Source organism: Papaver somniferum, unplaced genomic scaffold (genome assembly GCF_003573695.1).
Source record: "Papaver somniferum cultivar HN1 unplaced genomic scaffold, ASM357369v1 unplaced-scaffold_150, whole genome shotgun sequence".
Lineage (NCBI taxonomy): Eukaryota > Viridiplantae > Streptophyta > Magnoliopsida > Ranunculales > Papaveraceae > Papaver > Papaver somniferum.
In genome coordinates, this window is record NW_020624377.1 from 1,837,661 (window position 1) to 1,909,749 (window position 72,089).

The 72,089-nt window shown below is 36.7% G+C and overlaps 5 protein-coding genes across 5 annotated transcripts in view; 2 read left to right on the forward strand and 3 right to left on the reverse strand.

The window, feature by feature from the left end:
- The window catches only part of LOC113335848 (protein HOTHEAD-like), a 2,383-nt gene extending 1,858 nt beyond the window's left edge, over positions 1-525 (forward strand). Inside the window, exons 4-5 of the mRNA XM_026581874.1 lie at positions 1-174; positions 279-525. The exon at positions 1-174 is cut by the window's left edge and continues 102 nt beyond it. Coding sequence (XP_026437659.1) covers positions 1-34 — 34 coding nt within the window. The 3' untranslated portion in view covers positions 35-174; positions 279-525. The remainder of the gene's footprint in view (positions 175-278) is intronic.
- An 18,841-nt stretch (positions 526-19,366) lies between these two features.
- On the forward strand, positions 19,367-22,274 carry LOC113335903. Its single transcript, XM_026581920.1, has 3 exons — positions 19,367-19,648; positions 19,959-21,119; positions 21,435-22,274. Exons 1-3 carry the CDS (start codon positions 19,367-19,369, stop codon positions 22,272-22,274), a joined length of 2,283 nt encoding a protein of 760 aa, XP_026437705.1.
- Positions 22,275-42,050: 19,776 nt separating this feature from the next.
- LOC113335905 (noroxomaritidine synthase-like) lies at positions 42,051-43,664 on the reverse strand. The gene has a single exon (XM_026581922.1). The coding sequence runs from the start codon at positions 43,662-43,664 to the stop codon at positions 42,051-42,053; it is 1,614 nt and encodes a 537-aa protein (XP_026437707.1).
- Positions 43,665-46,575: 2,911 nt separating this feature from the next.
- On the reverse strand, positions 46,576-55,379 carry LOC113335857. Its single transcript, XM_026581884.1, has 11 exons — positions 55,239-55,379; positions 54,915-55,134; positions 54,035-54,160; positions 53,746-53,913; positions 52,923-53,052; positions 52,732-52,773; positions 51,925-52,122; positions 51,755-51,797; positions 51,257-51,334; positions 50,608-50,685; positions 46,576-46,840 (listed from the first exon to the last, which is right to left on the reverse strand). The coding sequence occupies exons 1-10, from the start codon at positions 55,313-55,315 to the stop codon at positions 50,610-50,612; spliced, it is 1,158 nt and encodes a 385-aa protein (XP_026437669.1). The 5' UTR covers positions 55,316-55,379; the 3' UTR covers positions 46,576-46,840; positions 50,608-50,609.
- A 15,226-nt stretch (positions 55,380-70,605) lies between these two features.
- LOC113335902 overlaps positions 70,606-72,089 on the reverse strand; it is a 3,046-nt gene continuing 1,562 nt past the window's right edge. The window contains exon 2 of the mRNA XM_026581918.1: positions 70,606-71,769. Coding sequence (XP_026437703.1) covers positions 70,847-71,769 — 923 coding nt within the window. The 3' untranslated portion in view covers positions 70,606-70,846. The remainder of the gene's footprint in view (positions 71,770-72,089) is intronic.

Here is a 72,089-nt window from a genome sequence, read left to right on the forward strand (position 1 = left end):
CTGCAAAAATACCGTGACGACTTTATGGCACTAACATGGAGGATGTCAAGTTGGTAAGGTTATTGATCAGAATTATAAGGTTCTTGGTGTTGATTCTCTGAGAGTTATTGATGGATCGACATTCATCGACTCTCCTGGCACAAATCCTCAGGCTACAACTATGATGCTTGGAAGGTATATAATCTTAACTCCGTTACACTATCACGGGTTTCGATCTATTGAACGTTTGGTTCACAAAAATTTTCAGCTATTATCCTCTTTTGCGTATGATAATGTAGGTATATGGGAATCAAGATTCTGAACGACAGACGATTACATCTAGATGGAACTACGGAAACGTAACTAATGATTGAATTAATTAAGCTGTATACAGAAGTAGTATACGATCAAAATCGATTAATCTTTATAATATGTATCATCGTCTATGCGTGTTTTGTTTAAAGTTTTCCGCGGAGAAGTTTATGGTGGAGTATGCTACCATTTACTGTTTGGTGGACCGTTTGGAAATAAATCTAGATATTTGAATCAGCTGATAGTCGCGATTAAATGCACTCTTTATACTTGGGCTCTCCCTATCAATACTTTTGAGAGAATTACTTTTGAGTACTCAAATATGTTACTGGGATGCAATAATTGGCAAATGGCTAACTGCATTTTTTTTTTGTATTTTTGGTTCTTTATGTCACTAGATACATTTTGTTTTTAATAAATCTAGATATTTGGAGAATCATTCACTGCACGATCTGCTCGATGTTGTGGAAAGAGAGAAATGGGGGAGTGTTTAATGTTAGACACAGATGTGTTTCTGAAGTTATTGATCATGTAAAAAATGCTAATAGTTCCATGGCCCTGTGATCTAGATACTTTCAAATTTGTAAACTTCAACCTTATTTGGAGTAACAGGTGCTTTCTCATGAGTGTGTAATCTTCTGTAACTTTGTGATGGAGTTTTTTCCTCTTTTTTCTTTAAATATAATTTTCTTGTAATAAGGAGAAAGAGAGAAGGAGACACAAAATAGAAGGGAGGAAGGGGAGAAAAATCTTATTCATTGTGTATAAAATACAAAGGTTTAGGACTCTATATATAAAGTTTACATACTTGGTTCCCAAGTAATAGGGTTCCACTAAAGTGATCATCTACATGATAAACTGCCGTTTATAACACTCCCCTAAATGACCACTGTATCTAAGTAATTGCCTCGTTAAAACCTTTGTCAGGAAAATCCAAAAGGGACAAAACCTGATCGAAGGGAAAAGAGTACAATTGTGAGAAAACTTAGAACATAGTTGGACATGCATATGTTGCCTCGTTAAAACTTTGATAAGGAAAATCCAGTGGGACAAAACCTTGGCGAAGGAAAAAGAGTACAACACGTTAGTCCGGTAAAATACATTTTACTATGATGCTCCCCCTGATAAGTACTTTCATTAAATCTTGGCTTGCAAATCTTCGAGTCTAAATGAACGAATTTCTTGAATGCTGGAGATAACAATGCTTTCATCAGAAATATGTCAGTTGGTGAAGTCTTATTTTGTGTTAGTCCTCTAATAGTAGTGTTCTCGAGTTTTCATGCTTCTTTCAAATACATTAAGTACTTGTGTCTTGGATTGCTAATTTCTTGGAGATGATTTGCAGAAATAGTTGATGTAGTTTCCTCAACAAAGTACCAAGATATGAATAACTTATCATACGTGAACAAAAAACGTAATTGTGAGAAAGAAATCCAAACTCTTAGGAGATGATTAAGTTGATTTGGCTTAATCAAATGTGGGCATCCACTAAACAACCAAAATCGATACAACTCCCCCTTGGATGACCATCATGTTGAAATAAATTGCCTCACTAAAACCTTTCCAATAAAACCCAATGGGAAAAATTTGGACGAAGGAAAAAGAGGACAAATATCAACATTTTGAAAGAAAATTATGGATGCTGACTCAACTATATGAGTATTACAAAAAGTAAGCATCAAAATAATATCTCTAGTCTATATCAAAGACGAGTTTATACTAACATAATTCTAACTGCAGATTTAAGAAAGGAAAAAAAAATAGAATTTATGCTGCAAAAACGTGGATTTTCGTGTTTTTAAGGATTTCTCAAGAGACCTGTAATGTTGATAACATCAACTAATTAATCCGGATTTTTGGTTCTTACCAAATTTCTAAAAACACAGAAAGGATTGTTAAAACTCAACACATTCGAGTCAGCTGGCTGTCTGAATATAATTTTAATTCTACAAGGATTACAATTTTGAATATGTTCCCAATCACATTTCTTGTGTAAATGCAATATGAGTCCTTTAAAGACTACCACGCCAAAAGAATTATACATAGAGAACAAAAATTTATTCAATCAATCCTAGGATTTGAGGAGAAATAAAACTCTTAAATCGTCCTAAAAAGGAACATATTTCTCGTATAACGCACTATAACTACACCAACCTGTAAGTAATAAGGCTTGGCAATATTAAGGTGTAAGTTTGGATCCAAAACTGTGTTATTGAGAAATTAATCAAATCTAATTTGGATTGTATGCCAACCAATCACATATGTCGATATTCCTCTGCAAAGGGGTTAACAACCACCATCTTTATTAATTGAGTAGCTACTATTAATGAATTTTCGACAATAATTGGCTTACTAGGAGCCCACACGATTCTCAAATTTATGCATTTTTTTAAAAAATTAATCAATTACTGGTACCAGCGCCCGCAGGCATTATAATCTCCTCGTTTTCATGTGAGAAGATATTGTATTTGAGAATATGATTTTGGTACACTCAATTGGAGCACTACCTATAGCCTCTTACGCTACTTATTTGCTAGAGGTGACTGGATTTCCTCTTAAGAGGCAAAGCTTATATAAAAAGCTGTATGAGATAATTTCACGCCTAGTAAACGACAGTCTTTTTCGATTTTATCAAGATCGGAGAGAAACGTCTAGTAGCATATAGTCTCCCCTGATTATGGCGGAATATACAAAAACAAGTTTCGTAAAGTATTATTCGAATTATTCTAGGACATATACTTATAGGTTTTAATGTACCACTGATACTGACTTTTCAAGAGTCATTATAAATATTTGTCATTAACCATTGATTTGTAAAACCAAAATTTAAACTGGTTAAATCCATAAAAATTTAAAAATACAATTAATCTACAATAACTTTTGTCCTATAGGACCGAAAAAAAATCATTTAACTTGGAATGAAAATATAGACACTTTCTTTATCAAAAAAAAATTAAATCAAAATCGATTCAACCACTACATGGACTAATGATATTGTCTAACAAGCCGGGTGTGCACCCATTGATCTTGAGTGTCTAATTATATTCTTATTCCAATTGGAACAATCCCAATTTTGGAGATTATTATCACGAGTAAACAATAACTTCTCAATATCCCTAAGAAATGCAACAATTCCTCGTTTTATTGGTATTTGCGATAATAACGATATTTTATCCTTCTAAGATCGATAGGGAAATACCAAGCTTAATTGACTTATTGATTTCATTGAAAAAATATAGAAATAATTATCGCTATAATTTTTAAAGAAAATACACTTTATGGTTGGTGAATGGTTTCTTAGAGAAATAGAAGCCAATGGTTTATTATTTCATAAAACCATATTTGATGGTGCAATTTTCGAAATCACACCATATCGGCAAAATTTAGAAAATATGCCAATTTATTTTCTCTCATCTTAAAGAAGCGATGAAGAAAATCAACATCAATTAGTTTCTACGATTACCAAAATCAGATCGACCAAAGAAGAAAAGAAGAAAAAAATATTGTCGCTATGGTCATCGAAGTGGGAAAATCCAGCTTCTGATTGACGGATAGAAACCTTAATAAAAAAAAATAATAATCATGTGATCTTTTTATTGATGAAGATACCAAATTTAATTGGCTGTAGGTTTTTCAACCATGCATGTGAACAATTACCGCGAAGGTAATCAAATTACGATAATACCAATTTTTGGTTATTACAGTTTCATTAAAGGAATAAAAACCATAAAGCATCGGATTTTTTTTTTCTTTCTTTCTTTATATAAAAAAATTAAAGAAAAGGGAAAATCAAACTTATTTGGCAAAGTTGATCCCCATGTCCAATAAATATAGACTATGTCAATATCGACTATATCTTTTTAGGACTAAACAATTGATTTTAATTGCACCAAGAAAAGAAAAATTCCAAAAATAATCATAACCATATTGTTATGGACGGTGTTGTGGAATTATAAAATCCATTGCATAGATGCATATATACACCTTGATGCTAGTTATATATGACAATAATGTCAAATAGTTATTTAAACAGAATCAAATCGATTCCAATTAATTATCAATGGATTGTATATAGCACATACCACATAACAATGATAAAGTAATGGGCAAAACTTCAAAGAAAAAAAATCGCCACAGTACGTACACCATTAAAAAGAAAATTGTACAGAATAAAATTGGGGTTAGCAAATTAACTACTCACTAGTTAATTAAGAAGCTGATATTAATATTACAGAATCTTTCTGATTACGTATGCAACCATTACGTTATTGTTATGATTCTGGTTCATGTAATCCACTAAGAGCTTCTCCAACAATGGGTGTAAAAAATTCTACGTGGAGGTCTAATTAAGACTTTTATTTAGGAGATTATATACCTATAATAAATATAGGACCCTGTAGTTAAAAAACTATCTCCAATAGTGAAGGGTTTAATCTTTAGAATATTTAATATGATAAAATCTTAACCATTTATCTTTGCTTTAACCATTTATCTTTGCTTTAACTAATCTTTAGAATATTTAACACCTTCATATTTATTTTCCCATCCCTTTTAATTTGTAGGATCCAACCATTGGAGATGCATTTATGTTAATTAGGGGTCGAAAAACCTATGTGTCATTAAAAACAAAAAACTTGACCCTTTGTTGGAGATGCTCTAAGGACTCGTGTGATCCAGTAAAGACGCTGTGATATTGTTGTTGATATAAATTCACGATCGTAAACATAGAATAAGCCAATAAAAAAATTAATTAGAATCTCATCAATAAAGAGAAAAAAAAATCAAACCAAAATAAAGAATTAGGTATTGATCGTAAAGCAATCTTCTTTTTCTTATATTGGTGAAGCAACATGTGTGATCTTCTTTAGCTTATATTGGCGGAGCAACGTGTATGATGACGTCTTGTAATATGGAGAAAGAGAGAAGGAGACACAAAATAAAAGGGAGGAAGGAGAGAGAAATCTTATTCATTGTGTATAAAATACAAAGGTTTAAGACTCTATTTATAGAGTTTACATACTTGGTGCCCAAGTAATAGGGTGCCACTAAAGTGGGCATCTACATGATAAACTGCCGTTTATAACAAACTTCTCCTTCGAAAAAAGAAAAAAAAAGTTATTGTTGTTATAAACCAAGTTTATTTACTAAGATGCCCTTCGTATCTAAGTTTAGGATTTACGTATCCAGACACCAGGTCTTCTATCTATATAAATAGAGGCTTAAACATTATATTCTATACACACAATAATAAGAAATCCCTCTTCCTTCTTCCTTCTATTTTGTGTTTCCATCTCTATTCACAATACGTTATCATGCACGCTCTACACTGAACTTTGAAATCGTTTCTAAGAATAAAAACATCAAACGGAAATCGTTTCACAAAATCATATGATTTTGAAAACGATTATGTAGTGGTTTTTATTATTATTCTCCTTCCAACCGTGTACTAATATTTGATCCTCTTTATCTTTGTATGTACTCTCGCCGTGGTTGGATGATAATCACACGTTGCAAAGCATCTCGCCGCACTCACAGGAAGTTATGCATCTCACAGTGATAAGAAACCTTTTTATATTCTTATTTTATATCATTTAGTACTGTTAGTTGATTCCCTTAACTGATTTTCTTATTGCTGTTTTATACTTGTTTGATGACTTGCCATGTGACTCTTTGGTTTTAACAAAGAGAATGCTCGGTCAATATGGCCTAAGCATGATGGACTGTTCCTTTATAATTGATCTCTTTTCTTCTCTAATATCTTTTTCATGGGGAAAGAAAGAAAAAAAAAATCATCAAAAAATGATTTATAGTTTCTATATTTTTTTTAGTGAAACCGTAATCACCAAGAGTTAGTGTTTTATTTCTTCTCTAATTTTTCCATAGAAAAAAGAAGAAAAAGAAAAAAAAATCCATCATAAGATGGTTTATAATTTCTATTCCCCTAATGAAACTGTAATCACCAAAACAAAATTGATATTATCGCAATTTGATTATTCACATGCATGGTTGAAAAACCTACGTCCAATTTAATTGATATCTTCGTCCATTAGACGAAGATCATGTGATTAATGGTTTCTATTTTTTATTTTATTTTTGCAAGAAACTATTCGTCACCTACAAAGTTGACTAAGCGATACTGAAAACGACAATATTGTTTTTACTATTATTTGTCGATACAATTTTATTAATTGTACAAACCAATTGATATTGATTTTTTCCTATCAATTCTCTACAATGAGATGTAGAAAATTGGCATTATGAGGACTTTTAGCCAATATTAATAATTGATTTCTATTCCTTCAATGAAATCTGCATCAACTAAAAAGTAGATTTTTCTCTACAAAGAATACGGTAATGATTTCTTTATTAAAAAGTAGATTTTTCTCTACAAAGAATACGGTAATGATTTCTTTATTTTTCTCAAAAGAATCATCTAAGCCAATTGGAAATAGATTCCTCCATGAATCCTAACAGGATGAGATTGGTCATTACGGCATTCACAATTGCAAACATCAATTTAACAATTTTTGATTGTTTTCCTTATATTATTCTCCAAATTTTGAAATAGTTCCACTTGTAGTTGGAATTTGACACTAAAGATTAAAGGGTGCGCACCCAGCTTGTTAGCCAATGTCATTAGTCCTTGTAGTGGCTAAATTGATCCTAATTTAATATTCTTTGGATTTAAAAAAAAAAGTGTCCATCGTGGGCCCTGCAGGTGACGAAAGTATTGGAGATTTTTTTGCATATTATATATATATATATTTACTTTTTTTTGGTTGTAACCGATAAACTTTCATGATTGGTGTCAAATTTGTATGTCAAGAAGACAACAATTTTTATTTTATGTTTAGGACAATTTCGTATGGCTACTGAAGTCATTATTTATAGTCCAAATAGTATTGTTAACATCCAGAAATTTTTGTAAGTATATGTCCTCGAATTAATCGGATAATACTTTACGAAATTTGTTTTCGTATATAAGATTAAAATATTTCCGCCATAATCAAGGGGAGAGTAGACACTATCAAAATCTTGTGTTAACTAACTTAAATGTTATATCAATTTCTCTCCCATCAAGATCAAATTGGTAAAGGCTGTCATTATATGATTGGTGTGAAATATCTCATTTTGCTTTTATATAAGTGTTTACCTATTAAAAGGAAAATCCAATCACATATAGCAACAAGTAGCGTTTTACAAGAGGCTACAGATAGTACTCCAATTGAGTCTATCAGAACATGATCCACATTCCTACAGTTCATATCTCCTCAATGGAAAATGGGGAGATTATAATGTCCGCGGGTGCTGGTACCAGTAATTTTGAATTTTTCAAAGTATGCATACATTGGAAATTTTGTGAGATCATATAAATGTCAAATATTCATTTAAAGTGGCTACTAGAAATAAATGGTGGTCTTGAACCCCTCTGCAGAGGAATATCGACTGTGTGATTGGTTGGCATACAATCTAAATTAGATCGGATTCATAAATTTCTCGATTAACGCAATTTTGGATCCAAGACTTAACACCTTAAAATTGCAAGCCTATTACTTACAGGTTGGTGTAGTCATAATGCGTTATAGGAGAAATAAGTTCGTTGTATAAACGATTTGAGAGTTCTTCTTTTTTCTCAGACCCTAGGATTGGTTCAATAAATGTACTTCTTATATGACACATTTGGCGTGGTAGTCCTTGAAGGACTCGTATGTGGTCGGGGAACATATTCAAATTTGTGATCCTTGGAATATTCAAATTATATTCAGGCAGCCACCTGACTTGATTATGTCAGGGTTAGCAATCCTTAATGTGTTTAAAAAAAAATTGTACAAAACCAAAAATCCGGATTAGTTGATTGATGATATCAACTTTATAGGTCTTTTGAGGAGTCCTTAAAAACACCAAAATCCACGCTTTTGCAGCATAAGTTCTATTTTCTTTTCTTTATTAAATCTGCAGTTAGAATTATGCTAGCATAAACTCGTCTTTCAAATAGACTAGAGTTATTATTTTGATGTTTGTTTTCTGTAATACTCATATAGATGACAAGGTTTTAATGAGGCAGCATCTCGTAGACGATGAATTTTTATTCAAAATGTTGATATTGTTCGCTTTTTCCTTCGCCCAAATTTTTTTTTCCCATTGGGTTTTATTGGCCACGTTTTAGTAAGGAAATTTATTCAACATGGTGGTCATCCAAGGGGGAGTTGTATAATTTCTGTTATTTGGTGGATTCCCACCATTAAATAAGTCATTTTGTTAGGCCAAATCAGCATAACAAGCCTTTAGTAATTTGGATGTCATTCTAATTCATATAAGGTATGACCACAAATTCAGTTTTGTTCACTTATGGTAATTTATCTACATCTTGGCTCTATGTTGAAGAAACCACATCAACAACTTCTGCAAATCATCTCGGGAAGCTAGCAATCCATGACACAAGTTCTCAATGTGTTGAAGAAGAATGTAGATTCCGTAAAAGTATTATCGAAGGCATTATTGCTTGTGCAGCTCAAATGAAGACTTCATCAACTATCCGACATCTTTATGAAAGCATAGTCCTCTTCTGCATTCAAGAAATTCGTTCTTCAAAATTGGAAACTCTCGACTCAAAGATTTGCACGCCAAGATTTGACTGAAGTATTTATCAGGGGGAGCGCCATCATCAAATTAAGGTGCATTCACTGGACTTTATCGCGTTGTACTCTTTTTCCTTCGTCGAGGTTTTGTCCCACTGGGTTTTCCTTCTCAAGGTTTTAATGAGGCGACATATGCGTGTCCAACATTGTTTCGAGTCTTTACATGCTTATGCAATTTCAGGTTTGTCTCTTTTTAATTTTCCTGGTATATTTGTAGGATCAGAATATCCCAACAGTTATGTCTCAGCGAAGTTAACAATGGTATTGCACAAAAGCGTCGCAGAACAATTTCAGAAACGACATCAGCAAGGATCATGAGAAAGGTGTGATAGTCTCGCAAAAATTAGAAAGCTTACGAAGTCAACATTTGTAAGGTTGCGAGAATGTCGCAAACCATATCCTAAAATAAAGGACAGATTAGGTGTCATCCACTATGTATTTCCCTTATAAATAGTCATTCGAGTTGTAAAGGAAAGGGAGATCTTTTTTGAGTGAGAGATAAGTAAATAGGAGAGAGAAAGTTGAGAGCAAAGATCATTCTTGATTTCTTTATTTTCCTTGTAAGAATATTCAGAAATTAATCAATAAAATTAAGAGTGTAAACCTAAAAATAGGATGATCAATGATAAAATCATACGAGGGTGTATTGTAGGAATTCCTGCAACTACATAATGGCACTAGAAACAGGGAGATTGAAGATCGAAAATTGAAGATTGTTGATTGAGAAAATTCAAATCAAGAAAGTGATTACACAAATCAGTGAATCAGTTAGAGGAAAGATGAATAGAATTAATGAAAATGGCAAAAAATTGGAGTGTAATATGATAACAAAAAGCTTGGTTAATGAATTCCATGAAAACATCAAAGGAAGAATACATAAACGAAATTTTGAAGGAAAGAAAATTATGGCGGTAGGAAAAACTTCACCTTTGAAAGATTGGGAAAAGAAAAGAATTGTGTTCATGGAAGAAGAAATATCAAAAGAAAATTTGAATCATACATCTCCATTGGTTGTCACAGTGCCTATCACACGAAAAGAGAAGGATACAGCAATAAAATCCACAGGAGAATGGATGTTGAACAGAACTTTAATTGATGTAGGAAGTTCAGTTGATATAATATTTTATCATGCATTCCGGGGAATGGGATTTAAAGATGAAGAAATGTCCAATTCAACATATTTTGTTCACGTCTTTGGAAAATACACAAAAAAAAACTAAAGGAGAAATAGTGGTACGAATTCCACTTGGAGAAATCGAAAACATGTGACATTGTGCATGGTGGATATGGAATCGCCATATAATATGTTATTAGGAAGATCATGGATACATGCGATAAAAGTTGTGGTATCAACGTTGCATCAATGTATTAAATTCCCCACTCCAAGTGGAATAGGTGAAATTAGAGGAGATATTGATAATGCGAAATTATGTCATCAAATTGAAGTAAGGCGTTATGAGAACAAGCAAAAAGGAAACAATTTCGCAGAAAATTGGTAAAGGAAGCAAAGAAGGAAGAAGAATTTAGAGTATATATGATAAGGGAGAAAGAAGGCAAAGGAATACCCAGCGAAATTTCGGAAGAAGGAGAAGGATCCATATAAGAAATTAAAGAACCCACACCAATGGGAGAACCTAAACCCAGTTACACTGCCGCAGAACCAACAAAAGAAATAAATGTTGGGACTGAAGAGGAGCCTCTAGTGTTGAGAATTGGAACCAAAATGGATATAGAAGAAGAAGAAAGAACTGTCAATTTACTGCGAGAATATAAAGATATTTTCGCAGGAAACATGGATGATATACCAGGAATAGATCCAACAATTGCTTGCCACAGACTGGAGATTAACAAAAATGTGAGACCATTTAAACAGAGAATAAGAAAAATCGCAAAAACTTACCATTCTCAAATAGAAGAAGAATAACAGAAAATGCTGGAGGCAGGAATTATAAGAGAAGCTAAATACCCAGAATGGATAGTGAATATGGTCATTGTCCCAAAGAAAAACAAGGGAATCAGGATTTTCATAGATTTCACTGATTTGTACAAAGCTTGCCCTAAAGATAGTTTTCCGTTACCCGATATTCCTCAAATGGTGGAATCTGCAGCAGGAAATGATAGGGTATCATCTTTAGATGGGTACAAAGGGTATAACCAAATTCCTCTCGCTGAAGAAGATCAAGAACATACTGCTTTCTTTGCTCCTAGAGGTTTATATTGTTATACGAAAATGTCGTTTGGTTTGCGAAATGCGGGAGCAACATATCAAAGAATGGTAGAGAAGGTGTTCGCAAAATGGATACAAAAAACATTAGAAGTATACGTGGATGACATGTTGGTAAATAGTAAGGAAGCTAAGGACCATGTACAAGACTTGAGGGATATTTTTGAATAAATGCGGCAGTATAACATTAAATTGAATCCCGAGAAGTGTACTATTGGAGTTGCATCGGGAAAAATTTTAGGCTACATTATATCAAAGGAAGGAATACAGGTTGATCCGGAAAAAATGCAAGCAGTTCGTGACATGCCAACACCAGCAACAATAAAAGATGTACAGAAGTTGAATGGGCTTCAGGCTTCGCTGGGGAGATTCATTTCGCGATCATCAGACAAATGCAAATATTTTTTCGATATACTCAAGAAGGGTGCGAAATTTAAATGGAGTGATGAATGTGAAAAGGCTTTTCAAGGAATCAAAGAACATCTTATGAATATAACTATCTTACAAAGGCAGAACCAGGAGAAGAATTATTGATTTACCTTGCGACAACGTCGCATGCATTAAGTGTTGTATTATTGCGAGTAGACGCAGGAGTGGAGAAACCCATTTATTACATTAGCAAAACTTTTAATACCGCAGAGAAGAATTACTCAAAAATTGAAAAGTTGATCTTAGCATTAGTTTATGCATCATTTAAGCTCCGCATATATTTTCAAGCACACAAGATAAGGGTATTAACAAAAGTACCAATTGAATCAGTGATGAAGAATTTTAAAAGATCAGGAAGGGTAGAGAGATGGAATGCACAAGTAGGCCATTTTGATATTAAATATGAAGTTTTATCTTCACCAAAATCACAAGTTGTTGCGGATTTCTTGGCAGAATTTTCTTTAGAAGAAGATGAAGCAGTAGAAGAAATGATGGATGTAGAAGACGAAGATGGAGATACAAAAGATTTATTAACATAACCAAATAGATGGGAAATATTGGTAGATGGATCATCAAATGGAGAAGGAAATGAAGTTGGAATTGTTTTAATTTCTCCAGAAGGAATAAAGATGGCTTTTTCATGCAGGTTGGAATTTGAATCCACTAATAATGAAACAAAATATGAAGTTGTGATACATGTATTAAAATTCGCAATAGAAATGAAACTAGAAAACTCCAGGATCACTAGTGATTCGCGGCTAGTTATTCGCCAAATAAAAGGAGAGTATACTACAAATGAACCATCCCTGAAGAAATACAAGAAGCTGGTTGAGGAATTGTAAGCGAAAATCCCAAAAATAAAATGGAGGCACATTTCAAGAAAGGATAATAGACTCGCAGACGCTTTTGCTTCATCTCAAGTATGATGACAAATCCAACTGCGAGATGCATAAAAATACAAACACTTCTGTCACCATCAGTCAATAAAGAAGAGGAAGATGTGGATGTGATGGTCATAGATAATGAAAAAGAAGAACAAATAAATAATGTCGCAGACTAGAGAATGGAGCTTCACGCATATTTGGCGAAAGGAGAAACACCAAGAAATAGATTGGAAACACACAAGTTAAAAAGCCGAGCAACGAATTATGAATTAAGAGATGGGTTGTTATACCGAAAATATTTTAGTGGACCATCACTCAGATGTTTGACACGAGAGGAAGGAGAAAAGGTGTTGAAAATGTTACATAGTGGAGACGCTGGCAATCATAGTGGAGGAAGATCTTTGGCACATAGAGAAAAAATGCAAGGTTATTACTGGCCATACATGCATGAAGATGCAAAACAAATATCAAGACGTTGCGAAGATTGTCAGCGGCATGGAAAGAAGATACATGCACCAGGAGCACCATTGTCATCTTCAACCAGTGTGTGGCCCTTTGGAAAATGGGGCTTAGATATTGTGGGGCCATTTTTACCAGGAACTGGAGAAAGAAGATACTTAATAGTCGCAACAGATTATTTCACAAACTGGACAGAAGTGAAGGCAGTACAACATATTCGCGACAAAGATATCTTTACATTCATATTCGAAAATATCATTTGCAGATTTGGAATTCCTGCACAGTTGGTATTTGATAATGGGAAAAAGTTTGAGGGGCAGAACCTAGAGATGTTACTCAATGCATTCAGGATAAAATATGGAAAGTCCACTCCTTTATATCCACAAGCTAATGGGCAAGTAGAAGCAACAAATAAAATAATTGCAGATATATTAAAGAAGAAATTAGAAGGACATCACAGATCATGGTGTGAACAAGTACATAATGCAGTATGGGCTTATAATACAACTAGAAGAGAAGCTACTGGAATGTCACCTTTTTGTTTAACATATGGAGTTGAAGCGGTGTTACCAACAGAAGTTGTTATTCCGACAACAAAAAGAGAAGCTTGGGAGAAAAATCTTAGTGCGGGTTTAATTCTAAACAAACTTGATGAATTAGAAGAAAAAAGAGAAAAAGCTTTACAACATATGGAGAATTATCAGCGAAGATAGGCTCGAGAATATAATAAACGTGTCAAGATACGTGAATTTCAACCAGGAGATTTAGTTCTGCGAGAAACACCAATATATCAGCGAGAAAATGATGGAAAATTAGCGAAAAAATGGGATGGACCTTACATCATAAAGGAGATAGTTGGAACAGGAGCTTATAGATTAATGGACCCAGAAGGAAGAGATGTTGGTCATAGATTAGATAGACCATGGAACAGATTGTACTTGAAAAGATATTATCCGTAAGAAGCTTTGAGAAGTTATGAATTTTGAAAGAATAATTGCAGGATTATTCATGACAAAAAAAGATTATGATGTGCGAAATTTTCTCAGAGAACAATGACATAAAAGAAAGGGGCGAACCTTTATGGTGTACACCCTAGTTCGCGAATAAAATTTAGCAAGAGGAAAATATAAGAACTAAAGTACGTCATATTAGGGGGTACCTGTTACATGACTCAGGGAAAGGAATACCGCCACCGGAACCTGAGTCATGGAGATTTGTGGTCAATAAAACCTATCCGGGAGAGGCACCTTGGATTCTCAACTTAAGCATATGACTTAGGTTGGGCGACTAAGGTAATAAGGACTCTCCCAAGGAGTGCAGATATGATCAAGGCCCCGAGGTACACGGTTGAGTCAAGAGTGTCGAGGGCGTTTGAAGCGTCCTTGCCATTCTTGACAAGTCTTGGCTTATACTTCACTCGGCCTGAAGAAAACCCCACTTAGGTTGCAGTCTCGTAACCATAAGCCCTATAGGTAAAAGGGATAAGAGGCTGCGAAAATAACTGGTTGTTGTTAAGACTGGATGGGAGGAGATAACCTTGTATGGTAGAAGTACGCCTCCTTGAAGGGGCAACCAGGGGGAAGATAAGGGCGACACCCTCCATTAGGGAGCTGATAAGTGTCTTAAGACGCAAATGTCATGAGACTTATTATTAGCAAGGATAATTAAGGCTTGTCATATTTGTGCAACATTCCTGAAGAGGCAATAATACAAAAGAAAAAGATAAGATGAGATCAATAGGGTTTCGCATGAAAGTGCGAAGACGTCCTGCGATTTCGTCACAAGACGGCAATGTCATGGGGCTTTATTTTCGCAAGATTATTTAGGCCTGTCATATTTTCGCAACATTCCTGAAGAGACCATAATACAAAAGAAAAAGTTAAGACAAGATCAATGGGTTTTTGTATGAAAGTGTAAGGACGTCCTGCGATTTTTTCGCAATGACAAGAGATGGCATAATAAGACCTTTAATTAGGAAGACAAAATAAGACCATATAATAAAACAAACTAATTATAAGCATTTATAACAGATTATTTTTCGCAAGAAAGATAATGAGAGGCAAATATGGGAATCGATATACAAGAAGCATTATCTTTCTTATCAACAAAATATTAAAAGAAATAGTTGACTTCAAAGTCGATTGAAAAATGTAGCTCTCAAAAGTAATAAAAATAAGACAACTCAAGAAAACAAAGCTAGAAAAGAAGCTCAACCTTCAATATCAATATCAGTAGCAGGAGATGACAGAAGTTCTTCGCCAACATCTCGCAAGCTTCTCCTTCATTTCGGCTTTGATCTTCGTCATGACTAGCATTTTGATTATCGCCAGCAAGTACTTGATTAGCATCTTGAGTATCGCCAGCAACTACTTCTTCGGGAGAAATTTATTTCTCATTCTGATTAACACCAGCAGATACTTCTTTAGAAGGAACTTCTTCTTCATCTTCCAGGAAATTATCCTCTGCACCGCTTTCATAATCGTAATCACTATCAGCAGGACGAGGAACTTCATAATCATCTACTTCTAAAGGATCAATTGATGTAGGAGGAAGAGAGTTGGACAATAAAATGTCATTTACAAGGACTTCAGCCCGGAGATGAACTTGCAGAAGAAGTGCTCTTTGATGATTCATATCTTGAATATCCTTAAAATAAGCAAGATAATCAAGTCTTCTTTCTGCCCGGTCGCGAGAACCAGTAAGAGTAGAGACAAGTAATGCATTCTCTTTGCGAATTTTAGCATATGTAGCCTCCAAATCAGAAATAGAAGAATGAAGATTCTTCTCAGACTCTGCGAAAAATAGAATACAAAATTTTATTAATATAAGGAATTCAGAGAGATATGACAAAGGAAAGATAATTAAGGCAGTCAAACTATTATGACTACCTTCCTTTTGCGAAATAAGATGTTGAACCAAGGATAGACAACTATTCTCCCAATGATCCATTGTGTCATGAAATTTATCTCCAACTAAACCTTTAAGTCGAGACTGAAGATTTTTCTCTTTAAAAACAAGGAAGGCATTATTCTTCGCAAGAGAAGAATAAGATTCTTGTAATTTGGAATATTGATCTTTAAGCTGATTTGCCTTCACACTTAAAGATATTATACCTTGAATGAGCGAATATCTTTCAGTGATAGATGATTCTGTTACTTCTTTAAGTTCATTTCTTAAAGAACGGAGAGATTTTTCTTGGTCAGCACATACTTGTTGGAGAATATTAAGTTGTTGCTAAGATATCGCCATCTTGTTTAAATAAACTCGCTTCTCTTGAGACAAGGTTTTATTCTCATCTGATAAAGTTTCCATCCCTAAATTAGCTTTGGTTAAAGAATAAGAAAGACGAGATACTTCATTACTTAATAGATCTTGTTTTTCAACTAATTGGGTATTTTCATTGGTAAGGTTATTTATTTGATCAAGAGAATATGAATAAAGATTATCTAATTGGTTATATTGATCCATTAAGACTTCTTTATCAACACGGGCTTCTTCAACAGCAGATTCAAATTGATATCTCTCCATTACTCGTTTCTGATTTAATGCTTAACATGCGAAAGAGGGATTTAAAGGATAATTAAGCAGGGGAAGGATAAAACCATCAAAAAGGCAAATTAAAGACATCGATGAGGAAATAATACCTCTTAACTCATCATTCTTCTTGAGAAGATTATCACGATCCAGCAAAACATTCTGAAGTTTCTGATTTTCAATACGAAGAGCATTACATTCTTTTTCTAAAGTTGTCTGCGAAGCAGCTTTGTCAGAACCCCAACTGCTTTCTTAGAATTTCGCAAACATTAGACTTGATGGGATCAGTGGAAGACTTCTTGCCATCATCTAGAATCTCAGATAAAACCTTGAAAGCAATATTTATCCCTTCCACGGTCTCTTTCGACAAAGGAAGAGACTTAGGAAGAGAACTGGTAGAGACAGAAGGTTGAGAAACATTCTCAATGGGAAGAGAAGAGGCTTCATTCGCAGAAGGAACCACAAGGGGAGTTTCAGTCATAGGAAGATCAACTAGAGAAATGAAATCAGAGGCAGCATTCTCGCGAGTTGGAGATAAAGGTTTATCTTGCGAATATATCGCAGGAGATTTGGAAGAAATGAAGTCAGAGGAAGCGTCTTCATGAATTGGAGATAAAGGTTTATCTTGCGAAGATGTCGCAGGAGATCTGGAAGAAATGAGTAGATGGAAGGGAACAGTAGTTGGAACAGCCTTGAGGTGGCGAGATTTCTTGTGACGTCTATGAATATTTTTATCACCCTGCGAATTACAATCTAGATAAGAAACAGAGGCAACACTATTGTTATTAGAAAAAGATAGTGTTTCTTACTACCTTATCATTCGCAGACTTCCTTTTATGAACGACAACTTTATGTTGTGATTTGGGATTGTTAGGATTCTGAACTGAAAATTTAGTATTGGAGCCGCTTTTGCTGAAATAACAAGAGTATGGGAATCACATAAACAACATCACATAAGGCAATAAACAAGATCAATTTCAAATATATCAATTTCAGCAAAATTTATAAGGAAGAAAAAAGAAGACTAACCTTGATGAATCCATGAAAGATGATAGCAGGGAAATTATCTTGAAGAAGATCACGAACTATGAAGATATAATTTGAAGATGAAGAAGAATTTAAAAAGATTGAAAAAGAAAGAAGAAAAGTTGCAACGATGGAGTTTGCAGAAGAACGATGAAGTTGCAGAGAGAATAAAAAGAAAGAAGAAGAGGATGAAAAGAAATATATATAGAGGGAATTTTTCCTCGAGAAAATAAATATGGTTAATACGGAAAGATTTAAGTGGTTAAAAAGTAACGGTTACAAAATACGTGTCGAGAAATAAATGGAAGAAAGAATAGTGTGATAAATGTAGAATATGAGAAAATAAGCGGTTGCGGCATTTCTCACATCATTCTCTACTTTGCAGAGAAGATATGAGAAGAGGCAAGATGTAGGATCAGAATCTCGCAACAGTTATGTCTCAGCGAAGTTAACAATGATATTGCACAAAAGCGTCGCAGAACAATTTCAGAAACGACATCAGCAAGGATCATGAGAAATATGTGATAGTCTCGCGAAAATTAGAAATATTGCGAAGTCAACATTTGTAAGGTTGCGAGAATGTCGCAAACCATATCCGAAAATAAAGGACAGATTACCTGTCATCCACTATGTATTTCCCTTATAAATAGTCATTCGAGTTGTAAAGGAAGGAGAGATCTTTTTTTTGGAGTGAGAGATAAGTAAATAGGAGAGAGAAAGTTGAGAGCATAGATCATTCTTGATTTCTTTATTTTCCTTGTAAGAATATTCAGAAATTAATCAATAAAATTAAGAGTGTAAACCTAAAAATAGGCTGATCAACGATAAAATCATACGAGGGGTGTATTGTAGGATTTTCTGCAACTACAACTTCATCAACAACAATTGGGAATTCAATGGCAGAGTAGAGCTAGAAATTTGGAACGGGAGAAGGAACTATTTTATTCTCAGACTCACTCATGAAGCAGACTATGAAACTCTAAGAAATTGAGGAATTAGAGGAGTTTTTGATAAACTTATGGTTCTAGTTGGTGTTCCTTTGGGAGTCCAGACTTAATCCATGAAGAACAATTCACAAAGGTAATGATCTGGCTTCTCATTAAAAGAATCCCCAAACACATCATACCATACATCCACAACATTCTACAACCAGTTGGAGTATATAAAAATGCCAAGAAGCCTTATGGAAGAGACAGATTTGAGAAAAACCTAGAAGTTAAGCTCACCATTGATGTTACTAAGCCCTTAAAGTTTGGTATTGAAGCTTTTGAAACACCAACTGTTTCCCATTGGCTTGAGTTTGCTTTTGCTCTCAATGGTATCAAATTCTGTAAAGTTTGTAGAATTCTAGATCACCCATATCCACCCTGCCCCATTCCACCTACACCTTCAAAATCTCATTACTCACACTACAAAATCCTACTAACACCCCATCCTTTACCACTACCACAAACTTCCCTTCAAAAAATTGTTCAAGAAGGAAGAAATGTCATTCAGAGAGGTTACACTGATGCTGATGCATCTCAAGTTTTTGAAATCAAGATGAGAAATGCTAAGCAGAAAGAACTAGAAATGACAATAGCAAAAATTACTCCCTCAACTTCTAAACACCTCACCTTTGGATCTTCCACTAGAGTTGATCCCAACTCACCCCATCCAGATGTCATTGCTAGTCAATTAAGAACAGAAAAATTGGGCTTTCTAAGAAAATCTCTAACAATTATAAGGCACATCAAGCTAAGATAAGGATCAAGGATGCTGCTAAATTCAAACACCCTACCCAAGCCAAAACCATCCCAAATCATAATATAGATCCTACTGGTATCTTTCCAGCCATTCCCTCTCAAACCATACCAACAATCTCTGAAATCAAAGATAGGATGGATACTGAAACTGCTCAGTTTAAAAAGAAGGCTTGGAAGGCTAGAAAGACAATTCATGTTTTTGCTGAAGAACACCATCCCTCAGATTCTGATACTACTAATGATGCTGATAAGCTTAAAGCTTTATCAAAAAGGAAACAATCAACTTCTGTTGTTGTTCCTATGGAAACCACCAATACTGATAACATCAAAATATTCAAGGACTACTCTGACAACTATGCTGAACCTTTGGACTCAAGGACTAATGATGATTCTGGATCACCAACTTCAGCTTCTGAGGTACATATCCTTATCTTTTCTTTTCTTATAATCTAGCCCCATGAACCATTCCTATGCTTGTATTTATTGGTGCATTCTAGTTTACTATGATCCTATAACTAGAAGACTATCCTCAAAATACCCCCCAGTTTCATATTTTTGGCAATTCTTTATCTCTATAGCTTGGAATTGTCAAGGTCTTGGGCAGAGACATACCAAGAAATACCTTAGTGATATGCTGACCAAGTTCAATCCTGACATCTGCTTTATCTTTGAAACCAAGCAGAAACATGGAATACTCTTAAATATTATGCAACAGCTTAATATTTAGAACTTCTGGCATGTCAATCCTGGAGGGGATAGTGGTACTGCTGGAGTGATAGTATTGATATGGAAGCACAATCTTGATGTTGAAATTATGGATTTATCCATTAACCATATCAATGCTGCAATCAAGCATACCAGGGGGCCTTCTTGGCTCTTTACTGGTTACTATGGCAGTCCTTATGACACGGATAGTAAACTTAGCTCTTGGAAAGTTTTGGAAAATTCAGCTCTCAATCACTCCCTTCCTTGGTTGGTTATTGGAGATTTCAATTTCATCTTACATGATAATGAAAAGTACAGTACCCAACCTTTGGACAATATTGAAGCTAATATCTTTAGCAACAAAATTGTGGATTTGGATCTAAATGATTTGGGCAGTGTTGGATTTCCTTTCACTTGGTCTAATAAGAGAAGTGGTCATGCTCTTACTGAACATAGACTGGATAGAGGATTAGCCAATGAACCTTGGCTGCTTCTCCATCCAAACTCTACTGTAACAAATATTCTAGCCATTTTCTCTGATCACCACCCCATTCTTCTAAACACCAACCCCAATTGGCGTACTGGTAAAATACCTTTCAAGTTCTTTGGTCCTTGGTTGGATCATAAGGACTGCAAAGACATTGTCACTGAATGCTGGCAGAGGAATCTATCTGGTTCTAGTGCTTTTATCATTGCTAGAAAGCTCAAAGACATTAAATTGAAACTCAAAGTTTGGAACAAAGAGGTGTATGGCAACATTAAGACAAACATAGAGGAAAGTAAGCAACATCTAAATTGGTTACAAGAACACTACTTCAAACAGGACAGAAGCGAAGCTTTAAAAACTGCTACTCAAGTGCTTAGAGAATGGAAAGACATTGAGGAAAAATTCTGGAAGATTAAAAGAAGGGATCAATTCATCAAGTTGGGAGATAAGAACACAATCTATTTTCACAGAAACACAAAATGCAGAATAAGAAGAAACACGATAGATTCTATTCAAGATAGTGCTGGAAACTGGATTGAAGACTACCATGAAATAAAACACTGCTTCACTAAACACTTCTCTAAGATGGCTATTACTGAATCACCTGAAATGAACCTTGAAATCATCAATCTCATCCCCACCACTATAACCATTGCTGATAACAACAATCTCAACAGAATTCCTGAAGATCATGAGGTCAAAAGTACTCTCTTTAGTATGGCCAAAGACAAAGCACCATGACCAGAAGGATTTCCCCCTAGTTTTTTCCAAGCCAACTGGGATATTGTTGGAGAGGATCTAATCAAAATGGTTCAGCATTTCTTCAAGTCTGGGCACCTTCTCAAAGAAATGAATTCAACTTTCATATCACTGATACCCAAAACTGAGAATCCATTAAACCCCAGTCATTTCAGACCCATCAGCCTCTGCAACACTACATACAAAATCATATCCAAACTGTTATCCCAAAGAATGAAACCTTACCTCAACAAAATCATATCCCCTTACCAGTATGCTTTCATTCCTGGAAGGCAAATTGATGATAACATAGCCATTGCCCATGAAACCATTCACTACATGAGAACCAGAAGAGGTCAAAAAGGCAATAAAGGAAGTATAGGAATTAAGATTGACATGGCAAAATCTTTTGATAGAGTGGACTGGAAATTTCTTATTACTATTATGGGAAAAATTGGCTTCAACTCTGACTGGTGCAACAAGATTATGCATTGGATTTCAACCACCTCCATTGCTGTGTTAATAAATGGTTATCCTGATAAATTCTTCAATCCCTCTAGAGGGATGATACAATGGGATCCCCTATCTCCCTACCTATTTCTATTCTGCATGGAAGCTTTGTCTAGAACCTTATCTCATGTTGAAGACTTGGGTATCATTTCTGGAGTTCAAATTTGCAAGAATGCTCCTTCTATAAACCATCTTCTATTTGTTTATGATTGTATGGTTTTCTGCAAAGCTAATCTCTCTGAAGCCCAAAATCTTAAGGATATTCTAAACCTCTTTGGAAATACTTCTGGTCAACTTATAAATTCCAGCAAATCTAGTGTTTTCTTCAGCAAGAATACTGATCCTGCTCTTATGCCTAACATCTGCAATCTTCTAGGAGTTCAAGCTCTTCCTATAAATGACAAGTATTTAGGCTCTCCTCTCTTTACTCATAAAAGAAAAATTCAATCTTTCAAGCCAGGTGTGGAAAAGATGAAGATAAATCTGTCAAGTTGGAAGAACTCCCCCTTAAACCCAGCTGGAAGAGAGGTTGTCATCAAATCTGTTACTTCCACAGCCAGCATCTACCAAATGAATTGCTTCAGAATTCCAAAGCAAATTTGACAAGATATGAACAAGCTTCAAAGAGACTTCTTCTGGGGTAAAAAATTAGAAAATCCCACAGGTTACTATCCAAAAGCTTGGACAGCTATATGTAAACCAAAAGATATTGGTGGTCTTGGATTCATGAACATGGAACTCTTCAATAGTGCATTGATAACAAAACAGGTTGGAGGCTGGAACAATATAAGGACTCTCTATGGTACCAATTGATGGATGCCAAGTATTTACTGGGAAGAAATGTACTCAACATGGATACCAAATCCAAAGACGGAGACTCCTGGATATGGAAAGGAATTCTAGAAGGTATCCAAAACATTCAACAACATTATATCTGGAGGATAGGCAATGGCAACAAAATTAATATTTGGGAAGACCTCTGGCTACCTAACTCAACAGACAAGCTTTCAAAACCTGCAAACTGCCCAAATAATACTCAGTTTCTAGCTCATTTAATGACAGACCAAAAGGAATGGAATCTGCAGTTTATCCAGCAACTCTTCAGCCCTGACATTGCTCAAGCCATCACTAATCTATCTATCCACCCCAGGGAAGAAGACAACATACACTGGAATCTCAACAGCACGGGAAAATTCTCTGTCAAAGCTTTGTACAAAGCCAAAATAGAGAACATGTACAGGAATGATCTCAACACAAGAAATTGGAGTTCTATTTGGAACATGGAAGTGGCACCAGCTATCAATATCTTCCTCTGGAAATGTGCTCATGAAATCCTCCCAACTAATGCTAAAACTGCAAGCATTCTACACTACATAGATCCCATATGCAAAATTTGCAATAGTGGGGAGGAAACAATGACACACTTGTTCCTCAATTTCCCTGCTGCGGTTGAGGTTTGGCATCAAATGCTAGGTGAAAATCATGGTCTCTTTGACCATCACACTCGCTTCATGGATTGGTTTAATACTTGGTTCTACAATCCAAATAATAATGGAAATAATTGCACTTATGCAACCACCTGCTGGTTCATTTGGAAGGCCATATGTGACCTGGTATTCCAAAACATCACTCCTATTGCTAAGAATACTTCTCTCAGCATCAAACAACATCTTTGTGAATATAACAGAGTTCACAACCTGCACCATCATGCTCTGAATACCCGGGTCCAAAATTATGATATTGATCCTCAGATAACACCAACAGGATTCCATGTTGGGGTTTACCCACAACAGCGGAATTATGGTTACTTAATCAAAATCTGCACTATCCAGGATCCTAACAGTTCTCAGTACTTTTCAGCTCTGACTATAACTGATTTTGCAGGCAACTATGTTGATAGCAGAGGACACACGGGCCAACGGGGAGCAGGAGGAGCAGACTTGGCGTTTGCATGGGTAGAGGACAAGCAGCACATGAACATTGAAATACATGCTGAAACCACTGACATCCTGGAACACTTCAATGCTCTCTATATCAAAGCAATCAAAGGAAGATTTAGCAGAAACTACCATAGGGAAAAACAGTTATTGAGTGCCTCTTCAGTTTTATGCATTAATCCTGTAACTTTTGTCTTAACATGTCTTAAACTTTTACATAGAACCCAAAATCTCCAAGCCTTGAACTTGGCTATTATATGTAAGAACTATAGGAGTGGGTCTGATGTTTGCCTAAACAACGACCCCACTAGCACTACAATCAATCTATGCCCTTAGGCCTTGCCTAAGTTTTCTTTAAAAAAAAAAGCATGTGCTGACAAGCTAGTGTAGACTACGGGCATATGTGTATATCATTTGTAAATATAAAAGGTAAAATGTTGGAGTCGCTTTTTGTTGTATGATATTTATTTATTTTTTATCCAACTTATTAAACATAACTAATTGCAGCACACAGTTCATTTTCCACCAACTCATAGATGTCTGATGGTACATTTCTGGTCTTCTTCTACCATTAGGATTGTGCGACAAACTTCAACAAAAAGAAATTGCTTCCTGTGGAGCTTAAGTCAAACTATGAAGTATGGGCCGAGAACATATTGATTGGAACTTGAAATGGGCTTACTTCTTTATTGTTCCAATGCACATACGTTGATGGAATGTAATAAACTAATGAAATGCACCCTTAATTAAAGAGTGATTATGGCATTATTATTTTTTTGTTTTTGCAGTAATCTTATTCTTAGAAACATGATTGCCATATATTAAACAGTAATTCACGTAGCGTGCAGTACATAAGTTGATCTTCATGAAAGGAGCTCGTAGAAGAGATTCTGAAATTTCTCCTTATCTTCCTTGACCACGGTGACATCAGCTAATTAAATTCTCTTTACATGGAAGTAATTTTTATTTTTATTTGTATCGGTAAAGAATTTGGTGTTGGCTAGTATCGAACTCAGATCGTTGATATCATCATCCCGACTTTATAACTATACTACAATGACATCGGCCTTTACATGGAAGTATTTAGAAGGGGAAATTAATTAGTTGGATAAAGGGTTCCAGATATTTTTCACTTTCGGGTGCAACGAGTCAAATTTAGATGAGTCAGATTCGGAATACGTTGACAGGAAAAAAATAACAAAAACAAATATCTGTTTAGACTAATGGCATATTGGCCTTTAATCTATTTGAATATAACACACCCTCCTAATAATAAGGTTGGTCTTATGATGAGACTCGATGTAGTATGATAAATAAGAGCCAATTTTATAAGTATTTGAGCTTCTTCTTTTTTCAGTGAAGTTAGGTAGTTCTAAAGGATATTGGCCGAAGCGGAATCTCAATTTAGAATTTCACCTGCAACATATACCCAATCAAGCACAAGTTGGCAAATTTATGTTTTTGGGTGTTATTTGGTTGTGTTTCAGACAAAATTAAAAATCCAGCCTTAATCAGTCAGTGTGTTCTAAAGAGAGTAAAAAACTCGTTGTCGGCTCGTTAACTATGGTCAAATTCGACTTTTGTTTTTCACCTCTGTCTAAAATATTGTTAAATCGGGGTTTAACTCAGCGGAGGAGCCAGGGACTTCGAGAGCTGGTTCAAAAATGGGGTTTGTTTAGATAGTGGCGTAAAGATAATGACTCTAAATCATCGGAGTCATTTCTTTGCACAACTTCCCCTTTAAATTCGCGTCAAATCCTATTGGCTCTATCTATATTTGTTCTTTAACAAGATACAAACCGACGCATGCATCATGCATGCATGATTACCAACTCCCGGATTAATTTAAGCGATGATAACATGCAGCTTGCGTTGCAACCTAAGAAGCTCCATAGTGAACTTTCAACATCCAAGACTTGTCTCCTAATTTCTCTATAAAAGGAGCTCAACCAGACTTGAGTTCAAGAATCATCACATCACTCACACACACACTCCTTAATTTCCATTGTGATCGTAAGAAATGGCCTTGGCAATGAATAGTCTCTCTTTGGTCTTCTTTGGGTCTCTGCTATTCTCGTTTGCTGTTCTCACACAACAATCTTACGCTCAGCTGGCTGTCACTCAATCTCCTGTACGACGGTCATTCCCAACAAAAGCCCATATTACTCTTATTATTATTATTAGTTTTAATCAATTGTTATGCATTCAATATTAGCAACCAATGATTTTACCAACTATTTTTCTACTGTCTCATTTTCTTCATAACTTTTGGTTTATTATTCATTTAATCTTGGTTGATTTTGAGTTCTTTTTCTTTTTCTTTGGTGCAGAATGATTGTGTTTACACAGTAAAAACTGGGACAAGGAGCGATTCAGGAACAGATTCAAACATACCACTAGAACTCTACGACACAGATGGTAATCATGTTGAAATCCCAAATCTGGGGGACAGTGGGTGTAGTTGCAGGAAATCCCACAACTACACCCCTTGAATAATCTATAGACAAAACTATGAAACCATGATGAAGAACACTTACAAGAATTTTATTAAGTTTAGAAATCAATACAAAGAAAGAAGATAAAACCCTAATTTGGGGAGCAAATAACTTTTTCTCTCGTAAAGTTCTATCTCAACTCTCCAAAAGATCTCTCCCTTAACACGATGGTAGTTGGTCCTATATATAGGAGTTTTACATAGTGGGGGACAGCTAATAAAGCCCATATTTTCGGATCTGACGTGCGATGTTCTCGCACGCTTATGTTGGGTCTTCTCGCACGTGCTCTTTAACTTCACACAGCTCCCACACTTTACTCGTGACTTTATGACGTCATCAGCTCCGTCATCCGGAATATGCTATGTGCGAGTGAGTTCGCCCCCTTGTGATGATACCGCTTCGCGTGATAACCATGTGTGCGATATTTTACCCCTACATTTTGCCTCTTCTCTTAGCGATCTTTATTCTAGAAAGAACGATGAGAGAAATTCTTCTTAGTCACCTCGTCGCGCCCTTGCATAGCATTTTCCGCACCCTAACGACTTTTCGTATTCTCTTCAACCGACAAGTTTCCGGATTTTCAAAGTAACCGTTCACACGTTCCCATCTTTGCACTTTTTACTGACACGTCTCCTCTTCCACCTGGTCCAACCGGTCATCTTCTTTCCTGTTTAATCTTGCTGGAAAGAGGAATTCACCTTTTTCTTCCTCACCAAACCTTTCATTTTTTCCTTCTCTGAATCTTCATCTTCATTCTTCCTGCTAGTGTTGGCCTTCTATGGATTCTTCACAAAGGTTCGTTTTATTTCTTTTATTATTTTTTCTGTAGTATATAGTTTGTCTTTGATTCATGTTTTTTCGCGTTGTCACTGTTGTTCTGCTACTGTTCTTCATGCACCGCCATTATTTTTTTATTGTTGTTATTGCTCTGATAATTCCCATACTGGTGTTGTTACAGCAAAGTTCCTTCCTCCGGATCTCGTTTCACCGTTCCGAACCCTAATTCTTCTTCAAGGTCCAAAGATGACAAATCTCTCACGAGGGAGCATTCGCATAACAAGGTAGTAAGAAACACCTTATTCCTTTTAAACAATATTGTTGCCTCTGTTTCTTATCTATATTGTTATTCGCAGGATGACGCGAGAGAGGGCGAAAAAAATCCTAAAAGAAGCAAGCAACCTCCTGCAATTAATACTCACATGGCCCTACCTAGTTTCAAAAAAAAACCTAGTTCCACACAACAGGTGTCTTCTAGGGGACTGCCCCTGTCACTCAGGAGAATACAGCCGCTTCTGATCAAGTGAATACTACTACATATTCACCGTCTATTACTTCTTCTCAAGCGAACACTATCGCATGTTCGTTATCCTCTACTCCTTCGGATAATTTCGTTCAGAATCCTTGTAAGGACCTTATCCTTTGAACTTCTCCGAATCTCTCTTCCTTTTCAAGAATGATTTCTACTTCCTTGGAATTGAGTGCAACCACTCAGGCTATCACTTTTTCTACTGAGGAGTCATTGCATCTTTCCAAGATATGCCCATCTTTGCCTCTTCGACTATTCCCACATCTATGGACTATTCTATCTCCTCTCCTTCGAGAATTTCCACCGTTATTCCTTCCATGAGTACAGTATTAACCACTTCTCCTCTTCGCACAGTTGCTTCATCTCAGGAGAAAATTCTCACTTCTGAGGCATGTGCCTCTGATGTGGCTGGTTCAGGTACGAGACCTCTTCTTGATATTTTCCAGCTCGCACGTTCATCTTCCAACGATACCTCTCAACTTCTCCTGTGCGAGTCTCTCGTCAAGCTATTGAGCGATTCTCCTACATATAAATTAACTAGGAGCGAGATTTTCGCTCAACTGGACCCAACAGTTAATCGTGATTTTGACTGCCTGGAGTCTCGGCGCCGCTTCATTCAAGCTGAGGGTTTTTTTGAATCTAGTTCCATCATTCAAGAATACTTACCAGAACGCCAAATTGAAAGCTGATGTACATGCCGGGAAGACCCTAGCTGAGAAAATTCGCAATAAGAATCAAGAGCTCGGAGGTATGCCCTTCTATTTCTCAGTTGTTTTGTGATTTTACCACATTTTGCTCCTCCTTTGAGTTTTATTGCATGTATCTCTTCGCATGTATTTTTCCCTTCTTTGCCTTTGCTTGCGCGAATATAAAGATTTAAACCAAAGGCAAGTCATGGAAAGATTTGAGTACCAACACTCTTCTGAGGATGCTTGTGCGAAGAATAAAGAATTGCAGCATCAGTTAAATCAATTGATTAATAATCACTCGTATTTTCTTGATCAAATTGATACTTTGAAAAGTGAGAATCATGGCCTTAGTACCCAGAATGACTTCCTAAATTCCCAAGTATCCAATCTTTCTGGGTTGTTGTATAGTACTGACTCAAGGAATCAAACTCTATCAGAGAAAAATCGCACTCTTACAAAAGAAAAAAAATCCTTCTCAAGCGAGAGGGCGAATTTTACTCAGCAATATTTTTCTCTTCGGCGAACATGTACTGAGCAAGAGGATTCTCTTCGTGCTCTAAGGAATCAATATGACGGAGATAAGAAGAAAGCGTCCTTGGAAAATGAGAAGATTGTCAATAGCAAGATAAAAATGACTGTAGAGATGAATAATCTCCGCGAACAACACACTCGATTGGGAAGTTCGCATGACATCTTAAAGAAGAAAAATGCCTCTCTTGTTCAAGATGAGAATAAAATTCGCTCTCATATTGAAGGCTTGATAGGTGATGACTTTGATAAATATTTGGAGAGTATGAAAAATAGTTGTCTCGCTTGGTCTCAATATTTCCTTTTCCATATGGAAGGTAGTCACATCAAGATGACTGCCTCAATTAATCTTTTAGCTACACTCAAATACTGTATGTTTCGTGCGATTTCATTATTTCTGAGCTGGTTTTGGTATTCTTTGTGTTTGCAGTTTCTGAGAAATCCAGCCAACTTATTATTCAAAAGTTAAAGCCTGATTTGGCTAAAGCTCACAAGGATCTTAGGGACCTCTCCTCCACACTTTCGGCTTCGTGTAACAGGGCAGAAAGAAGATGCATATACCTTGAGAATTTAATGAAGATTTACGTCAATAACGCTCAAAAGTATGTCGCACGAAGCTCATCTCAAGGCTAAAGCTTACATGGATGAAATATGCATTGCCAACTTGCTTCCTCTAGAAGAAGTGCAGCCTCTTGATATTTCTGATAATGAGGCCATCCCTGAACCTGATAGTGATTATGATTATGATAGCTGTGATGAAGAAATCCTTCTTCCCGAAGAATGAGCTTGACATTCTTCACATTGCCTAGATACTTCTTTTGCATCCACATGCATATAGGGCCAATAATATCCTTGCATTTTTGTTTTATATGCCAATGACCTTCCCCGACTATGGTTTCTCGTATCTCCCTAGTGTATTTCATATAGGATTTCCATTCCTTCTTTTCGTGTCAAACATCTGAGAGAGGGACCGAGGAACGACCTGCGATAAAGTATACCTTCTCTTAATTCAAAGTTTGTCACACGACTTTTTAACTTGTGTGCTTCCAATCTGTTTCTTGGTACTTCTCCCTTCTCCAAGTATGAATGATGTTGCGATCTCCAATCCTCTTTGTTATCATTCTTTTCTCCTTCTTCGCTTTCTACCATCATTATGTCTGCCTCTTCTTATTTTTTAATTGTCGGGAAACAAAGTGTCGTAATATTTATATATCGATCGGTGGGATCCACCAGCATTGATGCGAGGAATGTCAGAGCGTCTGTGAATCTATTGTCTTTTCTGCATATGTGTCTCCATTCTATATTCTTTATTTTTGTTGATATCTCCTTCGCGAGTAGTTTGTATTTCTGTAATGATGGTTCATTCGCGCTGTATATCCCCAATATCTGGAGGATCACCAACTGTGAGTCACTAGTTATTCTGACGTCATCTAGTTCCATTTCTACTGCCAAGCTAGCGCAACGCATGTATTACTCCTTCATATTCTGTTTCGTTATTGGTGGACGCAAATTCCATCCTGAATGAATATGTAATTCTCGCTCCTAATGGTGAGATAATCACTATCCATATACCATTTCCTTCTCCGTTTAGAGATCCATCGACTAGTATCTCCCACATTTTTGAATTTCGCTCTCTTAACAGATTTTGAGGGTTTCCCTGATCTTCGTCTACCTCCATCATATCTTCTACACTCTCATCTTCCTCCAATGGAACTCTGCTAAGAAATCCACAACGACTTGTGATTTTGGTGAGGATAATATCTCATACTTGACTTCGAATTGCCCCACTTGTGCATTCCATCTTTTTATTCTTCCGAATCTTTTCGAATTCTTCATTACTTGGTATTTTTGTAAGGACTCTGATTTTATGAGCCTGAAAGTACGTGCGAAGATTTTGATTTGCATATACCAGTGCGAGGATGAGCCTTTCGATCTTCGCATAATTTTTCTCTGTTGCATTGTATGTTTTGCTTATGTAATAAATTGGTTTTTCAACTCCTCCATCTAAGCGAAATAGTACGTAACTTAATGCGTGCGGTGTCGAAGCTAAGTATAATAATAATTCCTCCCCTAGTTAAGCTTTCTGCAAAATAGATACATTCATTAAGTAATCCTTTATGCTTTGTAGCGCCTTTTCGCATTCAGCTATCCATTCGAATTTGGCTCCCTTCTTTAAAATGTTTAAGAATTGCTTGCATTTTTCTGAAGAGCGCGAGATAAATCGTCCCAATGAAGCTAATAGTCCGTTCAAATTCTGCACATCCTTCAATGTTTCTAGTATTGGCATGTAGTGAACTGCTTGCACCTTCTCCGGATCTACCTGTATTCCTCCCTTTTATACGATATATCCTAGGAATTTCCCTGATGCCACTCCAAAGATACATTTCGCAGGATTTATCTTCATTTTGTATTTCCGCATTCGCTCAAATATTTCTTCCAAATGGTCTACATGATCTTCGCCTTCTTTCTCTTTAGTAGCATGGCATCCACGTACACTTCTAAAGTTTTGTGGATCCACTTCACGAATATCTTTTCCACCATCCTATGATATGTAGCACCTGTATTTTTTAAACCAAAAGGCATTCTGGTGTAACAGTATAATCCTCTTGGTACGAAGAAAGCCGTGTATTCCTGGTCCTCTTCTGCCAATGGGATTTGATTGTTGCCTTTATACGCGTCCATTAGTAATAAACTGATATTCCCTGATGCCTCCTCTACCATCTGTGGTATATCTGGTAATGGAAAACTGTCTTTTGGACACGCTTTGTTCAAGTCGCTGAAATCGATGCAGATTCTTATCCCATTGTTTTTTTCGGCACCACCACCATGTTCGCTATCCACTCTGGATACTTTGCTGGTCGAATTATTCTTGCGTCTAGCATATTCTGCAACTCAACTTCTATTTGTGGGTGATATGTGGTTGTTATTTTCCCTATTATCTGCTTGAATGGCCTCACATCCTTCCTGATATCTAACCAGTGACATGCGACATCAGAATCTATACCTGGTATTTCATCCATGTCTCATGCGAAGACATCACTACATTTTCTCAGAAGGTTAACTGTTTTTTCTTCCTCTTCTGCCCCCATTCTGGTTCCTATCCTTATCATCTTGGGCTCCTCTTCAGTTCCTATGTTTACTTCTTTAGTTGGTTTTGCTGCAATAATGTTCGCCTTTGGTTCACCTAGCGGGGATGGCTCTTTGATCTCCTTTGATGGTCCATCTTCTTCATCTGGGATTTCGCTTGGCATTCCTCTGCCTTCTTTCGCTCGCACCATGTATACCCTGAATTCTTCTTCTTTCTTTAACTGCTTCGCCTTTCTCCATCTATCTTTTCGCTTTTTTGCTCTTCCTTCATAGTTCTTAACATCTAATTGGTTACAGGCTTTTGCTCTTTCTGTGTCGCCTCCAATTTCTCATATTCCGCCCGACATTGGGGAACGTATGCATTGATGTAAGGTTGATGCCACGCCTTTTATACCATGCAACCATGCTCTTCCCAAGAGCATGTTGTACTGTGACTCCACATCCATTACGCACAATATTACCTGCATTTCTATTTCTCCTAGCGGCATATTTATAATTAACTCCCCTTTTGGTTTTGTTATTGCTTTGTTGAAACCATGGATGTTGTATGTAGACGGCATTAAGTCCGTGTCGTTATATCCCATGTCGTTGAATGTGCGATAAAACAAGATGTCGGCTGAGCTCCCGGTATCTACCAAAGTTCTTTCGACTGCCCATTCCTCTGAGTCTTACCATCTTTATCCTTCTCCAACTTTCGCGCAGGTATAGTTACTACCAATGGATCTGTTCGCCCCCGTCTTCTTTGTGGTATATCGCACGCTTCGAATATGATCTTCTGTTTTTTCCATTCGTGCAGGGGCGACATCTTCTCGATAGTTAAGATCTTCCTTCCTTCATAATCACATTTGTGGATCTACCCTGTAAGTCCTGCATGAAAATCTATGGCATCCACACCTGATTTTGTTATCATATTATATTGTATACGCCTGCTTCCTTTTTTCGCTCCGATGGTCTTTATCACTTTTGTGGATTTGCTCGTTTCCTGTTGCATATACATATTAAGGATTACTCTAACTAATTTTTTTTTGTTGGTTATTAGTATTCTATTATCCAATTTTTCTTTTGGTATTATCTTCAACTTAACCACTAATAGACTCTCATGAAGTTCGCCTCCTCCAGCTACTTCCTCTGCGCTAAATGTGAGTGGTTGTTTATGTATTCCTTGAGCTTTGGTATCTTTGCTAGGTTGAGTATTTCCTTTCCTTCAGCATCCCTTGCATACACGCGACTCAACACATTGTCATGGAAGTCTTCTATACTTTTGAATGAGCGTATTATTGAGTTATAGTGTAGGTTCTTGGCATTCGCTCCCACTTCTATCAGAAAGATGTTTTTTCCTTTGTCCGCTCCTGACGACTGTCCTCTTATTGTTGGTTGTGGTGGTGGTGGTGGTGGTGGTGGTTAAGTGATAAGCACGTAAATGCTACATTTAATGCCCATATTTATATGAGTTAGGACTCAATATTTCTACTAATAATATCATTTGAGTGGTTTTGTAGAAAGTACAAACCCCTTCTATCACTTGGAAGATAAATGGCTGAAGGAGAGGTTAAATGGCTTTGCGGCGAAAAACCACCATAATGCATCAGAGAAAGACATTTTAATAAAATATGGGTGCCTAAGTTAGTTCTCATCTGGGGAATCAAAGTGGCACCAAAACATTTCCACTTAAACAAATGGTCTCAAGCAGGAGGGACGTGGCAATTATCTGGCAACATTTCTTGGAGGCATCGAACGTTTTGAGCATAAATGTGGTGACTTGAAGCTGCTGCGTCTTCTTTATACACATCTGATTTGAAATTCGCAGAGAATTAGAATGAACTATTGGCTCGATTCTGGTAAGGTGTTGGACAAGTTTTGTGCCGAGGAAAAATCAGCAAGGGAGAAGATACTGATAACGGTTTGTTAGGCATGAATGATGTGGGTTATGTATTCCAGAAGTGGCATTGATTAACGGCGTACTGCTGAATCGATCGCAGCAGCAACGACGATGGTGTTTAGATTGGGTTCAGAATATGGTCTGAACTGTGGTTCGTTCATATCGCAGTAGCGAAGATGGAGAAAGTGCGGAGGTTGGAGAAAGTAGGTCGGTGCTTGGAGTCTTCTATGGTTGGACGTGAATTGAAATACGAGAGAAGAGTAAGAAGGGAGTGAAGCCTGGATTCTGCTGAGTAGCATGGACTGCATGTGGCTGTTCTGAATCGGAGAAAGGTGCTGAAACTGAAGCTTACAGCCGTGAGTTCGATGGTTACTCTCTAATGGCGAAAAGATGTGTGTTTACTTGCTGCTCGATGATGGCAGGGAGGAATAATGGGTTACGGAAGAAAATGACTGCTGCCATTAACAACCCATGGTGATGAAGATTGATGGAAGTTATCACTATGTAATCGATGGACTCCATAAGTCAGATGGAGTTTTGAGATGTGGGTTTAAATGACATGTCCCTCGATTGAATTCAGTCAACAAAGGAAGATGCGTTTGATGTATCTCGGCTATAAGGTGTTACTGCATGTTTCCGAGAGGGAGAATAGAAGTGATCTGATTGCAACCCAATGGAGATGCATGAAAGAGGTTTCGGCAAGGCTCGGATACATAATTGCAGGCAGTAGGAACGGGGACTGTTGACATGGTTGCTGCTGGTGGTGGATTTGGTGGTGGATTTGACGTGAATGGAGCCGGGGCTGTTGGTTGAATGGGATAGAGTGCTAGCTGAGGTATCGATTGGAAGTGAGTATATGAACTGGTTCAATCAGTAGTGGCTGAGACGGACAGGAGAATGGACATGCAGCAAACGAAGTTCAGGGAATAGAAAGTTGTTGCTGTGGATGTATGGATGGGATCCGTTGATGGTTTATGGCCGAGAACTGAAGGGGACAGAAATTGGAGTTTGCTGTGAGTCGAGAGTGGAGGCATACATTGGATCTGAATAAGGGAGTGAAACACGCGCGACAGAACAGCGTTAGAAGGATTTTGATGCTGTTGGATAATGGAGTGTGACTGACATGAAATTGCAGCACCCAAGTAGACTTCGTATGTCAGCTGGACTGAGTTTATGTGTTGGCTGGAGGCAATTGTGGTCGAAATGATCTACAGAGAAGTCTTTTGGCTTTTGGTCCGAGAAGATGTGGGTCGTGTTTGGATCGAACTGTGTGTGCCATGAACTGTACGGTGGTGACTACCAGGTTGGGTCCGTGGTTAGAAATGAAGGATTTTTCGGGGACCATGTTTTTTTTTGGGACCATGGTTTTATTTTGGGTAAAAATATTAGAAGTAAATCTAGGTCATTCCTTATCTAGATATTTATATTAATACCTAAATTACCCTCCTGATTAATTTTGGGTGATGATCAGTTAGTGTTAATAATAGTTAGTGTAATGATTAGTGAGATGATTAAGTTAAAGATAATTAGTGAGATTAAAAAATCAGATGGTTTTTTTTTTAAAGAAGTAGAATTATTGAGAGAGTAAAGTTAGAGAAGATGAAGAAGGAAAACATGAAAAACGATGGATTTTACCAACCACAACCGGAGGAAGGGTATTTGGGTACCCAGGTATGCTTCAAACTTAGATAATGTTGTTTGAATTGCTCCAAACTTTCAAAAAAAATGAAATTTTTTATGTAGATTTGGGCCAGTTCGGTTACCATATGTCAAGAACATGTAACCGAACACACCTGAAAGTGTAGTTCGGTTACGTTTTCCAAACACACAGGTTACCGAACTCGCTCGTTAATGGAGGTTTTGGTCGTACAGTGTAATGTTCGGTTACCTAGGATAAAATGGTAGGTAACCGAACTTTGAACTTAACAATTTATTTGGGTACATCTTGTGTGTTCTGTTAGTTCGCAAACTTCAACGCAACCAAGTTTTCAACCGAACTGCAGGTTAAAAATAACCTAGTGTTAGAAGTTCGGTTGGTTCACAAACTTCAACATATTTTGTGAATCAACCGAACTGGGCTTATATATGTATATATGCAATTAGGCAAACGTTCGGTTACTACGAAATTTATTTCTTGGCGAATTAGGTAGAGTTCGGTTACGAAGTTTCAAAGGTAGAGTTCGGTTACAAAGAAAACTTAATATTTTTGCGAACGAACCGAACTTGTGGACTTCTCATTATTTTCGTAAACTAAAGTTCGGTGATATCGTTATTTTGCGAAGGAACCGAACTTATGGACTTGTGTTGTTCTAATACAAGGAGTTCGGTTAAACGTATTTTTTTTGCGAATCAACCGAACTCTGAGTTCGGTTAAGAAAAAATTAATTCGTGATAACCGAACTTTTCTCTGAAAAAGAAAACCCTCCATTAAACCTCTCTGCAACTTCCATTTTCAACTCATTTTAATGATTACTTCTCATTTATTCAACCAAAAACGAATGACAAGTAATGGCTTTGTGAGAATATCTTTGTTAATGTTTTAAATTAAGTTATATATATATAGTGGTGGTGGTGGTTGGTGGTGGTGGTAATCGGAGAGGGGGGTGGTAATCGGTGGTTGGTGGTGGTGATAATCGGAGGTGGTGGTGGTGGTAATCGGCGGTGGTGGGCGGTGTTGGTGGTGGTAATCGGTGGTTGGTGGTGGTGATAATCGGAAGTGGTGGTGGTGGCAATCGGCAATGGTGGGAGGAGGTGGTGGTTATATATATATATATATATATATATATATATATATATATATATATATATATATATATATATATATATATATATATATATATATATATATGTGGTTATTGGGTTGGTTTTAAATTAAATTAGGTTAAGGATAGGTTAGTCATTTCAGTGCTTTAAGACACCCCTTATAACTATAGGGAAGTCGGCCTAATAAAATCATGGTCCCCTCAAGAAAACCATGGTCCCTAAAAAATCGTTCTTAGAAATTGGTGTTATGGAAACGACAGAAGATGGACTTGGATTCAAGTGAAGCTGGGCCTTGGCAGAGATAGTGATGGAGCGGAACGGAATGGACCTTGGAAAATGTTGCTAGGTCTTATGTTAGACTCGAAGCAGCACCTATATGAAGGAAAACGAACTGAAAGTGAAGGGAGGCCGGTTTTTGGAGTTCTGTTTTGGAGGCCGGAGGCGGCACAAAGCCGTGAACAGGATATAGGGTTTGCAGTTTGTGTTTCCATTTCATTTGATTAGCTTGTCGTTTTGATTCATATTTGTTTATGGTTTTTAAGAAAACCATGACTAGTTAATTCCATGTTAGGGTGAAAGGATGAACTTGTAGGATTTATTTGTTTTCATGAATAAGGATTTTTTATTAATCGAACTTAAATTTTATAATTTTTTCTCTCTATCAATGTTTAGTTTCTAGCTATATTTTTCATGTGCTATGCCATGTATAATTCATTGTTGGATTAGTAGAAAAACTCATTGAACCTAAGTAATAATTGAATTATGAATATTCCTTGACCCTTCATGCCATGTATGATTAGTGCTTAGAAATTCTACTTTTAGGTGAGAACAAATAATTCATTTTTGATGATCCTTGTCAATGATTCGTAAATGCAATATCTTCCATGTATGAGTAGTTAGGTTTACCGCTCTACATGAGTTTACTTGAGACCCTTTGTGATTGAATACGAGTAATTTGCCTGCAACAGATTCCTGGAACCCTAACATCTTCGTATTCCCGGTTACCGAATTTCCCTTTGATTCTATTTTATTATTATTATTTCGTTTCAATTCTAAAAATCACAACAATTATTATTTCTGTTAGAGATATTGATTATAGTATTTCCACCGCTCCTTGTGGGAACGGCCTGTACTTGTCATTGTCTACGAGTTAGACACTGTGCACTTGCAGTATATTATTGTAGGTTTCCCAACCTATCATTAAGCTTTCCTTGTCCAATCATTCTTAATATGATTCGTTGTATATTCTTGCAGTTATTCGTTGTGTGGTCATGGAAACGATGATAAGCACAGAATTCTTTACTTCTTCTCCCAGATGGTGGTTCTTTCCCTAGAATAGGTGGTGGTGCTATCTCTTCCATTAATATAACAGCTTCCCCAAATTTTTTCCACTGTTGTGTTAAGAGGCGGCATCCTGATTTCTTCATAGGTTCAACTGCTCCCACCTGGTCCTTGATTGTAGTATCTCTTGTTTCCTCTGTATCCTTCTTCTTGATTGTCGAATCTTGCAACTTTGTTGTTTCCTCCATGATGATTGTATTGCCTCTCTCTGTATTCTCGCTCATACATTTCTTGATCTCAGATACTCATTGCTACCTGCTTTTGTTGATCTTCTATGATTATTTTCTCTTTGCTTCCTTGCGAAGTGCTCGCAACAGCGTTCGCCATCCTCAGTAATAGACTCGCATTCCCTTCCTTTTCACTCGTAACTGCAACTGGGTAAGACTCCATATCTCTCTGTTTTTCTTCAAGAGCAATGTATTCTTCCTGGTACTCACGCAGCACTGTCATCGTTATTCTGTCTTTCATCCTGAATATCTGTGTATACAACAAGTCAGTTGGAAATACTGCATTGATGAATGCTAAGATGAGATTTCTTTCATCCACTCGTCCTGCCATTTCGCTACACATTGTCCTCCATCTAGTGGTCATGGATCGCAGGCTTTCATTCGTTCTCCTTCATAGGCTAAATACTTTCTCGATTCCTGGCCTTAGCATATTGTTGTTGATATATTGTCCCAAAAGAAAACTCTGCAAGTGTTGGAATGATCTTATTGAACCTACTGGAAATTCATCAAACCACTTCAAAGCTTCTCCTGTGAGGATCGCCGGAATATATTTGCATAAGACCGCGTCGTTATCCTCATATTGTAGCAAAGCTAAGTTGTACGCCTTTATATGCTGGACTGCACATGTAGATCCATCAAAGATGCTAGGAAATGTGGGTAGTGTGCACTTTGTTGGTATTGTTACTAATTGTATCTGTCGTGCGAAGGGTGTCTTTGCTGCTTCTTATATCGCCTCTTCTAGTTGTCTTATTCCTCCATATTTCCCTCTTGCCATTAATTATCTTAGTTCTGTTATTTCTCTTAAAATTTCACCATTAGAGAATGGGTTCTCCTGTTCCTGCATCGGTCTTTTCAAGCGTGCTTTCCTCAGTCTCTTTTCGTGCCTGTTTTGATGCACAACCTCCTCTAATTCCTGTTGTTCGGCCTCTTCTCTTTCATACCTTGTGTGTTCTTGTGTGGCTATATCTCTCTCATTTTGTCGTCTCAACATCTCTCTTCCATGGAGTATCATCCTTGCTTGTTCTGGGTAATTTTCATGTTCTGAGTCGTCTTGCATGCGGTTATATTCTCCATTATCTATGGTCTATCTTCTCTGCGATGTCCTCGCCTGGGTTCATTCTCACCCAACTGTACATATCGATCTTCTATTTGATTGCATTCGCGCTCCTCCTGTATGTTGTCGCCTACCTGAAGATTATTAGCCAAATTATTATCTAAAAATTGTCTCGGTTCATCCCCTTTGTGATCAGATCTGCTTCGCATGGAGGTACTTCTACTTGTTCTTGATCTTGAGCTCGCACGTGTTATTCTGGATCTAGTTTCTGACCTTTGTTCCTGTAATCTGTGGTTCTCCTCTCTTAGTTCATCGTTTTTGCGTGTTAAGTTCGCACGCATTTCCTCTTCTCTCATTCTTTCATCGACCAGCCTTTGTCTGAGTTCTGCAATGGTCATGTTCTCCTCATTTTCTCCTACGTTCCTTCCTCCTGCGTTCTCCCTTCATTTTCTTCTGTAGTATTTGTATCCGTAGTGTGAACACTTACTTCATCATAGTTTTTTTGATCGTTCTCCCATGGTTCCTGCTGGATCTGAGATCTGACCGGTCGAGATCTGTTGTTCCTCTCTCCCATACATGATGTCTATGCGATTTCGCCTCTTCTTCCACCTGCAATCCTTCTACTCCTACGGATTGGTGTTGTATTTTCTCCTGTTGATGTTTGCCTCGCCATCTTCTTTCCTGGAAAAACACTTTCATCACAAACTTATGCAAACCAAAATTTCCTTCCTAAATGAAAACTGTGTTTTCAGTGAGTGAACCTAAAGATTGAAACTCAGCGAAAATAATCAAAATCTTTCACGAAAAAAGAATATAAGAAATTTTCGAAAAAATCAGTTTAAGACTTTCACAAGCAGGTATAATCCTTCTCCGAGCTGTATTCTAGCGCCAAAATGTAGTTGCAGGAAATCCCACAACTACACCTCTTGAATAATCTATAGACAAAACTATGAAACCATGATGAAGAACACTTATAAGAATTTTATTAGGTTTAGAAATCAATACAAAGAAAGAAGATAAAATCCTAACTTGGGAGCAAATAAATTTCTCTCTCCTAAAGTTCTATCTCAACTCTCCACAAGAGCTCTCCCTTAACACAGTGATAGTTGGTCCTATATATATAGGAGTTTTACATAGTGGAGGACAGCTAATAAAGCCCCTATTTTCGGATCTGACGTGCGATGTTCTCGCACGCTTATGTTGGGTCTTCCCGCACGTGTTCTTTAACTTCGTACAGCTCCCACACTTTACTCGTGACTTTATGACGTCATCAATTCCGTCATCCGGAATATGCTATGTGCGAGTGAGTTCGCCCCCTTATGATGATACCGCTTCACGTGATAACCACGTGTGCCATGTTTTACCCCTACAGTGGGTTAATGGGACCAGATCATGACTATTTCGAAAATGGTAACCTTGATACTTCCAGTGCTTTAGGTAAATGTTTACCGGGGCCTGTTTGTGGAATAACGCTTACTTCAGACGGGAACCCGGGCAAAAATTGGTTGGTATGTTGACTACGTACAAGTTATAGTTACAGGTCCCAATGCTTCTTGTGCTCAGAATCTTTTTACTATTGAAAAATGGTTCGCACTTGATGAATCACCCCATGCACTTACTGTAACAAAGAATGTGTGTGTCAACTGAGCAGAAGAAAGAATGTGTGTCTCCGAATGTAACTTCTTCGGCGTCTATGTAACCTTCGATCAACCTCCATGTAGTCTGATAAATAAAATTAGTCTCATATGATGAGACTCAAGAGTCGAGTAATAAAACTATATAATATAAGTGTTAGAGCTTTTTCTTGTTTTCTTGTTCTTTTTATTTTATTTTCAAGTGAAGTATATCAGCCAAAAAAAAGCAATAAATAGAACTATTTAAAATGTGAAGAACACTTTCAAATAGGTAATAAAAAGCTATAATTACCATCCTCCTGATTTTCGTTCGTGTTACACACCGCACTAATTCTGATCTGTATTCGTGACCTTCCAAAATCAATGATATGCTTGACTTGAGTATTTTTATTTATCTTTTTGAATCTGAACTTTGTAACTTTCTTTATTTGCACTTAATATTGAGCTAGATTTTGTCACATTAGTCGTTTTCTCTTCTTCTTTTTTTTTTTTTTATTTGGTGAGGGACAGTAATTAACAAGACCCTTTACCTTTCAAGACTATGCAGTTTTACCTTTCCTCAAAGGACAATAACTTTTGTTTCGCTTATTAAGACTAGACCTTTGTTATATGTCTGAGCTTGTGGTGTCCCTGTTTATGGTATATTTATAACCTTCCTTGATAATTGCTGGTCTTGTATAGTGCATGTACAATATCTGATGTGCAGTGTACTGCAACGAGAGGTAGCTATAGAGTAAATGTTCCAACTTCCAATCATTAAATGCGTCAGTAGTAATGCTCTTAAATGAGAATTGTGACAGCACATGCATATCCGTACTTCAATAGTTCTCCATCTCCATTTGACTAAACTCTCTTATCTGTTACCCACGGCAGCACAGCTTCGTTGTACTAGCAATGCATCACTATTACACCCATAAAAACGATATGCATTTAAGAAGTTAGAACAAAGCGTCAAAAACTATGGCACTTTTCTTTTACATCTGACCCTTCAAACAAGTAACCGGGGTCTTGTCGAACTCCCCATGGTAGCTTAATAAAACGGGCAATGTATCGAGTCTTACACTGCAACCTACACCGACAACCTATTTTTCAGATTGAGACCGGCCACCGCGGCTAACACTCTCCAAGTGGTAGGATCATCCCAAAATGAAGCTCGAATCCTTAACTCGTGGAAAGCTCTGTGGGTCTCCAATTACTCTTAGAACAAAAATAAATATAGAGCCAAGTACAAGTAGAGTAAAGTACAACTTCATTGATTTAAAATAAAAACTTAAACAACAACGAGTAAGTTACAAACTTGCAATGATATCTTTCCATCTCTCATCTATCAAAAAGTTTGAAAAACAAAAAGTAGTAATTAAAATTTTCTTTCTTTCCACCATTAATTAATTAATTAACTAAACAACACTTGTAATTAAACTTGCTTTCTACTCCCTTGACTACACCACACCTCTTCTTCTTACTTTAACATTCAAACCATTCTTCATGAGCAAAACAATGGACTGCTTCAAGCAATTAGGTTGAGCTCCAACAATCTCAACATGAAAATTATAAAGAATGGAAGCAATAACAGACTTCATCAAACTAAAAGCAATCTCTTTGCCCAAACAAGTCCTTGGCCCAACATTAAAGATGAAAAAATTTGACATAAGTTCAGTCTTAAACTTACCTTCATTATCGATCCATCTTTCTGGTCTATACTCTTTGCAGTCTTTACCCCATATCCATTCCATTCTTGCAACTGCATATATTGAGAGTATACATTTCGTGCCTTTTCTGACCCTAACTCCATCAGGAAGAACATCATTCTCCACAACACTTCTATGGTTAATATAACCCGGTGGATATAATCGTAATGATTCAATCAAACATGCATGCAAATAAACCAACTCTTTCAAGTCTTCTGGATCGAATACGTAAAGCCCGGTTTCTTCTTCCCTGTTCAAAACATCATCACTGACATTTTTCTTCTTAGAGAGAACTACAGTTCTTAGTTCTTCCAAGAGCTTTGTTTCAACTCCAGGTTGGTTACTAATGGACCAGAAGAACCATGTCAAACCAGAAGCACTTGTATCAGAAGAAGCAAAAAGTATAAGCAAAGCTGTATCTCTTAAGAACTTGTGATTACTCTTAGAAAACCCTGCTTGTGAACAATCCTTATCTTTCATGTAAGTAGATATAACTCCTTTGTCAGGTTGGAAACGAGCAGCTTGATTCTGATCAGGCTTCATTGAAATTTCTTCTCTCTTTTGAGAAATCAACTCACCTATTTCATGATCTATGACTCTTCTGGCTTTTGCATTTTCTTTCTCTTTTCCAACTCGTAAGAACCGCATCGTCTTCGACCAAAAGCTAGGAACAACATGTCGATAAAACATAGTTTCAGTAGCGAGTTCAATGGCTTCCGCAAGCTCGTTGCATGGAAAACCTTCGATAAGATACTTAGGACTCTTACCAAAGGTCATGGTAAAGCTTGTATCAAAAGTTAACCTTATAAATGCGCTTTGTAAATCGAAAACAGACTGAGATTCAGACAGAGAAAGCAACAATGGAAGCAATGCACCTTCTATTTCTAACTTGTTTGTCTTGGCGACAAAACTACGAATATCTTTCGACGCAAACCGACTATGCATCGTTTTTCTCTGTTGAAGCCAAGCATCATAATCAGAAGTAAAAATCCCATCTCCAAAAATATCCAACATTTCCTTAAAATCTTGACCCTTGGGGAAGTTTGGAAAGTTTGTTTTGAGGATGTACTCGATGTTTCGAGGGTGACAAGTAACCATATAGTTGATTTGAGTGAAAGAAGGACCTTTGAGCTTGAATGAACAACCATAAGTGGTGAAAGTATCGACGAGAACCTCATTAACACGATCAGCATTCTTTAGAAGTTGAGGAAGTTTACCAAGAACTGGCCAGTGTTGAGCAAACGAGTTGAACTGTTTGTATTTTGGATACCATCCGATGATGAAAAATGATAGTACGGATATCAAAATCTCCGGCCATATTTCTGATAAAAAACTTAGGAATGATGATGATAATAGAAACTCCATATAAAATGAGAGTGATCCCCAGAGAGAACGTGTGAGGGAGAGAAAAGAAGACTTAGTTTTGATGGTTTTATTAGAAGAAGCTTAGTTCTTTGAATTTATAATAACAAGAAGATAATGTAGTTGAAAATCAGCGAAATGAATTTGCTTTAATGATTCGTGTGGTACAATTTGCAGTTTTGTGGTGACAAGACGAGACTGCCAGAATTTGTCTAGGCCTGATGTCAACAACAGCAAGTTCAAATCCTATTCCCTTTTTCCTCCCTTGACCTGTTGACATCCATACAGGAACCGCTGTTCGGCTTTGAGCATTATTAGATGAGTCCAGGCAAACTTCAGCTGTCCAGAAGGGCTGAGTTGCAAAGAAGAAAAGAAAAAAAATACCCCAAGCATCAATCAGCTAAGTGGCCCGAATGGGGGGAGGGAAATATAGCCTCACATAAAAGGATAAACGGTGATGTATTTCCATACTAGCTCTTGAACCCATGAGACTCAGGTTTGTCTGGTGCTTCAACATTAGGTTTTGGCAACGTCCAGATACTCAGTTTGTCTCATTTAGTGTTTTGCGTACCTACTATTGTCGTGGACCGTGTTTACAAAACACCAGTATCCAAAATACCAAACTGGACAAGAAAGAGTACCCGTATGGCATATCCTCCACCAATTAATAGAGCTTTAATAATTTGATTGACAACCACTAAACTAGAGAAGTAAATATAAACATCGTGCCCGAAAACAAAATAACCCCAACAAAATAAAAAGAATATTTGTAAATTCACCCTTAAGTGTGAACAGTCCAGTATACACAGATAAAGCTACAGAAATGTACAACTTTCTCCTTATCCTAATCCCTAGTGACAGGACGAGACTGCCAGACTGTCTCTAGGTCTAATGTCAACAACAGCATTAGATGAGTCCAGGCCAACTTCAACTGTCCAGGGCCTACTTGCAAAGCCCCGAATGGGAGGAGGAATCGACGGGTGGGTGGTTCTTGTAGCCTCCTAAATGTTCCGAGATCTTTATCCAGATTCAGATGCGAAGACGGGAGTGCTTTTGTTTTTTCTGGCCAGTAATCAACAGGTTTGTTCAATCTGGTGCTTCAATAACTTTATCCTTCGTCTCATTTAGTGTTTCCGTGCCAGCTATTGATCGTGTTTGCATAACCCCAGCATCCAAAACAATAAACTGGACGAATAAAGGAGTACCCATATCCTCCTCAGACCAAATTATTCAACAAACTAGAGCTTTCATAATTTGACCACTAAACTAGAGAACTAAATATGAACATCGCCGAGAAACAAGATAACCCCAACAGAAGAAAAATACGATATGTAGTACATTCACCATCGAGTGTGAACAGTCCAGTGAGATAAAGCTACAGAGATGCACAACTTTCACATTATTATTTTGGACCTCAAATATAAACTCATTTGTACCATCAACAGTTTGCCTCAAAATAACAGAGACGTTTAATGTTCCGTAACTTCATTAAAATCTATTAATGAATCTCAACCACTTTCTATTAAAATCCATGCATGCACGAGTTGCTCAGTCGGACACAGTGAGAGCCTCAGATAAGGACCATATCATTTTAGCCAACTCTCCATAGAAACCAGTAAAAACAACCCTAGTTTGTTTGTATTTGGATCTAACCTTCTCTTCAATTTGGCTCCTCAAATATCTGTAAGCACACTTGCACTATGGGAAAAAAGAAATCCAAACTTGTTCAAAACTAAAGCACCCTTCAGAACACAACCACTTCAACATTATTGATGAGGACTTGACTAGTCCAACAAAGTTCCCACACATCACATGGGGAGTTCTAGTGGTCAAACATCATACAGGGGTAAAAAATCAAATAACTTAAAAGTGGAGTGCAAACATGCTTCTTTAAGAAAAACAATAAACAAATAAAAGCTTGCTAATCAATTTCGAATCGGCTAATTTATGAGTGTGTGGATTCTTAACACACAGGCGTAGATTTTAAGATAATCACCACTTGTATGCTAAATTCAGATTTAAGATAGCTAGATTATAAACAAGGATAAATAAAAGGTATCGTATCTCAAACCTAATACCACCCCATCAAATTGTACATAGGCTCCAAGTTCTATTATTGAAACAGGACTTCAAACAATGCAGTACCATATCTAGGGAGCTTGGTAACGAAAATCCCCTTAGTTAATGTATTATACACAGCTTACACACCCTAATCAACACTATCAACACTATAACCTAGAAGAAAAAAGAAAAAAAAAACAATATATCATCGGGGTAAAAAGAAAATACAATCTGTGAATCGCCTTATGTGCAGTAATTGATTAAATGAAAAAACAAGCAAAACAAAGTCAAAGTTAACCCCACCCTTTTAAATGCTATTGTTGCACCTAATACTGCAGTTTGTAGAAACCTACTTCTTTTCTATCTTCAATTCACAAATACAAAGATATGAAAGCAGTTATTTATTTGTTTACCCAAATGCAGAAGGCTCATTCAACACCCAACTTTTACTGTTTGAGAAATTAAAAGTCAGGGAAAAAGAGCACGCAACTTACACACCCTAATATCATATAGTGTTTTTAACTTTTTATCTTCTTCTAAAAATTATGTGCATGACACCTTTTTTACTAATATTGTTGCTCAACTACAATCCATATATATATTAGGAGGGGACAGGGGAGATCTAACATATTCAATCAAGATTAGTGTGCTTCCTGTCAGAAAATGGTAAAGAGGATTCTTACGTCGTCTTTTCGATCTTGATTATTTTCGCTAACCAAACATTCGTTGAAAATCCATATCACATGAAATGTAATAATGTGACGCATCACGAATATGAGAAGCGTGATATCCGCTTGTTCGGGTAACAACTTGAGAAGTCCTTTGGTTTTGGATTCAGTTTTCAAGAGGGCCACTAAAAGAGTAACATCAGACTACATTTAAAGAAAAACACCAACAGTATACAGTAATAATGAATCGGCTGCTCAGGAAAATACAAAAATTTCAAGCCTAGAATTTTCATCCAGCTCACATACTACAGCTATTGCGTATTTTCTTTGTTATGTAACTTATGTACAAAAAACCTCAAAGGATATAAGGAAATTTGTTACTCACATATGCAGTTTATGGGAGACTTCGTCAGATGTACTTCCTTGCTCATTATATGGATATATGGATACCTATAACAAACAAGAAACCAAAAAAGAATATTATTTTGTGGTTCAAAAACTTAAAACTTGAAAAACAAGAGGGGTATTGTTGCGAAACAAAATTCCAGCAAGAAGATATAAAACAAATAGAGGCCTGCAAGTAACTAAAAGTATAACACTCCACTGTAACTATCTGTAATGCACTGCATTCTGCAAAGTTCAGTGACACATGGATGAAGCTCCCTGACATATATTCGAATTTTAACAAGATCAGTGTATGCAACTAGTTCAGTACAGCCTCGTATATACGTTAGGCAATGGATTGAACCCTGTTGGCCCAAAATCGACTAAATCTCATACATGGAAAACAACATGCAGCATTAGAGTCATTCAATAATGTATTTATGAGACAGTACCAGTAGCCAATGGTACCAAGAAAGCAGAACATCTAGCAATCATTTTGTCTATGAAAGCACCTACAATTCTATACAACTTAAAATGTGTATCCAACTTACAGTGAGATTCATATCCATGTAAAAACAAAAGCAGACCAGTTATCAGTATTTTAGTGTTTACCATTTCCCTGAACTTGCAGATCAGTACAATCCTGATGTAGGGTAGTAGTAATACCCAAACTGCTAGTGTAGTAGTAACTGAAAAGAGTAAACCATAATACCTACAGCATGTGTGTGTGATGGTTATCATCCTATTGTCCATTCTATCCATATCCTCACTTAACCCGTAGACTTTTTGTTGTTCTTTACACGGTATGTTTATATAAGAACCGCTAGACCATCTTATTAGTAGCTAACCTCTAAGGCTTAAGCGAAAATTACAAAGATGCCACCACTAGAGGTAACAGGAAAACAAAGAACACCCAAAAGAAGTTGTCATCTGTATGACCCAGAAACTGAGCTTCCAGTTCACGAGTATTACAGGGAGGATACTTCCGAACAGTGGGGATATCATGATGGTGTAATTATGCGCTGACCCAATGCAGATGTGGGAGCTAGACACGTAAACGATCATCCCGCAAGTGTTGCACAGTAATGAGACTCGTATAAGGTTCTAGCTTACTGTAAAGAGTCTACTCAGAACCCAGTGTCTACTATCGACTCAATTATAATGTTCAGAACAAATTGCCCATTATTTCCAATTAGACAACTCCGGAATCATTTCTCCCCAAGGTCTACATCCAAATTCAAGAGAGCACCAATTAAATTGAAGTTTCACATTCCCTTTTCATTACAGAAAATGGTGTATTTGCATACAAGGTCTAGCCATGATTTGGTGTTTGACTAGAAGGTTTGACCATTTTAAAAGGCTGGATAGTTTGTCCAATTTAGTATTTGTGTACTGCCGTCGACCGTATTTAGGTGATGCCAGTATCCAATCACTAAACTGGACAATTGAATACCCAGATCACAAGCAGGGTTAGAATGAAGTAACCCAAACACCAAATAACCCTTAACTAAAAAAATAAAAATGAAAAAGTCATACAGACTCTACCTGGTGCCCCCAGCTTTTTTCCCCTGCCATTTTCCCCCAATACGTGGCACCCATCTAAACCCTACATCTGGGAATGGTGAACCAGTTTAGGGGAGCAGTGGGTCCTAGCTGAACAGTCATGGAACACGCCATTCCCAAATGTAAGGTTTAGATGGGTGCCACGTAGTGGGGGGAAATGGTGGGGGGAAGTGGGGGCACCGAGTTAGTTTACTGCTGTGTAGGGACATTAGGCATTGCCTCTCATTAGAGTGATGAGTTCAAGTATACTACTGTTAATTAAGCTAGAGCTGACAATGGCATACAGAGATAAGCAATAAAGATATTCAACTTATTTACAAGTCAAACAGTCCCAAATAAAATAGCATTATGTCTTTATTATTTTTACCCTAAATGACAGAGATGTTTGATGTGTCTAAACTTCATAAAAATCTATTCATGAATCTCAACAACTTCCTATTTTCATGCACAAACAATACCCTACTGCAGTTACTCGGTCCAAATAATTAGTACGGAACTCCATTGTGGACCATCATTTTGGCTAACAATGTAAAACCCCAAAAGAAACTACCCAAATTTGCTTGTGTCTGGCTCTTACTACCCTTTCAATTTAGCTCAGGTAAGGACTTCTAAATCAAATTTTTGAGCCATGTTTTGCACGTTTCCAAACTCAAGTAAAGCAAACACAACTTTTACAACATAACCACTTTTTTGTGCAGCTAGCCCCTCGATATTACTGATAAGGACTTAAAACGATCAACTAAAGTTCCCACATGTCACATGGGAGTTCTACTGGCCCAATAACATAACGAGGAAAAATAATCAAGCCACCAAAAATGCTTCTCAGAGAAACAATAGTGATGCATTGCTAATCAAATTCTAAAATCGGCTAAATTCAGAAAAGGATGATGGTTGATTGGCAATCCCCATACACATGGGCACTTAAATTGAAAGTAACCTCGACGCAAAGTTAGGATTTAAGATGGCTCTAAGATGTAACAAGGAAAGCCAATATAAGCTATCGCATCTCAAGCCTCATATGAAATATAAAATTCTACTAAAGCTCCGAGCTATATGAGCAAAACAGGACTTCATTCGAACAAGGCGTAAAAAGTTGAACTCACTAGCATATTTCAACAACAAAACTATAGCCAAAAGTAGCATAACACATTAATCTAAGCAATTTCAGTATACTCACAAGGTTAAAGAAAATGCAAAGTATAAGGTGAACAAGTATGTATGTGCAGTAATTAGGTGAACAAAAGGGAATTAAAACAACAAAGTCAAAACTTAATCCCCCACCCTTTCAGATGCAGTTGTTGCACCTAACACTGCAGTTTGCAGAAAACCTACTACTATTCTAACTTCAATTAAACGCAAAACTAATAAACAAATAGATAAGCAGTTGTTTAATTGTCTTCCCCAAATGCAAAAAGCCTCTCATTCAATACCGAACAATTTCACTGTTATAGTAATTATAATTCAGGAAAAAAGAGGGTAAATGGCTTGGAAGTTGAAATACATTACTTAAAATTACACCTAGATAATAGAGACATCTAAATCTAGAGAACAGACATTTATTTAATTACAGAGAAGAACAAGGAACATAGTTCTAATGAGCATGCATCTTGATCTGTGTATAGTAGAAAAGAGTTGAAAAAATATGTGTACTATGACATACAGAACGACATAGAGCATTCACCTTCTAGTAGTATAACAATTAAAAATAAAGAGACGCTGTAATGGTTCATATTCAGCTCCATACTGCTGTCTCCATTTTGGAGACCAGCGAAATCTATCATGAAGTGTTTATAACACTTTTGTGGTAAAGGTACAGCACTTATATTGTCACCCAACTATATTCCACGTAAATGTTATGAGAGTGCAGGAGAGATGCCACATGTTCAATCAAAATTAGCATGCTTCCTGATAGAAAATGGTAAAGGGGACTCTTGAGTTCTCTTGTCTATCTAGGTTCTTTCCGCAAACAAAACTTTCATTAATAATCGATATCATTTGAAGTGTTAATAATATGACCCATCACGCATAAGAGAAACACGATATTGCCTGCTTTAGTAAGAACTTCAGAAGCACTTTGATTCCGGTTTGGGTTAATCAAGAAAGTCACCTAAGAGAGTAATATCTGACGGCTTCCAAACTAAAACACCGGAAGTAACAATGAATCGGCTACTCAGGAAAATCCAAAGATTTCAAGCCTACAATTTTCATCTAGCTCACATTATACAGCTACTGAGTATACAGCTACTGAGTAAAGAAAATTCGTTACTCACAATCAGTTTATGGGAGCCGCAGTTTCACCATCTCCCTGGACTTCATCATACATTCCTGCTTGCTCATTAAACGAATACCTAAACCAAAATAAAAGAGCAAAAAAGAATATTATTTTAGTTGTGGCTCATATGCTTAAAACTTGAAAACTAAAGGGGTCCATTTGCGAAACAAAATTCCAGCAAGTGGATACAAAAAGAACAGAGGCTGCAAGCCACTGATTATATAATAAGCACTCCACCATTTTCGCCGTGTTACACGGATGAAGCTCCTAACCAATAATCCAATTATAACGAGATTTGTGTATGTAATATGCTCAGTACAGCCTCGTTTTTATGTGGCAATTGACTGAACTGCGTCTGCTTAAAAAAAAATCCCAAGCATGGATAACAAAAGAAGTAGCAGTATAGATTAGAATGAATACATAGACTGAGAGCAATGCTAACTGCTAAAAGGTATTTATGACACCAATACTAGTGGTCAATGGTACCCAAAAGTCAATGGTACCCGAAAACAAAATATGCAATCATTTCGTCTATGAAAGTGCATACAACTCTAACTAACTTAACATGTATATATAACTTGCAAAGAACTTCGAATCCATGTCTAAACAAAAGCAGACAATTTATGTCAGAGTATCTTAGTGTTTACCATTTTCCGGAACTTGCGGAGCAGTATAGTCCTGATGTAGGATCATAGTAATAGCCCAAACTGCTACTGTAGTAGTAACTGAAAAGAGGAAAAAAGTATCAAGTCAGCATACTAAGGAGCACACCTAACAATGGAGAATACTGAGCTAGAGAAAAAAAACCACAATTTAAGCACAACCCAGGACCAGAAACCAACGCACTGGAATCACTTTTTTTTAATTGCTTATGTAAAGATGGTAACACTGCTACACTTAGATTTAACCATCATGTAGGACGTACTTCACAAAAGACCACTTCTTCCAGTGTTCCAAGGTTGTAGACAAGTGAACCTGATAAAATATCATTCTATATACAAAATTCCAGGTTCTTCAGGGTTGGTGGTCAAGTTAGCTACTACCTCAGCTAGCTACATTCGTTTGCTATTACTATAAGGATAAAGAAAACAAAAACAAAAAAAACGAGAAAGATACAATCAAGATGAAGCTGACCAACTACTTACCCAGATGACTCATCGAAAATATAATCACTTTGCAGATCCGCACCTGCACATTCGACAAAAAGAAAAGGTAAGAGAAACTGAGGAAGCACATGGTACAGTGAAACTAAATTTTATAACTTAATTAATGACTTCATTTATCAGGTAAAATATCTTATTAGGACACTCCTTACCTTCTGATGGAAGTTCTTCTCCAACTGAACCAGAAATGAAACCATTCACATCTGATGAAGCATTTGAAACAGGCCCTTTGTCATCTTCGGCAAACATATCAAAGTCGTCATCAGCATTTCCAGATATATCTTGTATGGAAGCGGAACCCGCACCTAAGAATATACCCTCCCTAGCACGAGCTAACCTCTCATATCCTTCTGAGGAAAGCAGAAAAGGTGGAAGAACAAATTGTCAATCACATTGACAGCACTAACCAAGAACCAGCGCTCGCAGAAATTAAAGCAACAGACAAATTTTCCAAAAACATTGTATAGGGTAGAATTCCAAGAACATTGTATATGGTAGAAAAAAGATCACAATCGTCAAAAAGAAAGCTCAAGGGTTTCATAACACTAAAAAAAGGGACGAAATGTTGCAAGGCTTAAACATGTGAACTCTACATTCATCATACGCTAAAGACCTCAAGTACGTAGAATTCTGCCTATGATCGTACTGCTTTTCAATCTGTATCTAGAGCTATACTGCCAGTTGAACTGCACTCAAATCTTTCTAATGAAAATGTACATTCAGATAGCTCCTACCATGCATCACTAAGTTTTTTCAAACAGAGTAGAGGGAGCTCATAAAATTTCTATTAATATACACACTGCAAAAAAAATTCATATGAAAACATTGGTGGCCCTGGTGTGGGCTATTAGCATAACAATGCTTCTCTGACCAAGACTATTTTGGATGACCTCAAGGTTGTGGTAACTAAATTTATCAGTAAAACATGGAATGAGAAGTAAGGCAAACATAAAACTGACCTGCCTCGCGCTCAAAAGCTTCCTTTTTCTCGTTGTAAACATCTGCAGAGCAAAATAAGCACCACATAATTAATGTTACACATCCAAAAGTGAGAGAATTAAAAGAATATACTGCATTGCCTCCATATAATACCAGTCATATACAAGATAACAATGTTACGAATTAGGTTTGTTCATATGAGTATGCGTACCATAATCACCATTATCCATCAGCTTCATTGAGTCTTCTGTAAGCTGATCAAATATAAGTTTTATTTGTTCTGGCATCTTCTCTTTCTTTCCATTCGAGGTGCCTTTCAACCTTTTCAGAGCTTGTAAGACCTGAGAAAATGAAAATAAATAGAAATTGAGATGAATGGAAACAAATAAATGCTAATGAACACCTTGAGCATAGTTAAACAGAGAAATTACATAAAAAACAATCCACAATAGCGAACAGTGTAGTAAGAGAAGCTCACTACTGCTCTTTAACCTGATTACATACTATAATTAATTCACCAGTGGCAACTATTCACTCAAACGTTAGAGTAAGTGATATGATGTACGTAATATGATTCTCCTTTGCCATCAACATCGTAAATGTGGAAAAAAAAAATTGTGCTCAGAGAAGAAGTTTATTATGTATTATTTTTTTAAGTTCCTTTCTTTCTAAGAGGTGGTACAATCCAGAATTTTGGTTGCCATGTCAAGTTTGGCTAAAACCCCTAGCGGAAGTATCAAATTTTCCATTGGAGTTTAATTCTTTTAATATGCTCCACGCAGGTTCTACGAAACATTTTTGACAACTTCAGTGTCTCAGTTATGATTTCTAGTTATTTTGTGTGGAGTCACTGGGGGTAATAAGACAAATACGGCTTTCACAGAGACAGGTAACAAGAAGGCCGAAAGTACTGACATCGCAGTGAGGTAGATGATCAGCTTTAAGAGCGATGACTAAATGCAAACTAAACAGACTTGAGTTCAGCGAAAAAATGCATGGGCAATATCTGGTAATTCGAGGAAAGCATAACTTACAGTCTCCTCTGGCTCAAGAAGGTCTGCGATACGCCTCTTGAGTTTTCCAACATCATCAGACGAAAGTTCATCGGCTTCCTCGTCATCTTTTACCTTATTAAAGCTTTTTTCAGCAAAGCTTTTTGGGGCAAAATTTGATTCAGCGTCAACACTATCCAGCCATGCATCCTACAAATACATAAGAAGTGTAAGAGGTCCCATCCAACAATGGGAAGAATGTAGATGAAATGAAGAGGTCGCTGATGATCGTCATCATCAGAACAAAATAATAAGACATTTTTCCTTTTACCTTAACGCCTTTGTCAGTGGCATAATGAACAAAATTGCCGTTTTCATCAAAATAGCCATCCTCTCTCTCTTGTTCCAGGTTAAATGGCTCTATGACGGTTCCATCTTCCTCAAAATTAGTGTTTTCCTGCCAAAGGTAAACCTTTGTTATCACTTGTCCAGTAATTGATTTTACCGATAACATCTTTGATTACAGAACGTCCCCAGTCAACAAAAACCAATGGTTCCAACTTATAAACTCATGATGCATTGGTGAAACTGTACTGTAGGGTGAGGCACCAAAGTAAAGTGTGTTAAATCCCATAATTACTCCTCTTACATCATATAAATTACAGAGGTAACTTATATGAAAAACAATTGCCTGATGAAAATAATGTCATATATAGCATCTCATTATCCAATATATTGCAGACGAGAAGCAGTTTTCGATCAAACCAAACACTAAAGAGTAGAACAATCATGTATGTAATGCAATAACCAAACACCAGTCCAAGTGTAACTTAAAAACCAAACCCACGCAAAAAAAAAAAAATCAATGGTCGCTCAAGGCAAGCAGGAACTGTATCCTAATTATATGACACATATCAACAGATTTCATTTATTACAAGTCACTTCTGTCCATTTTAAATCCTGCCCTACACCACTATGTTGGTCTCTGTAAAAGGTACATCTATGTTCAAAACTTCAAAATGTATACTCCCAGTCACTCTCAATTCAGTCGAATACACAGATAAGATCTCTAAAGGAATAACAAGCTTTAGAGTAAAATAAAGATGCAGAACAGACATCCTAATTACAACATCACAGACACACAAAATCTCATAGAATCAAAAAAAAAAAAAAATTGAAACTATAGGTATTCATAAATCTGCTGCGCTCACCTTATACGTTCTAACTTCAGCTTCATCAATAGCATTTGGCTCTTCACCAGAAATCAAGTCATCAATCATCTGAACTCGCCTCTTGGATCGCTCATGTGCGGCAACTGTCGTATCAAAAATCTCCACTGGTGGAGCCTCTGCCGGTCCACATACAGCCACCTCTTCCGCCACTTCCTCTTTAACTTTCTTCTTCCCTTTCGGAAATCTAGGTTTCTTCTCCCTGTACCTCACAATAATAATAGCAAAACGTAAGAAACAAAACCCTAATCGCAGATAAACCCTAGAAACAGAAAATTAAGATTCATAAATTAGGGTTTTGCTTACACTGGAGGTTTACTGATATCTTCGTCTAAGTACAGTTTTCGTTTATTCGAACGTGATGATGATGAAGTTCCTTCCATTGATTCTTCGGAGTTTCTCTCTTTCTCACTTCTTCAGCGACAAATTTTTATTTTGTTGAAGTAAAGAGAAATTCGGGTCCGGTATATTTATACTAGGGCTGGCGGTGTAGGATATACTATACTTTTTATCCGGGCCGGTTTTGTTTGAGATGGATGGTGATGAATGGACCGTCGATTCTTCTTCCCGTGCTAGGCAATGTAGTATATTTCACTGTAGTAGTGATTCTACCGCTAGGATTACTAGGTAGTCCAGGAAACCCAGTACCGGTTACTCTCTAATCCACCCCTAAAATAAAATTATAATATTTATTCCCTAGTCCAAAACGTGCGGGTCACACAAGACAAGTTTTTCAAAAGTACCAAAAATACCCTTTCTGCAACTCCACGAACAAATCAAATTCAGTTTCTTTCTCTCTTTTTTCATCTCAGATTTGTTTCTCTTTGATTTTCTCTGCTCCTGCGTTTTGGTTCATCACAGTATCTGGTAGTGTCTTTCAATTAGGCTCATCACAGTTATTATCTCGTAAATCATCTGTGCTTCGAAATCAGATTCGAACAAGGTATTTATCTCGTAAATCATCTTCCTCTGCTATTGTTCTTGGAATGTTGATGAATAATTAGGTTTATTCTGATCCGATTTCTATCAGAATAGTTGTCTATGATGTACATTGTTATCTTTCTTTTATGATTTCAGTTTTGTGATGATTTATATTGTTCAATTCAGTTTCCGTTCGATTTACATTGTGATTTTTGTGTGTTTCAATTAGGTATCTTAAAATCGAATTAGGTGAATCTCATATTCGAACAAGGTATGTTACTATAATCACCTTTTCTCTGCTGCTGTTCTGTTTTAGTTTCTTTGTAATCTGATATAGGTTTGTTTTACTGTATTTTTTGATATAGGTTTGTTTTGTTAGATAGATCGTGTAGTAATTTTGTATTCTCTTTTTGATATAGTTGCAGTTCTTCTATTTATAGAAGATGAAACTAAAACATATTTATATGTTGTAAAATATATTCTACATGTTACATACCAATACGTACTGCATATAGCCTGCAAATATATCTTACTAAAATACAGTAGATGCCAATACATATCAATATGTATAACGTATAGGAATTCAGAGACTTAGTTATTCTACATGTTACATACCAATACGTACTACATATAGCCTGCGCTCTTAGTATGTATCGTGCAATACAGTAGATGACAATACATATCAATATGTATAACTTATATCCATTCAGAGACTTAGTTAATTTTTGAAACATTATAAGTCTATCAAAATGTACTGTTTTTGTTGTTTACAACTGTACTGAAAATATGTATAACTTATATACATTACAAGTGTACTGAAAATACTGTTTTTGTTGTTTCTTAGAACATCTTTTGGTTTTTAAAACATTATAAGTCTATCAAAATGTAGTTATTGTAGTTATTTTCGAATAATGAAATATGTTGTTAAGTCTATCAAAATGTCAGTATTTATCACCAGTAGTGAAGTATTTACATACTGAAGTAGTTTCTGGTTATCCATCAGTTTTTTTTAGATGCATAATACATTATGCATTATTTTTGTTTTAGCTGCATAATGTCTTATGCATTACTTTTTTTCACTTTTCTGGTTATGCGTCAGTTTTTTTTAGATGCATAAAACATTATGCATTATTTTGTTTTAGCTGCATAATGTCTTATGCATTACTTTTCTCACTTTTCTGGTTATGCATCAGTTTTTTTTTTAGATGCATAAGACATTATGCATTAATTTTTTTTTGCTGCATAACGTCTTATGCATTACTTTTCTCACTTTTTCTGGTTATGCATCAGTTTTTTTAGATGCATAAGACATTATGCATTATTTTGTTTTAGCTGCATATTGTCTTATGCATTACTTTTTTCACTTTTCTGATTTATGGATTTTTATGCACGTGCATAATGTCTTCTGCATCATTTTGTTTAGTGCATAAGACATTATGCATTATTTTGTTTTAGCTGCATAATGTCTTATGCATTACTTTTTTTTCACTTTTTCTGGTTATGCATCAGTTTTTTTTAGATGCATAATACATTATGCATTATTTTTGTTTTAGCTGCATAATGGCTTATGCATTACTTTTTTTCACTTTTCTGGTTATGCGTCAGTTTTTTTTAGATGCATAAGACATTATGCATTATTTTGTTTTAGCTGCATAATGTCTTATGCATTACTTTTCTCACTTTTCTGGTTATGCATCAGTTTTTTTTAGATGCATAAGACATTATGCATTAATTTTTTTTTGCTGCATAATGTCTTATGCATTATTTTGTTTTATTTTTGTTCGCCTTTGCTGGTGGTGAAGGAGTAGCATCCTTTGTCAATTTTTTCCTTTTGCTTCAGTAGTTGCTGCTGCTGTTTTTCTTTTTCTTTTTGCTTCAGGAGCATCATCTGCTTTCTTTCCCTTGGTTTTTGCTGTTTTTGTAAACCAAAAGTTTTGTACACATTACATATCAGTATGGTACAACATATAACTTGTAAAAATGAAGTAAAAATTGCATACAACATATTGATATGTAGTACACATATAAATTGACATACTAAATTTTAGTATGTATTAGTTAAACAACAATACATTTCAATATGTAACAGTACATATTTTAGGTTTTGGGAATATTGCATGTCAATATGAAGTACATGTTAGACTTTGTTTTTGATTTGATTTACTTTTTTCCTGAGGAACCTTACTCATATAACTTGTCAAAATGAAGTACAAATTGCAGACTACATATCAAAAAGTTTTGTACACATTACATATCAGTATGGTACAACATATAACTTGTCAAAATGAGATTTAACAGTAGGGGAGGTTCATGTTGGTGAATCATCGGTAGACTTCCTTCTTCTTTTCACTGGTGTACGAGATTTAGCAGTAGGGGAGGTTTCTGTTGCTGAATCATCGACAGATTTGCTTCTTCTTTTCAATAGTGTAGGAGATTTAGAAGCAGGGGACGCTTCTGTTGGTGAATCATCGTCAGATTTCTTTCTTATTTTCACTGGTGATGGAGATACTTCAGTAATTTCTTCTGTAATCGTCCTCTTAATTTTTCTACTTGTACCAATTTCTTCTTCAATTGAATTTAATGAAAATTAGGTCAGATACTGAAAGAAGAAGCAATTTCTGTTTCTGATAATGGTGATTTTTCGATCTTTTTCTGATAATGGTGATTAATTGAGTTAGGTTGCAGAAGAGAGACGGGAGCAGTTTTCTGAATGTGAAGAAAGACGAAGCAGTTTGCGTTTCTCAATTGAGAGTTAGGTTGCAGAAGAGATAGAGAATGCAACTGGAAAAAAATGAAAAGAAAACAGACGGAAACTGTACACATCACGTGGTCCAGGGCATGTAGGTAAAATAACATGTTTTTAAACTTTATTTGACTAGCCATTAATTGTTATATCCCGCTGGACCAGCCAGTAATCCGGGTCGGGTTTTCTGGACTAAATAGTAAAGATCTCATTCTACTGTCTTAAGTGGTAGTGACCGGGTTTGGATAGGCTTTCGGTTCTCATCACTCCTGCCATTTTATTTTTGTCTCTCGACTTAACAGGCATGGGCTATGTTGTACTAGGTGGTGTGCAATGGAAAACACACAGAAACTTGCAAGTATACAAGGTCAAGTTTATAGAATAGAAGGAAAGCAGGGGAAAGTCCACAGGGAGTGGGAGCACTATAAGAGAAACCTAAGCTAACAATGGAGACAGTGAGCAAGACAAAGTAATATGGCATACAAAGTGGCAGAAGTAAAGAACCAAAGCAGCAAGGTAAAGCAAAGCAGCAAAGAAAACAGCTAAGAACCAAGGCTTGGAAGCCAAGGGCAGAGGGAGATTTTGTGCACTGTTTTCAGTGCACAGAGACTACAAATTGCAAGACAATAGGCGAGCAACACAGCTAAGAAATATAAACTGAATTTGAAGCAAAGCAAGACTGAAAATTGTAAGTGACTGAAGAAAGAAATTGTGGGTTAAGCTAGGCTTTGAATCCACCCTTGTGACCTATCCAGAAAATGCAATTCTAGGTTTAAAATCTTAAGCATACAAATGGAATGGAAAGAGAATTAGCTTGCTATGAGCACTAATTTCTCCCATTGCTCAATCAAAACAAAGCACTAAGGCTCTAACCTAGCATTCCACTATCAGACAGTGCACTGAGGTTTCATCTAAACCTCAGCTGCAACAATTTAGCTCATGCTCAACATATAACCAACATTAACATTCATCACATATGATAATAAGAGCAAAATCAAACAAAACAAGACTGAAAATTTACAAAACAAATGAACCAACAGTGTAAACATGAAACATATGAGAAACTGGCTAGTCCAGTTCTCTACAAGAGTGAAGCTGGCTAACCCAGCATAAGTTTTTTACATCACACCCACAGTATCCATTTATAGTTACAAGCACAATTCCCAAATTCCCCAAAAATTAGGGTTTTCCAAAATCACACAAATTCCCAAATTAAACAGTAATTGGGTTTAATTACCTACCCTATTTCACCCACTCTCTCTTCTCTATACTCTTCTCAACAATAATCAGGGTTTTTATGATTTTCCCCAAATTGACTGTGAACTAGGTTTTAGGATTTTTACCTCACCAACTGTGATGAGACAATTCCATCTTCGACCCATACTTCTTCTGCTTCCCTTGCGTAATTCCCATGCTTCAATTTCATCTCTAGGTCACCTACTTCATCAACCTCTCACGCTTAGGGTTTCAGGGAAGAAACGTGAGAGATTGAGGGAATAGGGGGCTAGATAGTTAGGGGTGATGATGGGTTGGTAGTTTAGGGATGATGTGAGACGGGTAGAGGTGGTGATGGAGTCAGAGCAGGTGGAGAAGGTGGTGGTGGTTCTGCAGAGGGATGGAGAAGAAGGAGGAGGTCGATAGAATGGGAAGAAGGGGCTGTTTGGCGATGGGGTATAGGTATTGGGTACTCGGGTGTTGAGCGGCTTCATCAAATTTTGATGTTCTGTGACTCTGAGCTGCGGGATGCGAAGATGGTTGGTAGATCTAACGGTGAGATGAGAGATGAATCGATGCAACCGTTGGATTTTGAAACACAACGAAGTCAACGGTGTTAGATGATGTTAGGTACTGTAGTGTAGATCGGGAGTATCTAGTTTTGATGCACAGGCCTAGAAGCAATCGTTGGATTCAACTACAATCTAATCTGAAGGCTTGGAATTTAGGCGCTGTGGTGTTTGGCAGAGACTTCAGATTTTGATGCTCTATGAATGAGCGACCGTAGGATGATGAGTTGGATCCAATCTGACGGCTGAGAATGGAGGCGGTTTTGGTTATAGAAAATGGGTTTGGGTAAGGGTTTTGGGACTTGGGTATGCCAAGCCCATATCTTCTTTAAGAACAATTCTTCCTTCTTGAGCCCATTCCTAGCTTTTTGGACGTGCGCTCCATTCTTTGCGGCTTCCTTGCGTAATTTCTTCCGGCTTTTCACCACTCTTCAGCTCTTTTCCGCTCTGCAAGTCATCCAGACTTTATTTATTACCTAAAAATGCAAAATTAAGTAAGAAAAATATTTATTCTTGAAAACAATGAAAATACAGAATATGGGATAAAATGTAGAATTACTGCACAAAAGATGAGTTAAATGCCAACAAAAAGGGATAAATATATACAATATTAGGAACTCATCACTAGGCGAGGTGAGGCGCCAAATCTAGCGCCTAGAGTCTAGGGTGCGTAAGGCGCGTCTAGGTGTGGAGGAAAAATTATAAAACTCAAAGCTTAAGCATACTCTGGCGCCTTTTATCCCTAGGCGCCCCTGAGCACCTAGACGAGCGCCCGGGGTGCCTTTTGCAAAATAGATGGGAGCTAAATCTAGCTAGGTGGGGAAATAAGTAAATTTTCCCATTCCTACCTATTGATGGGTGCAAGCGATTTGCTGGTCTTTGAGAAAAAAAATGGAGAGCCGAGCATAAGAAGATGTATTGCACAGGAGTGTTTTGAGTTCGAGAGATCAATCTGTATGACTACGGCTTAAACCAAGACAATGGCTGTTTCACAGTCAATTAGATCACAAAGAGGGATGAGGGTCCATCTATAGGAGGGAAGTTGAGAATTGTGTGAGATCAATGGTAATTGATGGATTGTGGATGTTTTAAGTTCTCAGTGTTGGAGAGTTCTGCAAGTTTGATAATGATAGACTGTTGTAAATTGGATTACGGTGAGTTTTTTTTTCAGTAAAGTTCGACTAAGAAGTTTGTCCTAGTTATAAAATTATAGGTTGATGAACCACAACCCTGAGGGTCTTCAATGGGATAATATTGATGGCGGTACATCATCAATCAACGTTCTCCAAAATTTGTTTTCTTTGAGATTGACTGTAGTGCAAGTTCCCAATTGTACATCTCTTCGTGTGTAACAGAAGGTTCATGAGGCACCTCAGGGATAGAAGATTATATTCCTGACACAATGTGATTAAGCGCGATGAACATATCTTTCCTTTGTACCTTTGATAGATAAAGCAATTCGTTTCACCAAAGATTGAACTGTTTCATTGAGAGGTTTCTTAGAGATAGTGAATGTCCTGACTGGGAGAGGGTCCATATGCACTCCTCTAGTCCTCAGATAAAGCTCTCCTGATTCAACCTTCTCTTCGAAGATACACTTCAAAACATTACAGTCACTTGTTGGATGATTGACGAACCTATGAAAATGAATATACCTAGGATTCTACATTTCCTCTTTGGTTAGCTCCCTTATAATAAATGACAATGTAATTGCACCATCTTGGATCCAGACTTCCAGTAACTCGCTAACTTCTTCAATGGAAAGAGAGAAGTTTGAGTCTGTCTGATTATTTCACGTTTATTGATGCTGGTTTGGATCTTGTGCATTTCAGGTTTGATTATCCTTCCTTTGCGCTTTCGGAGGAGCCTGGGATCCTTGAGTTGCATCCTTGAGTTGTTGTGCTTCTTGAGAGGCGGATTTCTTTTTACTTCCTTCAGCAACAACGTTCATGGAAGGTTGGAGATCGTACTTCTTGTTAACAAGGCATTTGCTGTCGCGGGTCTCACAAGGTTCCTCGATCTTTGTAGGTTTTTCCCTTTCTGGTAAAGAAGGTGCAGTCGCTTAGCTGCTTCATGAAGTTCTGAGAAAGCCTGAAATCAGAGGTTTTCCAATAAATCCTATGGACCGGGATCATTCTATTGACGCACAAGTCCACGAGTTTTTTTTTAGTGATATTTGGATTGTGAAAATCCAAGGCTTCGACTCTGAACCTTTTCACATAATCAATGAGGTGTTCGTTGTTTCTCTGAAACATTCTTCTTAAATCGGAAAGGGTAACTTGTTCTGGAACAAATAAGTACTTTATGTAGAAGGCGTTAATCATTTCACCCCAACTGGCGATGCTTCCTGGGGCGATGTTTATTTACCATTTGTATGCTTTGCTTGTCAGGGACTTTGAAAACTCTTTCAGATGGACAGCGCGGTTGTACTTATGCTCGCCCAATGATTCCAATAATCGTGAAACATGCTCTCGAGCATTGCTTGCTCCACTATTAAGTGTGAACATTGGAGAAGTGTAAACTTTGGGAAGAGGAACTCTCTGCACGTAAGAAGGATATGGAGGTTGGTGACGGTGGACTGAAGTAGGGGTGTAAATTTTTCCCGGCAGCCCGAGGCCCAGTACCGTCCGCCCTGTCCCATGACAGCCCATGGGTGACCGTGGCCCTTTACGGGCTGGCCCGACCTAGCCCATTTAAATAAGAGGGCTGGCACAGGCCATAATTCAAATTTTCTTGCCCGTCCCAATACCCTCCCTATTATCCCGTCAATGTTACCCGCCAGTGTTATCCATTTACCTAGCCTAAGTGACTGTTCCAATTTTGTTTTATCCTAGAATATACTTGATACATATACTTAATACAGTCAACCCTCATAGTTTTCATATGTATTTCTTAACTTTTATTCCATAGGAGTCTAATTTTGTTAACCATATAGAGAAAATATTGAGCAAAATCTAAGGCACTTTCCTTTTCTGATGATTCAATTCAGGAAAAATTATAGGAAGTTTGGTTTATCTTATTCTCATCTCAATTCTCGTATTTGATTATTAATTTTAAGTAAAACTTGTATATTATTACTACTTTCTTTTTATTTTTAACAATATATATGTATAATATATATTTGTTTGTAATATTCAAGGCCCTCCCGGCCCTACCCGACCGACCCCAAATTACAAAACAGCCTTGGGTAGGCCATGGGTACTTACTGTAGATAAATAACCCTGTCCGCCCGGCCCTTTTAATTTCAAGGATAAGAGATGTTTCGGCCCGCCCTATACCGTCCCATTTAATAAATAGGACGGGTTGCCCGGCCCGGCCCAATTTACACCCCTAGACTGAAGATGTCTTATCCTTCCCATGATCCTCCAAAAAGTGCTCCAAGTCTTCACGAGTGGTGAGCTTGGTTGATCTTTCGCTGGTGGATTATCTCCTATAACATAGATTAGAGATATTTCAGGATCAACGCCTGGGGGAAATTTCTTAGATTTTCATTTCCCCCATCGAAGTTGGTCAAGCGAAAATTGCTCTGTCAAAGTCTTTAGATAAGTGAGACGTTCTTTATGTGTCACAGCCATATATTCTTGAGTCTTGGCGAGGGTAGGCCTGTCAATGGATACCGATTTTCCGACATCCGATACCGATAATCCGTAATCCGTTGTTGTCGCCGTCCGACATAGCGGTAAACGAATATCCGATACCGATAAGCTAACGGATAATCTCCTCTTAACGTAACGGTAGTGGAATTGTGTATTTCCGTTAGGTTATGTTCCGATATCCGATAGCATATAAGCCAATGTTCCGTTATACCTTTATTCAAATATATATCTTAAGCAGACTGGTGGTGTTTCGTTAGAAAAAGGAGATCTGAGTATCGCTTCAGATGTGTTTGAGCAGCTTCTTATCAATCTGATATGTAGACTCCATGAATGGATACCGATGAATGGATTTTAATGGTAATGGAAGTGGTTAACAGAAGCATCTCTTATTAAACTCCTCCTTATCTCTTAAGAGTTTGAATTCAAGCGTCTCTTCTAAAATCAGCGACATCAACAACAGGTGTTATTGGATTAAGGTAACGAGTGTTTTTGATGGATGAATTTATAACAGTGAGTGATGAATTTTTACCCAGATTTGGTGTTAGTTAATGGCGGTCGTATGAATCTCCATAAATTGATGATTGTTGTGTTACAAAAGCATTCCGACAATTATCTTATCTGATCCACTTTCCACCAAATTTTATCATGATTTGAATTTGCACCTCTCGTCCTTGTTTGGGATTAATCGTAGTCGATCCGAATATCAGAGTTAGGGTTTGTTTGCTGGTTGAATTTTGCCTTTGGAAAATTAACGGATGGTAGCGGAAAATTATCCGATATCCCGTTAAGTCCAACGTAATGGTAATGGAACTGAATTTCATATTTCCGTCGGAACTTAACGGATAACGGATATCCGCTAATTTTAATGGCAACGGCAGCGGCATAGCCAATATCCGTTTCGTTAAGTGCCGTTGACAGCCCTAGGCGAGGGTTTATTGCGTCTGCAAAATATCAACTATGGTAGAAAGATTATTCTTCACTTCTTCAGGAGTCCGGTTGAAAAGAGAATTGTTGCCTGTACCGGCATCGGTTTCAGCATGGACACTAATATTTTTGATTTTAGGGGTAGTATCAGTAGCACTATCGTTAGAAACAAGAGGAGTGACTGGAGTACCACCATTCTTGCTAGTGTTCACATTCTTTGCCTTTTGTTAGCTGCAGGTTGGATGTGGTTAATATCCAAAACTTGTAGACTTCTTTGATTTTTACATATTTCTTTATAATTGTCACATGTCTTTCTAATATCGGATTCAAGCACCACTCTATAAAAATCAAGTTGGGTTGATCAAGTTGGATTTCAAATTCCACCATTTGAATTCGTTTGGGAGAAGATATAGAGAAAACAATTTTGTGTAAAAATTTTGAGGTAAATTTTGTGTTTGAATTTTACATATCTATAGCAAAAGAGAAATAGTCGTTAGAGATGGAGACGTAATACCCACCGAACGGTTTAAACTAAACCGCTAGCGACTGAGTGATCCTCAACGGTTAAGTCTCTTCGATAGAGACTCCACCATAGTGGCGCGGACAGTTTGCAAGGCCGCCTGGCATGGCATATGTTTGGGTTTGCCACCCCCAAAAGAACCGTCCTAATTACGATATAAAATTAGCAGTTAGGATTTGGTTTTCGGCTTAGCAGTTGTTAGACTTGTATTTGTATTTCAATTATTTAAGTGCTTGTGTGTCAATATTTTATCTGTCCGTAACGAGCGATTGACACAAACGACAAATCATTGAATTGTAAACCATAAGATAAACCTGGCTTGTCCTCAAAAAAGTCCTGAGATTCGATAACGGACTCTCTTGTATTCATTATTGTAAGTTATCCATGAAAATTTACTTGTATGTTGGTGGTTCCTAAATATTACGGGTATGCACGACCTTAAATATAGGTCTATTACGTTATGGGGGTTCCTCTTGTTTGCCGGTATGGAATGTGTCGAGGACCGGTTTTTCCTGATAGTATTATTAATTTTATCATCTATAGGAACTTTTAACATATGAGTGGATGCGTTTTTTGTTAAATTTTCTTCTGGGCACCCTTTTGGGGATGATGTGCTCATTCATTTCCTACTCCAATTTCAGATAACAAGTACGGTTGCACTCGCGAAGATGATCAAGATTAAATGATTCTGCTATTTTTGCTTATATATATATATATATACATTAGTGTTTGGAAACCAGTAGTGAATTCTTGATTTAAATTCAATTGTGCTTGGTAAAACAAAATAAACAAAGAAAATAAATATCAGAGGGGATCCATTGACAAAAGGTATTGACAAAACATTTTGACAAAATTAACTTACCGCTAGATCTTTTATATCTGACGGTTAATATCTTTGGTGAGATGGCACACAATTTAGTTGTATTATGCGTTTGGCTTGACCACTAATTGTTCATATGGGAAAGACGGAGAAATTTCAGTTAAGTGTGATCAAACATTTCATACTAGATGTGAATTCGTATATGTATAATCGCGATCATTTATATTTTTTGATCATGGAAGTGGAAATTTATTAGTGAAAGAGGAAAGAATGATAAAGCTCAAAGTACAAAATTTTACAGAAACAAAAAAGAGATGCGGTCCTAAAATATGAAGTAGAAAAGAGAAAACAGATTGTTAGTGAAAAGAGAAGTAGAATGATCATGATTATATATTTGTATAATCATGATCATTAGCTTGATATACATTGTATCAACGTTGTTTAATGAGTAATTTCTGCTGAGTAACCAGGTTGCATCTAGCATTGTAGATTCATATTTGTACCAATGAAATTGAATAGTACGCAAAACCGAATTACAATAAATCTAAGCTTGGAACCATCATCCGATTTAAACCATGAAAACAAATAAAAAAGTTTTATTTTCCCCCATTGATCCAAGAACTGGTGATCGGACGGTTCTGTTTTTTAGTTTATTATCTTTCGTTAGAAAATAAGAATTACAGGGCGAAAATTTCAAACTTCATGCAAAATGGTGAATTGGGAAAAGCAGAGATATGGGAGAAGATAACCGAGGGTTTAGTTTTATCCTAACCTTTGTGCACAACCAAACACGAACTAAAATAATATATGTGACATGTCATCAAACATATAAACCGTATGATGTTAAGATGTCAACGGTTGCTAATTTTTGTCAAAATGGTTTGTTAAAACTGTTTGTTCACGAATCCCATCCCAATAAATATATGCAACAATCTCTTTTCGACGCGTAACACATTGAGTTTGGATTTTCATATGAGTTTGACCCTGATCCGGAACTCGGGGTGTTACAAATTTTTACATGCGACTTTCAGATCTACAAGTTTGTATATGTGGAATTCGACCAAACAAAATTTTGGAATATAATTAAATATAATCATCAAATTCGATAAACGCCGAATTCATTAGACATTTATTACTCGAACTCATGCAGTGTCGTTACAACACGAGTTTTTTTCTAGTATTCTCTCAAATGGGATTATAAACTCTAGAATTTGAGCTTTGGTGAATGTTTGAAATATTACAGCCTTTCATCCGACATGCATTATCATTTGGTGAATGTTTGAAATATTTTTGTTATATTTTCTTCTGGGAACCCTTTTGAGGATGATGTGCTCATTCATTTTCTACTCTAGTTTCAGATAACAGGTACGATTGCACTCGCGAAGATGATCAAGATTAGATAATTCTGCTATTTTTGCTTTTATATATATACATTATTATTTGGAAACCAGTAGTGAATTCTTGATTTTAAATTCAATTATGCTTGGTAAAACAAAATAAACAAAGAAAATAAGTATATGCGTCAATCTCTTTTCGACTCGTAATGCATTGAGTTTGGATCTCCATATGAGTTTGACCCTGATCCGGAACTCGGGGTGTTAAAAATTTTTACATGCGCCTTTCAGATTTACAAGTTTGTATATATGGAAGTCGACCTAAGAAAATTTTGGAATATAATTAAATATAATCATCAAATTCGATAAATGTCGAATTCATTAGACATTTATTACTCGGTCTCATGTAGTGTCGTTACAACACGAGTTTTTTCTAGTATTCTCTCTAAAAATGGGATTAAAAACTCTAGAATTTGAGCTTCATTCTAGCACAACTGCCGGAATTAACCTCAAATTGTATATACAATATTTGCATACCATTTAAACCCTCAACCCTGTAACGCACTGACACAAAACAGATTCCAGTCCTAACTTCTCGTACTAAACATGAGGTTTGTTATTTATTTTGATTGCTCAAACACTTCGTTGCAAAGTAAGAACCACTCTGATTTGTGATTCCAGTGACTAGAGAAACAAAAGGAAAAGAAGCAAAAAAGAAAATAAAAATTGGGGAAGAAAAATAAAAAGTAAAACAAAAACGAAGCGACAAAGAACAGGTTGCTTTCCTAACTTCTCGTACTAAACATGAGGTTTGTTGTTTATTTTAATTGCTCGAGCACTTCGTTGCAAAGTAAGAACCACTCTGATTTATAGTTCCAGTGACTAGAGTAACAAAAGGAAAAGAAGCAAAAAAGAAAATAAAAATTGGAGCTGAAAAATAAAAAGTAAAACAAAAACGAATTGTCAAAAAACAGGTTGCGGTGTTTTTTATTTTGATTTGATTGGTCAAAAACTTCGTTGTAAAGTAAGAGCCATTCTGATTTATTATGATTCTAGTGACTGGAGCAACAAAATAAAAAACAAAATTTAGGGACAATCCGAGAATCTCGCACCCTAAGCGAGAATCATACCACTAGATCAATTGCCCATTTGTTAGTCAACTTTAATATTCTTAAATTTTAGTTACAAAATCTCCCAAAATCATTCTAATTTAATTTTAGTTATGAAAAAAATATAATTGAAAAGACCGAAAACAAATAATACATTAGAGGAGTTAGATGAATTTCAGTAATTGTTGGATGGGAAGAGATGACACAGGTAAAAGAGATATATTTTCGTTGGATAGAGGTTATATATTGTGTTGACTAAACTTTGTCCGATCGGCTTTAGTTGAACCGATGGACGACTCAACTTGGGATGACGGACCATGGTTTTGCCGGTCAATTCAGTCATCACCGAGAAACTTTTTTTCCACTACCCAAAACTGAATTTGCCTATCCATATGGGTAATCAAAAGTGCTCATATGTTAATCTCCACTAGAGTTGCCCTGATAGATACCCTTTTCTGCATTTTTTCCGCTGAAATTTGAAATTCATATGACTAAATCAATTACTTAGCAACAGGGTGTTTGGATATAAATGAAGAAGTAAATTTTCAACTTCATTAAGTTGAAAATATATAAATTAGGGAGGAACTAAAATTTCCTTTATGATTTCTTGACGTAAAAAAGAAAAAGAAAAAAAAAGGTGCTTGGGTATATGTCTGTTTGACTTCTTAAAGCTAGAAAGTCGGAAATTAAGATTGGAAAAAAATCTGAAAATGACTTCTTGAGCCCAAAAGCTAATTTTTGTGAAGTAATTTTCTTTTTCTTGCTTCCGACTTCTGATAATTATTTCTACTTTTGCGAGAAATAGAAGCAACTCTGCTGGTTTCACCTATTTGCCACCCACATTTTTCTTACTTCCCACTCCCTCACAAATACTATAATAATTTTACTTTTTAATTATATTTTTTTCCTATTTACCACCTACAAAATAACTATTACCACCCTTGTTTATCTTCTTCACTGTCTTCCTTTTCAACATGGGTCTCTTGTTGTATTGTGCATCAATTACAGCCTTCCAGGTAAATGAAGTTATTTTTCAAAGACGCATATACCATTAACCGTCGATTTGCCAAGTATGGATATGATATCACCGAAACCATCACCGCAATAATGGAAGAAAATGACTGGTAATGTTAATCAATGGATACAGAACATTATCACGACAAGTAAAAGCAATGTAGATTTATCAGCAGAATTCGTTTGTAAGAAATTGAATCTAACTACACAAATTTGTGGGAAAAGCTAGAGTTATTGTAAATTCATAGAGAATCCTTTTCAAGAAGAAGCTAGCTAGTTAATTGTGTTGCGGACGACGTCCCATTCCCACAGGTTTTCTTGCAGGCTCTCTAACTTTTCCACGTTCCAACATGTTGGTGGTGGCCTCATGAACATGAGCATTATGTTGTGGAGGATCTTGTGCAGTACCCACCGGTGGCTTTGGAGTCTTTTCCATGATTGTGGCTTCAACATCAGCATTATGCTGAGGAGAATCTTGTTCAGTTCCCACAGGTTTCGACATGATGGTTGGTGGCGTCAATAATAAGATTGATAATAATGTGTGTTTGATAATAGATTGTATCCTCTAAGCCTGTTTATATAGGCTACTAGATACCTAAGATAACTAGAGTTCTAAATAAAGAAACATACTACTAAACAAGGAAAAACTAATACTATCCTTCCTTGGCTGTCTTTGAAGTGAGTAGGAAAAGAAAGAGCTGGTCTAAGGAAGAAAAAAATGTCGGCTTAGAGAAAGGGGTGAAAGAGAGGAGATTTGGATTCTATCATTCTCTCTTCCTCTGTCCTTCCAGGTTTGGAAAGATAAGAGGAAGAGAATGGGCCCAAAAGATGGAATGATATTGATACTAAGCATTCACATGGCTCTTGTAGTGTTTAGATATAGGATTCAAAAGAAAACTTTAAGATAGTTACAAGAAGGACTTAAATTTCCCGTCCATTCTTTATTTGCTATGCCCAGTACCATTGCATGATTTACATCTATATTGCTTGTCAACACATTTATAGCAAACATTTAGCTTGACTAGAATCCAAAATGGACCTTCAGAATTAGTTTACTGGCCCTGGTTATGCTGAGCCTAAAAGAGCAAATAGAATGCGGCCTGGTGTGGTATTTGTTCATTGCCAATCAGATGAAAAGTTGTGTTCTGATCAGAAAATGAAGTCACTGAGCTGAGAGCATTTATTCTTCAGTGTGTGCTTCTTGACAATACAGGCACTTCCGTCCACATCCGCGTTCGTGCAATTTATCCTGTGCCAAGTGAAGTGTTCCTCACAGCAAATGGAATTCCATATAATTGAAAGACCGGCTCTTTTCCATGAGGCAGAATACATGTCGTAGAACTTTTCAAATGCTTTATCAAGACAGTAGTGGCAAGCAAGGAGATCCTTGATGTCAGTCACACCGCATGTTGATTTACAGCATTTCACCAAGCGTTGGAGCTTGAAAGAGTAGATTTTCTGATGAGAAGGATGTGAAATGATATGCTCATTAAGATGACCAGAATCATCACAAAGACTGATACTACAATCGAGGCACATTCCCAAACTTGATGAGCTACGGCATATACTGCATTTTGCAGTATGCAGATTTTTTCCTATTTGGTGACATATTCTGTAGAGTGCAAGAAGATCTTTGGATATGGAACTAGAGTTGCGAGCACCTACTGGAACGTGGCTGCTTGTTGAAGGGGAAGATAAAGCCCGTGTTATCATCAGACAGTCTTCAGGAAGATGGCCAGGTTTCTGGCAGTTCCAACACTCATATGTACATAGGCTGGATCTTTTCGTAGTCCACCTGTTCCGACCAAAATCCCAAGCATCCTCTTTAACCTCAGGCAGCTTTACCATGCTTGTACCAGGCAAGCACCGAGAATCGTGGCAGTTAATGGCTCCCTCAGCACTTTGAGCTTTCAGCAGTAGGTCAGCCTTGCAATCAGTACTGCAGATATCATCCCCAGTCTCATCGCAGATATATTCTCCGTATTTTCCACATACCACACAAGCAGGTTCCCCTATGATGGGAAATCGTTGCTCCGCTCTTTTTTTAACGCGATCAGGCTCATTTCCATAATCTGGACAAAAAATTATGTTCAGGTTCTGGCACAAGCACAGACTAATAATGAACAAAATAGACACACAATTCACGTTGACATCAGCATGTTGCTAACACAGAGCAGTAAGAAAATAATGAACAAAATAGATACATCTAATCGGAAGGAGGTAAGTATTTTAATGGTGAGAGAACTACAGCACAAGTCAAAGAAAACAAAGCAAACGATACAAGGTATTACAGGCTACTTGCTTCTCCAAAGAACAAGTTTCAACGAATCCCATATTTTGAATCTGTCCATGTATTGTGCAGGATCTACAAGCTTAGATATATCTGAAGTAA

Coding starts and splice junctions, on each gene's coding strand:
- LOC113335903 (XM_026581920.1), top strand. CDS start 19,367: ATGGATACTGAAACTGCTCAGTTTAAAAAGAAGGCTTGGAAGGCTAGA. Junction 19,649..19,958: donor CACCAACTTCAGCTTCTGAG/GTACATATCCTT, acceptor CTTAATATTTAG/AACTTCTGGCATGTCAATCC. Junction 21,120..21,434: donor GAATTCCTGAAGATCATGAG/GTCAAAAGTACT, acceptor TCCCCTTACCAG/TATGCTTTCATTCCTGGAAG.
- LOC113335905 (XM_026581922.1), bottom strand. CDS start 43,664: ATGGAGTTTCTATTATCATCATCATTCCTAAGTTTTTTATCAGAAATA.
- LOC113335857 (XM_026581884.1), bottom strand. CDS start 55,315: ATGGAAGGAACTTCATCATCATCACGTTCGAATAAACGAAAACTGTAC. Junction 53,053..53,745: donor TTCTTGAGCCAGAGGAGACT/GTAAGTTATGCT, acceptor TCATTTTCTCAG/GTCTTACAAGCTCTGAAAAG. Junction 52,123..52,731: donor AGCTTTTGAGCGCGAGGCAG/GTCAGTTTTATG, acceptor TGCTTTCCTCAG/AAGGATATGAGAGGTTAGCT.